General features: G+C 44.0%; 3 protein-coding genes and 1 long non-coding RNA gene across 4 annotated transcripts; all 4 read left to right on the top strand.

Moving 5' to 3' along the window:
* Window positions 1–18,631: 18,631 nt before the first annotated feature.
* LOC136493872 (protein argonaute 7) lies at window positions 18,632–24,024 on the top strand. The gene is made up of 3 exons (XM_066490001.1): window positions 18,632–19,411; window positions 20,890–22,144; window positions 22,257–24,024. The coding sequence occupies exons 1-3, from the start codon at window positions 18,997–18,999 to the stop codon at window positions 23,701–23,703; spliced, it is 3,117 nt and encodes a 1,038-aa protein (XP_066346098.1). The 5' UTR covers window positions 18,632–18,996; the 3' UTR covers window positions 23,704–24,024.
* A 994-nt stretch (window positions 24,025–25,018) lies between these two features.
* Window positions 25,019–26,002, top strand: LOC136541695 (uncharacterized). The gene is made up of 2 exons (XR_010780434.1): window positions 25,019–25,393; window positions 25,523–26,002. It is a non-coding gene; the product is annotated as an uncharacterized lncRNA (long non-coding RNA).
* A 9,277-nt stretch (window positions 26,003–35,279) lies between these two features.
* On the top strand, window positions 35,280–46,792 carry LOC136541691 (uncharacterized). The gene is made up of 3 exons (XM_066533708.1): window positions 35,280–35,683; window positions 37,279–37,567; window positions 46,192–46,792. The coding sequence occupies exons 2-3, from the start codon at window positions 37,313–37,315 to the stop codon at window positions 46,468–46,470; spliced, it is 534 nt and encodes a 177-aa protein (XP_066389805.1). The 5' UTR covers window positions 35,280–35,683; window positions 37,279–37,312; the 3' UTR covers window positions 46,471–46,792.
* Window positions 46,793–60,609: 13,817 nt separating this feature from the next.
* On the top strand, window positions 60,610–60,981 carry LOC136463365 (glycine-rich cell wall structural protein 2-like). Its single transcript, XM_066462372.1, has one exon. The coding sequence runs from the start codon at window positions 60,610–60,612 to the stop codon at window positions 60,979–60,981; it is 372 nt and encodes a 123-aa protein (XP_066318469.1).
* Window positions 60,982–72,089: the final 11,108 nt, after the last annotated feature.

Raw genomic sequence — 72,089 nt, 5'->3', positions numbered from 1 at the left:
TGTGTGTGGATGGCAAGTGGGTTATCAAAATAGAGAAACCTTATAACATGACTAAATCTCCCTTGATTCCTCATGCACACTCTTTTGAGTGGAATGAAAATGTGAATGTGCATGATTGGTCAATTAAGTCCAAAGGGTAGATTTAAGCCATATTATGGTGAGTGACTAACATAGATGAATCACTTCCAAATCAATTAGAGAGAGAATACATCACATAATTTTAGATTTATGACCTTCATATAGCACACTCCATTTGAGAAACACATTCTCATTTAGTGAGACTACATAAATCACTTAGAGAAATGATTAGTCTCACAACTCTAGTCATAGAGTAAGTTCCCTTTTGATAAGTGCTCTAAGTATTTGAATTTCTCACATAACACTTTATTTATTTAAGAACTTAGGATTTCACTCTATGTCTAGGTCATGACAACAAAAGAATATTCAAATTGAAATATGCCAAGAAATACTTACAACCATTATAGCATGTAGATGCCCATAAGATGAGAATGAGAATTTGGCAATCTACCATAAGACAAGATTCCATCAACTAGAGAGTTCTTGAAATGTGAGCGATAAGTGCCTCTACTTGAGCTTGATTCTTTATTCTTGGCTTTCTTGAAATTCTTGGTTTGAAGTCCACAAAGGAAACTCAAGTCATGTATGTTGCTTATTGTGGATGATCAATTCAATTCCAACCATACATCTCTACCATAACCGACAACCAAAGTATATCCTCAAGTGCTTCTTTTATCCTAAGTGGCTACATAAGACACAAAGGAGTTTAGTTTGAAGTTAATTGCACTTGGGATTTAGTTGTTACCACCTCTTTTTGATTGTAATGGATGAGGTGGTCTCTTCATCTTCATTTTGCTCAAAGATGGGTTGCAGGTTTTGTCCATGACTTGGATTGCTGTCAGCTGCTACTATCTACATGGGTGCGGTAGTGCTGCTCCTTGGCTCGGCACTGTCACTGTCCAGCAGTGCTGCTTGTGTGAGCAGCACTGCTGCTCATATTTCAGCAACAGGTTCCAAATTAGCTACAACTTGAGGAGCCTCCACCTCTGTAGTCTTGATTTCTTGTGGTCTTATATCACCAATGGTTAATTGCTTGATTGCTTTACAAGGTGGTTCCTCATTACCTACAACATGAATAAGATCTTGCTCTACTAGAGAGCCATTAAAAACATCATGTGGTAGTTGATTTATTTAAACTTCAAGTACTCTAGCCACTCCTAATAATTCACACACACACATATTTGTGAACTACTAGAGACTACATAAGTTAAGTGGCTAGCTAGCAAGGGTTAGGTACTAGTAACCAAGGTGAGTATGAAGATAGAAATATATCCTTCAATTTGTCCTTGGGACAATCTTAAGAGGATAGACAATATGAATAATGAGATGATATTTTCAATTAACTTGCTCAAGCACCCCAAAGCTTCATATCACCTTCAAGTACCTACCACACTCATCAAGCACAACTTGGTACCCAAACTATATTGGGTCCATCAAAGTTAGTCACAGGAGACTTAGGCACCCAAATGGCCTTTGTGCTAGCACGTCGTGAACAAATCACCTTTCTAGCACAAGTGTCATTTTTGGGCCTCCTAAGCAAATTTGAATCAATTAATGAGTTGAGCTTAGGAGTGTTACCCATGGGACAATCCACACTTAGATGTCCCTTTCCTCGGCAAGTGTAGCAAATGTGGTGTTTGTTCTTATAAGACATCTTCTTATCTTGCTTCTTGTTTGCTACCTTGCTAATGAGCCTCTTTGTTGATGACACAAGGCCTTCACTTTTCTTGTTAGGACATGAGCCAATTTCATTCCCTTCTCATTGCATCCATAACACTTCCTATTGCTTCTTCTTATCTTCTTATTGGAAAGTTTGCTTGGTCATCAACCTTGTTAGAACACATAGAGGCATTGCGTCCCATGTTGGAGTACTTGACATGAGCCATCTTCTTCTTCTTTTGAATCTTGCTCATGCCCTTCTTTTCTGTCTTCAAGGAGAAATCTCTTATATGGTGACCCTCCTTATTGCATTTGAAGCAAGTGATGAGAGTCTTCTTTGGTTGGTGTTGCACCTTAGTGGCCTTGGGGGCTTTGTTGTTCTGCCTAGGTGCGGTACTGCCACACTGGGATGCGGCACTGCCGCATCCTAGAACCTCTGTAGCCTTGAGTGGAATAGCTGCATTCAGGATAGATTGTATTTTTTCCAAATTGTCCCTTGACTTTGCCACTGTTGGACTTGTGACCTTGTCGATGGGTTTTCATGCATGCTTCGGTTGATCCCTTCTCAAGCTTCTTCACCATGTCTTCACGATTATCTTGAAAAGGTTGAGCATTGCACTTGCCCTTCCATTGAATCAAGTCCCTTCTTAGCCTCTCAACCTCTTCATTGAGCTCTTCATTTTCTTTTGTAATGGAATCATCACAAGTTTCTACAAATACATGATCAATGAAAGGTTGGCTTGCTTGATAGCAACAATTGTTAGCACATGATAAAATACATGGAACTTGTGTACATGTGTACTTGTGAGTGTGAGGTTGGTATGATTTTACCGTTGTTACCACAACCTCATGAGCGATTTCTAGCATGAGATGAAAATCCATAAGCTTCTCATGAGAGCACAAGAGCTCATCATGACTTTCTTGCAAAGCCTCATTCTTGGTAGTAAGCCTTTCCACTTTGTCCTTAAGCATATGATTCTCATCTTCTAATTTAGCAACACAAGATAGAGAGTTAATAGTATGAGTTTGCTCAATTGACAAGTTTTCATACCTTTTGATCAAACTAGCGTGAGAGCACTTAAGCTTTTCATGCCTTTTGGTCAACTTCTCTAAGCATTTGATCTTGTTGATGAGAAACTCTTCTTGGTCGTGAAGTGTTTTTTCTTGCTCTTTGTAAGGAAAATGGACCCTTGGCCCATTTACTTTGGATTTTGGTGTTTAATGACCAACACAATTAAATTGGACTAATGAATTTGCAAGTGTTTGTTTTGTAGTCCAATAGGGTGCAAGACATGACTTGGACGAAGGCAACGTGATGATCCGATGATCAACACCTTAAGAAAGACTTTAGAAGCACAAGTGAAGACCCAAGATATCAAGCAAAGTCCAAGCATGAAGATTGGAACCAAGCCGTATGCAAGATCGCGAAGAAACGAGCTCACTGTGGTGACCGGACGCTGGACCGGACGCTAGACAAGCGACCGGACAATGTGACTGAATGCTAGGTGGAGACTTAGCAGACAGGCGACCGGACGCGAGGACCGGACGCTGACGGCAACCGACCGGACGCAGGGCATCAGCTTCCGATCGAGTACAGAGAGGTTCTAGGCGCGCGAAACTGCGACCGGACGCGTCCGGTGGCAGGCGACCGGACGTTGGCAGCGTTCGATTGGCAGTTCGCGGCTGCAACGGTCGGGACAACCGGACGCGTCCGGTCAGGACGATTTCAACGTCCGGTCAGTAGCAGAAAAGCGGGATTTCGTCCCCAACGGCTACTTTCTCAGTGGGGCTTATAAATACAACCCCCAACCGGCCATTTAAGAAGTGTGGAGCTGAGGAAACATATCAAGAGTGTTGATACACCATTTGAGTGATCTCCACATGCATAGTGCTTAGTGTTTTATTAGGTGATTAGCATAAGTGCTTTGTGAAGTGCTTAGGTTGATTAGACCACCGCTTATGCGCTTGCTCTAGGTGTTTGCCTAGTGTTTAAGTGAGGTTTGCATACCTCTTGTCACCCCGTGCTTGCGAGCACAAGTGTTGTACATCAGAGGGGCTTGAAGTCTTGCGAGGTCACATCAACCGCGTTTGTGGTGTGGCTGCCACCGTGTACCGGAGGGAACAAGGCCCGCGGCGTTTCGGCCGGAAGCTTGATAGTGAAGACAGCGGGGGGCATCTGGGAGAGGCTTTCTGAGAGGCACATCGGAGACCCACTTGCGCGTGTTGAAGGCTCGAGGCTATCCACGGAGTTACCCGATTGGGAGCTTGGCCCTTGCGAGGGATTCCTTGCGAGGGGCTCCAACGAGGACTAGGGGGAAGCTTGCGCGCTTCTCGATACCTCGGTAAAAATACCGGAGTCATCGACGGGAGTTTGCATATCTCTACCTTGCTCTTTAGCTTCCGCATTTACATTGATTACTTTACTACATTTGCGGTAGAGATAGCAACACACTAGCAAAACCGTAGTTGCACATTTAGATAGTTTATCGTTTGCATAGGTTTTGCTAAGGTTAGAAAAAGAGGCCATAGTTTAGAGTTAGAATTTTTAAGTTGCCTAATTCACCCCCCCCCCTCTCTTAGGCGTCATGGTCCCTTCAATTGGTATCAGAGCCGGTTGGCTCATATTTGGACCTTTGGCTTAACCGCCTTTGAGCCGACGCTATTGTAGAGTGATTGGGATGGATACCGCTAGGCCTCCTCAATTTGATGGCACTAACTTCCTCTACTATAAGGCTAGAATGGCTTGCCACTTTGAGGCGGTAGATTTAGGTGTATGGAGAGTCACTTGTGACGGGATGAAACCCATTAAGAATCCCGAAAAGCCCACAAAGAGTGACAAAAAAGAAATGCATTTTAATGCTAGAGCTAAGAATTGCTTGTTTGAATCATTTAGCATGGATGTGTTTAACCAAGTGTTCACCTTAAATACGGCACATGAAATTTGGTTAAAACTCCAAGAGCTCCATGACGGCACAAGTAATGTCCGTGAGCAAAAACATTGTCTAGCTAAGCAAAACTATGATTCCTTTGCTATGAATGATGATGAGCTTGTCCGTGATATGTATTCTCGATTGAATCTAATTATCAATGAGCTCCATTCAATAGGATTATTAAAGCTAGATGATGCGGATATCGTGAGGAAGATCATCTCCGTTCTACCACAAAAGAAATATGCAAGCATCATCACCATTCTTCACAACATGGAGAACTTGAGCACCATGACCCCGGGCATTGTCATTGGCAAGCTAGTGGCATTTGAAATGTCACGTAAGATGGGTCAAGGAGAAGCATCTTCATCAAGCAAAGGCAAAGCTCTCGCTTGTAGCGAGAAGAAAAAGATGAAGGGCAAGAAAGTTGAGTCAAGCTCAAACTCAAGCTCCTCAAGTGAAGAAGAAGAAGATGAGGATGATGATGATGATGAACAAGAATCAAGTGATGATGATCAATCTTCCTCCTCCACCTCTGACCTTGATGAAGAATCAATCAAACTTATCAAAAAGGTGGAGAAGATGATCGTAAGGCTCAATGTCAAGGGTGTGCCCATCCAAATTCAAGACCTTGTTTTCACTAATCAAAGAAATGAGCAAAGAAAGAGGGGATGCTATGGATGCGGTGAGTTGGGGCACTTTGTGGAAGTTTGTCCAAACAAGCTCACACCCAAGGCAAAGAAGAAGGCGTGCAAGAACAAAGCACTCACATCAATAAGGTCATGGGATGATTCTTCAAGTGAAGAAGATCATCACAAGAGGTGAGGGCGCAAGCACTCATCATCAAGCTCTTCTCATGTGTGCCTTATGGCATGAGGTAATGAAAGCTCATCCTCTAGTGAGAGCGATAGTGATGATAATTTGCCTTCTTATAATACAATTGTGCAACAAAATCTTAAATATGCTAAAGTTTGCACTAGTCAACAAAAGAAGCTCAAAAATTTAAAAGAAGAGCTAGGTAGTTCACAAGAAGCATATAAAAATTTGCTTGAACAATATGAAAACTTTGCAAATCTCAATGTTGAACTATCTACTAAAATTGAGCAACTTGAGGCTAGTGCAACAACAAATGCATGCACAATCAATGATGAGCAACTTTTAAAGAAAAATGAAAAATTAAAAGAAAAGTTAGCTAGCTCACAAGAAGCATATAATAGTTTGCTTGCTAAAATGGAAACCATGTGCAAACATTATGATGAGCTAACTAATAAAGTTGCTAATCTTGAAGCCGTTAGCACAAACCCCACCAAGGCATCTAAAAAGAAAAGTTCTATCTTTAACATGTCTAAAAAGGATGCCTCTACTTGTAATGATTTATGTTTAGACTCACCTTTGTGCAACCAAGTTTGTGTTGAGAAAGTTATTGTAGATATATGCACACAAGAGGTTGCAAAGGAGAATGAGCAACTCAAGCAAGAAGTAGCTCGCCTCACCAAGGACTTGACTCAAGTAAAAGGCAAGGTGAAGCAAACCCAACTTCATCAAGATAACACCGTCAAGGGAGTGAAGAAGTTTGATGAAGGACAAACCGTGGTTTGTTATGTGTGCCACAAGGAAGGTCACAAGTCCTATGAGTGCAAGGTGAAGAATGGGGGAGGAGCAAAGAAGAAGGAGAAAAAGCAAACAAGCAAGCTCTCCAACACCTACACCAACAAGGTGGACAAGAAGGCCTCCACACCTTATCTCTTGAAGAAGAAGAAAAATGACAAGGTGGTGGCCATCAAGGTGAACAAGCAAGCCAACAATGGGGTCAAACGCTTTTGGGTGCCAAAGAAAATCATTTCCAACATGAAGAGCACCAAGAAGGTTTGGATTCCGAAAGGGAAGTAAGAAGTCCGTTGGAAATTGGGGAATTTGGAGACTTGGCAAAGTTTGAGTGCATTTCATGGGGTGCATCATGATGGACAAAGTCATTGCTAAGTAGGTTAGTGAATACTATGGACCCAAATTCCCCTTTCCATGTTAGGTAACTAGATGTCATTACTTTCAATTAGTATTCATTTCAATTGGTTTTGTTTCTCAATAGATATACTCTTAAAGCATCTAGTTATCTTTCATGCCTAATGTTTGCATTTACATGCTTAAATATTTTGTCATGCATTCAATAGGTATATCATATGGTAGGCTTGCTCGGTTTCATTATCAACCCTTGGAGCAAACCTACATGGTTTAAAATTGTTTAGGAGCACGGCACATAGCTTGTTTTACAATTAATTATCTAATATGTGCTAAAGTCCAAATTGTAGATAATCTCTCCCAAATATCATCTTTCAAGTGGTATTTTGATACTTAAATCAATGTGCACAAATTTGACAAGTATTCAATACTTGTGTGCACAAATTTAAGGGGAGCTTTATCTACAACTTGGATGCTTTGAGACTAAACCTTCCCTTTTTCAAATGGTATTGTTTTTTTTAAACTTCACTCATGTGTAGTAGTCTCATTGTAAGGAAATTGGAGTCCCCGGAGTTAAGCATCATTCTTTAATTAGCATCATCATGTTGATCTCATTTCATATTTATATGCTTTCTCAATGCATTATATAGATTAAACTCTCTTGTGCAATAAATTGCTAATTATGCATATGCTTTGCTTACTACCATTTGTATGCATACATTTAAGGGGAGCTTAGTCTATATAATGTGAGAGTCAAATTTTGTGATCCACTTCATTCTATACCCAAAGGATCACAAAATTTGACCCTCCCTTGTGCTACTAATGTCTTCCTTTTCGGTGTTTGATGCCAAAGGGGGAGAATTTGAAGGACCAAAGGCAAGCATCAAGTTGATGTCTACAAGTGGTAATGGTCCAAGTAAGGGAAGAAAGTGGATTATGGATTAGACTAAGTAATGGTAAAATTTATAGGAATCCATAATGGCACATAGGGACTTCTGTAAGGGCAAGATGGTCTTCAATTGGTATCTAAGTAGGATTTTCTAGCATCATATAACCTTGCCCCTTGCATTGCATCCTAGCAAGTAGGTAGTTTTTAAATTTCAAAATCTCTATCTTTTGCTTGCTTTGGTCGTGTTGTCATCAATCACCAAAAAGGGGGAGATTGTAAGGAAAATGGACCCTTGGCCCATTTACTTTGGATTTTGGTGTTTAATGACCAACACAATCAAATTAGACTAATGAATTTACAAGTGTTTGTTTTGTAGTCCAACAGGGTGCAAGACATGACTTGGACGAAGGCGACGTGATGATCTGATGATCAACACCTTAAGAAAGACTTTAGAAGCACAAGTGAAGACCCAAGATATCAAGCAAAGTCCAAGCATAAAGATTGGAACCAAGCCATATGCAAGATCGCGAAGAAACGAGCTCACTATGGTGACCGGACGCTGGACCGAATGCTGGACAAGAGACCGGACGATGTGACCGAACGCTGGGTGGAGACTCAGTAGACAGGCGACCGGATGCGAGGACCGGATGCTGACGGCAACCGACCGGACGCAGGGCATCAGTGTCCGATCGAGGACAGAGAGGTTCCAGGCGCGCGAAACTACGACCGAACGCGTCCGGTGGCAGGCGACCGGACGTTGGCAGCGTCCAATCGGTAGTTCGCGGCTGCAACGGTCGGGACGACCGGACGCGTCCGGTCAGGACGATTTCAGCGTCCGGTCAGTAGCAGAAAAGCGGGATTTCGTCCCCAACGGCTACTTTCTTAGTGGGGCTTATAAATACAACCCCCAACCGGCCATTTAAGAAGTGTGGAGCTGAGGAAACATATCAAGAGTGTTGATACACCATTTGAGTGATCTCCACATGCATAGTGCTTAGTGTTTTATTAGGTGATTAGCATAAGTGCTTTGCGAAGTGCTTAGGTTGATTAGACCACCGCTTATGCGCTTACTCTAGGTGTTTGCCTAGTGTTTAAGTGAGGTTTGCATACCTCTTGCCACCCCGTGCTTGCGAGCACAAGTGTTGTACATCGGAGGGGCTTGAAGTCTTGCGAGATCATACCAACCGTGTTTGTGGTGTGGCCGCCACCGTGTACCGGAGGGAACAAGGCCCGCGGCGTTTCGGCTGGAAGCTTGATAGTGAAGACAGCGGGGAGCATCCGGGAGAGGCTTGCCGAGAGGCACATCGGAGACCCACTTGCACGTGGGGAAGGCCCGAGGCTATCCACGGAGTTACCCGATCAGGAGCTTGGCCCTTGCGAGGGATTCCTTGTGAGGGGCTCCAACGAGGACTAGGGGGAAGCTTGCGCGCTTCTCGATACCTTGGTAAAAATACCGGAGTCGTCGACGGGAGTTTGCATATCTCTACCTTGTTCTTTAGCTTCCGCATTTACATTGATTACTTTACTACATTTGCGGTAGAGATAGCAACACACTAGCAAAACCGTAGTTGCACATTTAGATAGTTTATCGTTTGCATAGGTTTTGCTAAGGTTAGAAAAAGAGGCCATAGTTTAGAGTTAGAATTTTTAAGTTGCCTAATTCACCCCCCTCTTAGGCGTCACGGTCCCTTCACTCTTTAATTTTCTCTATGAGCTTGAGCACCATCAACTTATCTTTCTTGCTTAGACGTGCCAAGTGTTGATTGAACTCATCATCGTCACTTTCATCTTCACTCTCACTCCCACTTGCCACATTCTTCTCTTTCTTTACCATGAGACTCACATGAGAAGTGACATAGAGAGTTGAGCTTCTTGGTGAGGTGGATTCATCATTTGGCATCCATAGATCACAAGCTTCTTCTTCCTTCAAAATGTTAGTCTCACAAGAACAAGAGGAAGTAGAAGTACCACATGTAAAAACATTGTTCTCACTAGCCATTTCATTGCCTTCCATTAAGTCATATGTTGGCAAGGAAGTGGATGTGGCATGATCACTTAGGTCTTTTGGGAGAATCACTTGAGGCTCTTCATTGTTGATGAAGTTGAGCACTCCTCAAGTGGTTCCTCCAATGAGAGCAACTTCTCATCACATTTGGACTTGGCATATCTTTCTTTGAGCGTGGCCAAAATGAGATGAGCATCCTCAAGCGGTTCACCATCTCCAAATATGATGGCATCAAAAACATCTTCACTCAAAGCACTAAATAAGACATTAGTAGCTTAAGCATTGTGTTGTAAGCATTTCACTTCCTCTTTAGATAAGTTGGCCAATTCAACACTAGGAGGTTAAATGCTCACATCTACAATCCACTCGATATTAGGACCCATGTCCCTAAAAACAGCAAGCACACTAGCGGACCAAGATGCATAATTTGAGCCATCTAAAAGTAGAAGTTCTAGAGATACCTCCTCACTTGTCGACATCATCTCTCAAAGCGATTAAGCCCAAAATTAAGAGCCTTGCTCCGATACCAATTGAAAGGACCTTGATGTCGCCTAGAGAGGGGTGAATAGGTTTGTTTCAAACAAACTCGTAGCGAAAGTTAAATTCTAAGTGCGGCACTACTGCTCCCAAGGTGCAGCACTGCCGCACTAAAAATGCAGCACTATTGCGCCTGCAGACAAGCTTGAACTATAATTCAAAAACTACCCAAGGAAAAGTAGATCAAGCAAATTACTGATGTTCCTGGGGTAGTGTAGAGCCTATTCCACCACCTGGATGTTGGCGGAAGTGCACGAGCAAGTAGATCAGGACCAAACCCTAGAATCACCACAAATATAAGAATAGCAATGCAAATCACAAGAACACAAGTGAGACACCGATTTATCCCATGGTTCAGCATGCCACTAAGGCTTGCCTATGTCCATGTTGTTGAGGTAGCCATAAAGACTTTGGTCTCTTTCAACCTTATCCTCGTTCTCAAGTCAAGAGAATGAACTCTTGAGATGAGGCGTGACTTCACTAGATGATTGGGGTGATTACAAACCTTCTAGGGCTGCTACACAAGTTGGCAAGCTCTACGGGCGACACTCTAACCGGCTAGGAGCAAGCTCCAAGAGTAACAAACACAATCCACCTACTTGAACGTGAACCAAGTGCTCTAGGAGATGAAGAACAGTTGGGGCTGCTCTCTAATGTAGTTTAGAGGCTCAAGCTCTCATGAATTTGCAAGGGAAGCAAAGGAGAAGCTTGAGGAGCTTTAATGGTGAGTGAGGGAGAGAGAGCTGCTCTGGTCGCACTTGGGAAGGGAATGGTCGATCTAAAAACCAGGTTACCGTTGTGAGGGAGAAGAGAAGGTATAAATACCCCCTGCTCCCAATGGTTAGTTAAGTCACGACAGTGCTGTGGCTAAACTGTAGCAGTGCCTCACCTGCCAGGCAGCACAAAAGATAGGATTGCAAAGCTTGCTGTCTTGGCTAAGGCTTTAAGGATATTTGGTGGGTAAATGAGCACTTGGTTGCACATTAAAGCTTGTGCATTGTATCCCCCTTTATAGTATGACATACCTATACTTAATATCAAGAGAATATAACCATTTCAACCACTTGAGTCTTCAATGTCTTCATATGCTATTTCTTCTCAATATCACCATTTCTTCAATATTTTGATCCTTGCTTGAATATCTTCTAGATATGAATGTTGAGATCAATCAAGCTTCAGTTGGATTCACATAGATTGAGATATATGAATCAACATCAATATGGTCAAGCCAATTCACGATTCCTTATGTCCTCTTCATTTTGGCTTGATACTCCTAACACTCACTTCAATATCTATCTTCATACTTCTAGCTTGATCATATCAATGCAAAGTGATTTTCCAAATCTTTATCCATACAAGCAAACCAACATATAGACCAACTTATATCCAATATGAGTTGTGTCCTTTATTGTTTAACCTTCGCTTAGTATTTCTTCACTTATGCATTCTTGACTCATCCTTCAATCCTTGATCAAAGCTAATCCACTATCAAACTATTCTTGTTCATGCAAAGCAAGCCATTATTGAGACCAATCTAAAATCATCAACTCATGTCTCATTTACCATTTGCCAAATATGCTTGCTTTCATATGATACTATGATATCCCACAACATAGAAGCCATTTCATTAATTCCATTTGCATTGTTGTCATCTTCTTGAACTAGATTGTTTCCATAATCTTCCAACACAACAATACTCAATTTTGGACTTGATTTGAACATAATGTGGAATATCATTAAGTTTGACTTCTTGTTGAACCTTTATATATTTCTCATTCCACAATCTACAAGTGTATGCAATAGACTCAATTTCCTGTTCACCACTTAGCAAACTTGTTAGACCTTTAATGGTGTTGTCATTCAATTCACCAAAACCCACTAAAGGGCTAGATGCACTTACAAGGGTGCCCACCTCCGTTAATGGATTTAACAAGGCGGGCTGCATAAGACGACCACCACGGTTAATTTTTATTAATCGAGGCAGTTTTTTAAGGTGACTGCCTCGGTTAATAGGCATTAACCGAGGAAGTTATGTTACGTTGCCCGCCTCGGTTAAGCATTAACCGAGGTGGTTGCTGGGCCGACTGCCCTGGCTCGAATAACCGAGGCAGGCAACCAGGTCACCCGCCTCGGAGCCCATTTTGGAAATGCTGCGCAAAAGAATTTGTGTGGTAGTGCGTGGAGGCACCTGCCCCTACTCACCCTCTCTCTTCCTTTGTCTTCTACGACATTGAAACTGGCGATGGTGATCGCTCAATCTATTGTAGTGATTCCTTCAAAGACACGAACACTAGGCACAAGTGTTAGAGACAAAGGTGATCCCTAGTAGCAACAACAAGCCTAGACTAGCACTTCAAAACAAGAATTACCTACATTGTTATAGTAGCAAGGAATTATCTAATTATCAACTAAAGCACTCAAGCAACTTGAATTATGCTTCTCAACTAATCGAGCTACACGAGATTAAGCAACTAGTCGAAATACTTTACTTAACTAGTCGAGCTACACTAGCAACAACACAAGCAGAAGATGAATAATGAAATAGCAAGTGTAGTAGGAGGCAAACCAATGGGGAAAGCAACACAAAGAATGTTCCACCCGAGGTTCGGTTGCTTGCCGGCAACCTATGTCCCCATTGAGGTGAGTCCTTGGATTATCACTCCTCTGCAAGCAAAGCATGCAAGCCCTCAATCTTGACCCTCAACGTGGGTGCTCACTTATGAGTCAACCAATCAACAAGGCACTCCAACAAGCCTTTTTGCAATCTCCACGAGGATAAACACCAAGTCTCTCACACATCAATTGATCAGAGCCCCTGCACAATCACCAAGCGGTGCTCAACAATTTATAGCTGCTCCAAGCCATATAGGTGGCGGCAACCACGAAGAGTAACAAGAACACCGCAGCAACAACAATTTCCTAGTGCTATTATAATTTGTGCTAAGGACATGGTCTACTATGGTGGCCTAAGGACCCTCTTTAGTGTTTTTGTTTAGTTGTTGATAGGGCTACCCGCTGAAGTTGGAGTGAAGTAGCATATCATGCTAAGATTTGTTGTTTTAAATTTTGAGACTAATTCAACACCCTATTGGTCTATTCAATCCTTTCAAGGAGTTCCTCCTCACCCCATTGGGAGATAAAGACGCCGATGAGCACACACTCACCATGTGCTCATGGAGCTTGATCTAGGGTCACCGGACGAAGATGTGAAAAAGGAAAGGCTAGAGAATGGGGTGGGCGTTGAATTAGCTTGTGTGCCAGGCAAGATGGAATGCCATGGCTTCGAATAGGAGTGCACATGATCGCTCATGTCTGGTTAAAAACGTATTGGATGAGGCATAACTCCTCCTTTATTTGAGGAGGGTAAAGGAGGGACGAAGGTAGTTTTTTATGGTCACTAAAAAAATATAGGGCAATTGGGAGACTAATAGAGCGAGGAAATAACCCTCTTTCTCTAGTATAATTGTTTTACGGGGATGGAGAGGGCTATTATTGGAGTACCGTGGGAGACCCTTAAGAGTAATCTTAGTGCGACCGAGCCCCTGTCACGTTGAGCCCATGCATCTACTCTTGTTTTATCGCAATATGCAAGCATCCATGCACAATGTAGTCTAGGGCCCATCCCAAAATACAATAGACTACTTAGGGTATGCTTGCTTGTCCTTCATCCAGTCTGTATGAGTGGAGCAGTATAAAATTGTCAGAGCAGTGTGTCTGGTTTGTTTTGTACTGTAGCGGCTTGAGCTCTTGCAAAAATCAACTAGGAAACAAGTTAAGCCGGTGAAGCCATGTTTCTTGAGCTTCACCAGCTCTAAAAGCTACACCAAAGAGGCCCTAACTTAACATCGGTGGTGCAATGGCAAAATCAAGGCTTAAAACATCCTTTAGGGCTTTTTTTTGGAACGTATGAATTTCACAAAAATTATGTAGCAATTTTACAAAAATTACTTTAATTTCACATGAAAATAACCTCATACTGTGGCTGCTCTAAAGCAGGATAGAGACGAGAGCTCCTTTTCCTTCCTCTGGTCTGCACAGGCAATATGGGGAAGGCAAAGGCAGTACAAGAGCTGCTCTTTACGCTATTGTTGGGGGGCAACGGGCAACCACTCCATTCAATGCAGAGAAGCTGAGTTTTTATGTGGGCACCAATGGACAACGGTCCTTCACTTCTCTTCTGAGTTCTGGCCATCCCTCCCACCCATACACGCATCTCGGTAGAAGTGAACATGGAAATTTTCACCTTTCGGTGCAACCTCCATGGCTTCCTCTGTTCCTCAGGTCAAAGGACCAGACAAGTGGGAGAATTTTTGGTCTGTACACTGTTCACTTGTTCAGCCCAATGATTCTTTGTAGGAGTATGCACAATGGTCTCACTGAATTCTTGATCAAGAAAAACAACCTTGCCATTAGAAAAACAACCTTCTGCCTCTCCATCAGTCCATACAGATGGCCAACGGGCCGGGCCGATCCGGCACGGCACGGGCCCGTGCCAGCACGGCCCGATAGCCAACGGGCCGGCATGGCACGCCGTGCCTCCCGGGCCGTGCCTCACAGGGCCACGGGCCTGGCCTTCGGCCCAGGCACGACCCTATGGGCCAATTTCCGTGCGGGGCCGGGCTGAGAAGCATGGCCATTTTCACAGGCCGTGCCAGCCCGAGGCCCACTAAGTGCTGACACAGAGAGAGAGGAGGGAGGAGAGGGTAGGCCGGGTCGCTGGGAGCAGGCAGGGTCGCCGGGACGCAGGGGTCGTGGAGGAGCGGCGGGGGCTCGAGGCCAGCCACCGCATGGGGGCCTTGGGGGAGGAGGGCGGCTGCCGGCGTGCTCGAGGCCGACGCGTGCACCGCGGCCGAGTGGGGAGGCGAGGAGGAGGTGGCCGCCGGGGCTGGGAGCGGCAGAGCTCCGGATCGGGGCAAGAGCTGCGCAGGCGCCAGATGGCGCCCTCCCTCAAGCGATGGGGAGGAGATGAAGAGGGGGTGAGCGAGATGAAGAGGAGAGAAAACAAGGAAGGGAGGGAGTCACCGGATATGCCCGCCCACGTGCTCCTAGCCCTGGGCCGCCGAGGGAGAGGGAGGGGGGGAGGGGGGAAGGGACGGGGAGGAGGCGCCGTGCCAGCGTCGAGGCAAGGGTGGGGAGCCGGATCCGCGGTGGAGAAGACCTAGCGTGGCCAGATCCATGGCGGAGAAGATCCAACGCCGCCGCGGAGGCGAGGGATGGTGAGGAGGACGACGGGCGTCGCAAATCTGGTGGAGGCGGGATCGAGGAAGGAGGCAACGGCGCAGCACCGTGCTTGCCCAAGCTCAGACCTCGGAGTGGGAGCGGCCAGCGGGTGGGGACTAGGGAGCCAGCGGCAAGCGCCTCTCGCGAGTGGAGCGTGGGGAGGGAGGGACGTGCGACTCGTGAAGTCGCGATGTGGCGCAGAGAGCCGGGGAGGGAGGGCAGCGACCGAGGGAGGCTGGGACGGTGGGCCGCGCTGGGCCATGGGGGAGGGGAGGAGTGAGGAGGCCGAGGGGGGAGGCTGGGCCATTGCCGGGCCGACCGTCGAAGGCTGGGCCGTGCCGTGCCAGCCCACGGGCCTGAGCAGCGGTCCAGACACGGCCTGCTCTCTCGGGCCGGGCCAACCCGAGCCCGCTGACCATTGGGTCGTGCCGTGCTTGATCCAGGCCAAAATTACGTGCTTCGTGTCGGACCGCCATGCCTCGGGCTAAATAGATATTTATACCAGTCCACCTTCTCCATTTGGTGCTTCATTGGAAAAGGATAGTCAACGGAACACTGACCAAAACTAAGCGCAGCGACCTTTTAACATACGGTAAATTGTCCTCGTTTTACTCCTACAAGGTTCGCCCAGAGAGGAGGTGAAAAGATTCTCAACAAATCCCTAGATGGCTTCAGTACATTGATGGAGATGAGCTAATCTATGAGCTGACTACTCTTCAGGCTACAACTACAAGGGTACAACGTAGAAAGGGAGCCAAGCTCAACAAAGTGAGAAGCAAGAAACCTAGGCCTTGTTTAGATTACCCCAAAATTCCAAGTTTTTTCACTCTCTCTCCATCACATCAATTTTTAGCCACTTGCATGGAGCATTAAATGTAGGTAAAAAAAAAACTAATTGCACAGTTTAGTTGGAAATCACGAGATGAATCTTTTGAACTTAGTTGGTCCACGATTGGACAATATTTACCAAATAAGACGAAAGTGCTACTATTCATCGGGTTGAAATTTTTCTCAATCTAAACAAGGCCCTACCAAAGTGGATTTCATCATTCCATCGGCTTGCACCTTTCCTTTTCTTTGTGAAAGGTTTGGAAAAGACCAAAACAAAGGATGGAATCTTCGTGCAGAAAATGACATCTCCACTTTAAATTCAGTTTGTTGTATTCTAGTGTGTGAATAAACATTTTGCTTTTTTCTTTGAGAAAATCTGACGCTTAACTTTTGGCTCTCAAAATATCAATTGTAGATTGACAAAATTTTCATGTAACTATAATTTTACGATAGTGATCCAATATCACAAAATGGAGGAAATATTTTTTATGAATAGTTAAGTGTAGCTAATGTACAATTTACATCCTAGTGTCAGAACATATTTCTTTTAGTTTTATGAATAATAAATCATAATGCCATTTTACTAGCATTTTCAAAACTATAAACTTTTTATTAGTTAGTATAAAATTGTTCATTGTGGTGTCCAAAAATTGTGTAATATAGATATGAGTGCACAATCCAAAATTTTAAGTTTTGCATTTGTAAATATATAAAATCCAATGGCCATTTTCCCACTTTATTGGTTTTCTGTCACGATGAATCAATTGAGTGGTCTACTAACAAGGGGGCATTTTATAATATAATTTTTTCAATAGAAGCTTATTGGCGTACAAGCCACCCATAGAAGCTTATTTAGGCTTCTATAGTTTTTACCAAACTACGGCCTCATTTAGTTCTTCCCCTAAAATTTATTCTTTATCACGTTAAATGTTTGGACACATGTATGAAGTATTAAATATCAACTAAAACATAACTAATTGTACATATTACGACTAATTTACTAGATAAATTTTTTAATCTTAATTAGTTCATGATTTGACAATGTAGTGCTACAGTAAACATGTGCTAATGACGGGTTAATTAGGCTTAATAAATTTGTCTCGCGGATTACCGAGGACTTCTGTAATTTGTTTTATTATTACTATCCGAACACTCCCATATAACATCTCTAAACTTTACTCCCTGAATTTAAACACCACCTACTTATCCCATTTACAAGATGTACAACTCATCTATTGAGGGCATTCTTTTTTTTGCTGCGTATAATTTCTAAGTTGTTTATGGTAAGAAAAGCTAAAATTAAGAATCAAACAACACGCTTTTTAGTTTTTTTTTGCCACGACTCTCAGTACGACCTACTCCTTCCGTCCCTATATGTTAGTTGCTACGATTTGCGTGTCAATAACTTTGACTCGATTTATAGAAAATACGTACAATATTTTTATCTCTAAATAAATTTATTAAAAAATTAGATTCAAATATATATCCAATGATACTAATTATGTATAATAAATATTAATATTTTTTAATATATAATTAGTCAAAGTTATTTTTCAGAAAGCGAAAACGACGGATATTTAGGGACGGAGGAGTACATTTATAATAAAATGCAGAATTCAAGTCAGGCCAATTGGTTTGAATCATAATTTTCTCTATTTATGAAAGAAAAACTATGGGGGTATTTGGTTTTTTAGTCGCTCCTAAAATTTATGTCATCGAATATTTAGATACTAATAAGGAGCATTAAATATAGATTAATTACAAATTTCTGAGACGAATTTTTTAAGTCTAATTAATCTGTTATTAGCATATGTTTACTGCAGCACCACATTGTCAAATCATAGACTAATTAGGCTTAAAAGATTCGTCTCGCAAATTAGTCTTAAGTTATATAATTAGTTTCGTAATTAGTCTATATTTAATACTCTATGCATATATCAAACATTCGATGTGACAGGAATTTTAGGAGTTCGTGCATGAACCAAACAGCCATCACACAGGACCTTAAACAAATAAGGTACCGTTTAGTTCCCAAAAATTTTCAAGATTCCCCGTCACATCGAATCTTTGGACGCATGCATGAAGCATTAAATATAAATAAAAAATAAAACTAATTACATAGTTTAGACGAAATTCACGATACGAATCTTTTAAGCCTAATTAGACTATGATTGGATACTAATTGTTAAATAACAACAAAAGTGCTACCGTACTATTTCGCCAAAAATTTCATCAACTAAACACGCCCTAAATATGCATTCGGGTCACTAGGATGGGAAGTGGTAGAGCAGTAGACTCGATGATGTCTTTAGTGCAGCAATAGATTATCCCCCTTCCCACGTTGAGAATCTGGGAAGACGGGGCAGCAGGAGCGCGCAGCAGAAATGCAGAATGGAGGAAGAAACTTTTAATGGCGCAGCGGCAGCAAGCAAGCAGAGAAGGGGGGAGAGGAGAATAGCATGGATGGCTACAGCCTACAGGCATAGCCACAGAGCGCAGCGGTGCACAGCGTTAGCGTAGTAGATGCTCCTCCTTCCTTCCCTTACCTCGGCTCGCTTCTCTTCTCTCCTGTCCCCCCACCTCTGCGTCTGCCATCCCATTAATACCTCCTGCAGTCTCTCTCTCTCTCCCTCTCTCTCCAGAGGCAGAGGCAGCCATCCCCTTCCGAGTTCCGCCCCACTCTTCCCCTCCCCAGCTTCCTCCTTTTTGCCCCCCTACCTTCCAACCATCCAAGAAGAACCCCCCACAAAACCAGCGCCCAGCCCACGCCCACGCCGCGCCACGCCAAAAGGAACCCAAGAAGCTGTGATCCTGCTGCCCCGGAAGAAGCTGCGTAGCAGTACCAAGTACGAACAAATTGGACTTTGCCCGGTGGTAGTGGTAGCAGCTTGGCCATGGAGGGGGAGGCGGTGGCCAAGAACGAGAGGAAGGTCGGCGGCGGCGGCGGCGGCGGCAGAGGGGTTAGCAATGACGGTGGCGGCGGTGGCGCGAATGCGAGGAGGAGGTGGAAGGGCGGCGGCGGCGGCGGCAGGCATCACCCGATCATCCAGGCCTACCCGGCGCTCCTGCCGTTGCCGCTACACGCCGCCCACGCGCGCCGCAACGGCACCGTCGCGCTGCCACTGCCGCTGCCGCCGCCCGTGCTGGTCTACTTGCACCAGCCGCCGCCGCCGCTGTTGTTCCCCAAGGTGCCGGCGTGCTACGGGAAGCCCAATGGGCCCCCGCTGCTGAGGGGGCCGCCGTGGAGATCGAGGAAGCCGCCGCCGCCGCCGCACGCCGTCACCGCCGCGCTGCTGCCGCTACCGCACGGTAAAGCGCTCTCCTTTCCTCTGATTACTTCCCCTCCCTCCTGGCTACACCAGTCTCATGACGTGCTGTTTTTATATGCTTAATGCCACTCTATGCTACTCCTACTTGTTAGTGCTGTTGCTTTCTTGATTAATGTTTGCTACTTTCTATAGCTCTAATGTTTTTTTATGGCTGATAGTGATGGTACTTAGTATCAAAGAATATAGTTTCTCCTCTTATTATGTTTGATGCCTAATGAATGGCTTGTCATGCCGAGGAATGTGGTACAGTAACTTTAGGTGCAATTCTACTGTACCAGATAGCCAAAGAAGGCCTGGTTTAGGTGGTGTTTGGATCCAGCGACTAAAATTTAGCTGTGTCGGGAGGACGTCGTATGGGGTGTTCGAATACTAATAAAAAAACAAATTACATAATCCGTCAGCACTCTACGAGACGAATTTTTAAGCCTAATTAATCCGGCATTAGCGCATGTTTACTGTAGCACCACATTGTCAAATCATGGACTAATTAGGCTTAAAAGATTCGTCTCGCAAATTAGTCGTAAACTATGCAATTAGTTTCGTAATTAGTCTATATTTAATACTCCATGCATGTGTCCAAACATTCGATGGGACAGCGACTAAAATTTAGGAGAGACAACCAAACACCCCCTTAGTTCCTCCTAAAGTTATAGTCCCTATCCCATCGGATATTTGGACACATGCATGGAGTATTAATTATAGACTTAAAAAATAACTAATTGCACATATTGCAACTAATTTGCGTGATGAATTTTTTAAGCCTAATTAATCCATGATTTGACAATGTGTTGCTACAGTAAAGCTACATTAAACATGTGCTAACGCCGGACTAATTAGGTTTAATAAATTCGTCTCGCGGAGTACTGAGGACTTCTTAAATTTGTTTTATTATTACTCTCCGAACACTCCCACGTGATACTTCGATGTGACACCCCTAAACTTTATCCCCTGGTCTCTGTCATTTTGTTCCCTTATGAGGCTTGTGATTTCATGGATTCATGCTTAGAATTATGTACTTTTTTCGCTTGCACTGTTTTTTTATCGCAAATTTGGACTGATAAACTGTTCTTTAGAAAAAAAGGAGGGTGCAAGAATGTTTAATGAGACAGACAAAATTATATTTGTGGTACTGTGGGTGACGCCTTTCTTGTTTTGACCCTTTCCCCACCTCAAAAGGGGGCATATGGCCATCTCTTAGGGAGGATTTGTGATATCTTTTTGTTCTTTTTTTCTTTAGGACAACCATGGTCCATAGTCTTGGACTCTTCGTGTATGTGCTGTACACTTTCTGCATTACTTGTTCTAAAGTGACAATTTTAAGGGAAAACATGTACCTTCACTTTAACCTTTTGGCCTGGCAATAACTTTTTTTATTTATATGGTGCATATCACTAATGATGCTTGGTTGTTTAAATTTGTCTTTTCTTTACATTTCTTACAATATCAATTTATTAACAGATACCGAGCTGATTCAGCACAAAAAGTGTTTCATTCATGAGAACCAAACATCTGAAATGAAAGCAAATCATCTGAGCACCCATCACAATTCATCTATCACCATGCATGGAGTTACTATTGCAACCAGACCTGATGGTGGTGGGGTTGGGGGAACTGCAATTCCTCTCTATGCAAACCATTTCCTTGTGTGTTTTGATCCTGGGCAGAAGATTTTTCATTATGACGTCAACATATTCCCACACCCGTCAAAAGAAACAGCAAGAATGATCAAGAACAAGCTAGTTGAAGAAAATTCAGATATCCTCTCTGGTGCCCTTCCAGCCTTTGATGGCCGCAAGAATCTATTTAGTCCCATTCAGTTTCAACAGGATAAGCTTGAATTCTTTGTTAGTCTTCCAGCAGCTGCATCGACACGATTTATAGAAGCTAAAGAGAATGCCCACATGATTGACAAGCAGAATCATAAGGTTTTCAGGGTGAACCTTCGATTGGTTTCAACGCTAAGTGGCGAGGACTTGAACAAGTATTTGAATGAAGACAAGGATGGTATTCCTCTTCCTCAAGAATACCTTCATGCATTGGATGTCATCCTGCGGGAAGGTGCTATGGAAAATTCTATTCCCATAGGCCGGTCTTTGTATCCACGTTCAATGGGAGAAGCAAAGGAGATTGGTGGTGGAGCTGTCGTATTACGAGGTTTCTTCCAGAGCTTGAGACCAACAAAGCAAGGTCTTGCCCTCAATGTTGACCTCTCACTTGCAGCTTTCCATGAAAACACGGGCATAATTGCATACTTGCAGAAGCGCTGTGAGTTTATGAAGGACCTTTCACAGGTGAAGACTAGGGCTTTGGCAGTAGATGAGAGGAGGGAGGTGGAGAAAGCATTGAAGAATATCCGAGTTTTCGTGTGCCACCGTGAAACTGACCAAAGGTACCATGTGCATGGCTTGACTGAGGAGACAACAGAGAACCTCAAGTTTCGAGATCGCAGTGGGAAGGATTATACGGTGGTAGATTACTTCAAAGAGCACTACAACCATGATATTAAATTCAGGAACCTGCCCTGCTTGCAGATTGGTAAGAGCAAGCCATGCTATGTGCCAATGGAGCTTTGCATGGTTTGTGAGGGCCAGAAGTTTCTTGGCAAGCTCTCAGATGAACAGACCTCCAAAATGCTCAGAATGGGCTGCCAAAGACCAAGCGAGAGAAAGGGAATCATAAAGGGTGTTGTTGAAGGAGCATTTGCTACAAGAAGGTACTGATTTTCATCATGTTTTGTAGTAGTAATAAACTTTGAGGTTTCTTTGCCATATTCAAAATAGTTTGGATCATACATATCTGACCATGGCTACATTATTTTCTTTCAGCAATTCGTATGCTGATCAATTCAACCTTCAAGTGTCCAAGGACATGACTCAGCTCTTGGGGAGGGTTCTCTTGCCACCAAAACTGAAGCTCGGCAATGGGGGGCGCATCAAGGACATAACACCAGACAGATTTGATCGGCAATGGAGTTTGATGGACAGCCATGTTGCTGAGGGTTCCAAGATCAAGAACTGGGCCTTGATAAGCTTTGGTGGCAGCCCAGAGCATCAATCTTTCATTCCAAAGTTTATCAACCAGCTATCAAGCCGCTGTGTACAACTAGGGATTTTACTCAACAAGAAAACTGTCATTAGCCCATTGTTTGAGCGGATTCAAATCCTGAACAATGTGGGCATTTTGGAGAGCAAGCTGAAGAAAATCCAGGAAGCTGCCTCGGGCAATTTACAGCTGCTAATCTGCGTCATGGAGCGGAGACATCGGGGCTATGCTGATCTGAAGCGCATTGCAGAAACATCCATTGGTGTCTTGACACAGTGCTGCCTGTATTCCAACTTAAGCAAGCTGAGCTTTCAGTTCTTGGCCAACTTAGCACTGAAGATAAACGCGAAGCTTGGTGGATGCAATGTCGCCCTCTACAACAGCTTGCCATGCCAAATTCCTAGGGTGTTTTCGGACAAGGAGCCAGTGATGTTCATGGGTGCTGACGTGACACACCCACATCCCCTAGACGACTCAAGCCCATCCGTGGTCGCTGTAGTTGCAAGCATGAACTGGCCTTCAGCAAACAAGTACATCTCTAGGATGAGATCACAGACGCACCGTAAAGAGATCATTGAGCGCCTTGATGTGATGACCGGTGAACTGCTCGAGGAGTTTGTGAAAGAAGTTGGCAAGCTCCCTAGCAGAATCATATTCTTCAGAGATGGTGTTAGCGAGACGCTGTTCTACAAGGTGTTGACAGAGGAGCTGCAGGCAGTGCGGTTGACATGCTCGAGGTATCCGGGCTACAAGCCAGCGATCACGTTCGTGGTGGTTCAGAAGAGGCAGCACACCAGGCTCTTCCGCAGGGAGAAGAACGGCGGTTCCACGCACTACGCCGACCAGAACGTACCGCCGGGAACGGTGGTGGACACCGTGATCACGCACCCAAGGGAGTTTGATTTCTACCTGTGCAGCCACTGGGGCACCAAGGGGACGAGCAGGCCGACGCACTACCGCGTGCTGTGGGATGAGAACAACTTCAAGTCTGACGAGATGCAGCAGCTGATAAACAACCTTTGCTACACGTTTGCCCGGTGCACCAAGCCTGTGTCTCTCGTCCCACCGGCATACTACGCACACCTGGCCGCATATAGAGGAAGGCTATACCTTGAGAGATCGGACTCGACGGCGACCAGCCGGACGACTCTGTTCAGGGCCACGCCATTGCAGACTGCACCGCTCCCTAAGCTCAGAGATAGTGTGAAGGGGCTCATGTTCTACTGCTGATCTTATGATTTTTAATGGTAGTTATGAAAGGGCGTTCTCTCGCCATATATCGCCTGTGTTCTATATTCTGGTCATCATGTATTATTTGGGAATCATGTAATAGTGTGTCTGGACAGCGGGCATGTGCAAGACTGCAGTGGTAGGATGCTGACATGCTGTGATACATGGTATTGGCATGCAAAAAATTCCAATCCCTAAGACTCCAAAGGAGACTCAAACTCAAAATGGGTAGTGAGAGACCTAAAATATTGTCCATCGTCATGGGTGTACTAATCTTGGTAGGGACCTGTGCTTGTAGGGTGGGACCTCTCATTTTGCACCGTCTGGGCACTGACGCTGCTGGCCTTGGAATTCAACACTATCAGTCTGTTCTGTTGGCTGGTTTGTGTGAAAGAAAAATACTGTTCTAGCTAGAAATTTACGATAAGCTACAGCCAAACGAACATACTGACAGTGGTTCGTCTTGCGATTTTTGTCTTCGTCGTTTAGTTGCGTAAGCAAAGACAGGCCATTCTAGTTCTGGGCTGGTGGCCGAGGGGTTCAACCCGTTGAAATGTTTTTTTTTTGAGGACATGCTAAACATGTCCGGGGATACTAAGCTTCTGTTTGGATGCTCCAGATATTATAAGAATTTAGATAGTAGGTCCTGTCTTGGATGAAGAACTTTCGCCCGAATGTTATTCTGCTTTCAGATGTCTCAGAAGTGTAATTCTGTTCTTCAGTAGTTTAATACTGTATCAGGACTAGTTGATCTTCACTTGTTGCTGGCAACCCCGGCGTACCTTGTATGGCTACCTTTTGCTTTATAAAAGCAAAGTTAATTCTCTTAAAAAAAATCTAGATAGTAGGTAGTGATTTTGAGAACCTGGATTTTGGATAGAAACTAATCTGTTTTGAATAAATTATACTCTGGATAGTGGCTACATGTCTAAAATACCATTCAGATAATTCCATGGATAAGGTTGAAGCAAGGGCAAAATTATATTTTCCACCCTAGAATCCCTCAGAAGCTCGTAGAGAAGAGATATTGGATCGTAGCCTTAGATTTCTCAAACACGTACTAGTTCTAGAAGTTCATTTCGTTTAGATTAGATTTTATTTTTTTTTCTAGTCGGATTGTAAAATCCTCACATGATCCAAACGCCCCTAAACCACTAAAAGCCCACCCACGCCCTCACCTCTTATCTTATCAGGATCCCAATGCCCTCCTAAACCACTCAGGGCCCACCCACCCACTCATCTCCTCCCTTACCTTTCTTATCTTATCTTATTCGCCCACGCTCCCCCGCGCGCCGCCACCACACCGCTGATTTCGGTGGTGTGAGCACCACCACCACCCTTCGCCACTGCTCTCATTAAATCGAAGCCGGCTTCTCCTTGGGTCCATCGCCCTTGTCTCTAGCGATGCACGACTACCTCTACCGTCTCTAATCCTAGTCTCCTTCTCTAGCCACCCCCGCCACCTATACCGTCTAATTGATCTCTCCCATCGCCTTGATGGGCGACACCCTATTGCCCCACCCTACACCACTACCATTTGGACCGCCGCCACTGTGGATCTAACGACCTCCCTAGAAAGCCCCTTCTAACTCTGCAACCATGGGAATCCCCAGAAACCCGGAACCCTAAACCCACTAGCTTCCAACCCTAACACCAACGAGTTTGTCTCTGCTGAGCTATTGTGCCATGAGTGAGTTAAATTTTTTATTTTTTCTTTGTTTTTTTATTTTGTGTATGCATGTCGAACGCTTTGCGGATGCGCGCTCGGAATTAAGCATTCCTAAAACACGTTTTGCATTAAGAGTTTTCCAAATTGCAGATAAGACTGACTATTGACCCGCATCTCACTTGCCACTACCTTCTTGCATCCTCACCATCACCACAAAGCCCATCCAACAAACGAGATGTTGTGCTGGAAGCGCACGTTACAAAAGTATATTTCAAGTGTTTCGGATGTTTCAGAGGTATGTTGCAAGTGTTTTATATCGATGTTGCAAAAGTAGATCGGGATGTTACAGATATTGCAATGGCTATACACGTATGCTGTAAGTGTCTGTTTAACATGTTTCATCTGTTTTAGACGCACATTGCAAGTGTTTCATCTAAATATTGCAAAAGCAGATCTGGATGTTGCATATACATGTATGTTGCAAACGTATGTTTTTCAAGTGTTTCGTACGTATGTTGTAGGTGCTTCATCTGCATGCTGCATATGTTTTGCAATTGGTGTTTTCCTGGTGTTTAATACGTACGTTGCAAGTGTTTCAGCTATTTTCGAATGTATGTTGCAAGTGTTTCATCTGGATGTTGCAAAAGTAGATATGATGTTACACATGTTGCAATGGGGCCTACCTGCCGCAGCCGCCCGCTGCAGCTGCTGAGGGCCGCCATGGTCACCGTGTGGGCGCCTGAGGCCGGCAGACGTATCCGCGACGCGCATCCACAGGCGTGGTAGGTGACTGGGACTCACGTGGGACGTAGGTGGTCCTGAAGCAAAGTGGGCGTGGGCAGGTCCCCAGGTGCATTCGCGCAGGAAAGAAGCGGCGCAGGAAACGAAACGGCGTGGGGTGGTCCCACCTGTGCGATGGAATCCCGTGTATGCGTGGACGTCCGGACACCAGTGTCAGTCTAGACGCCTGGACGCTAGCCTGTCCGATTAATTATTGACCAAGCCTACATATGAGGTGACCACTTTAGCTGGAGGAGGTGGCATCGCTGTATAGAGTCGTGGAACCGGTGACCAACCTGAACGCCAGGGAGAAGAGAAAAACTTTACACACGCCATGTTCGCTTGAACTTATCAGTTTGACTTATTAGTCATGATCCAATATTTTTCTCTCACAACAAAACACTGTCAGCCGACTTATCCGCCACGAAAACACCATCAGCCGAGGATCTATTTCTACCTTTGATGTTTGATAGATTACCTGTGAGAATATTAAGGGGACAGACTGTTTGACTGTTTGCCCCGGAAAAGATGTGGTTTGATGTGCACGACCTGTACTTTCAACCTCGCGCATCATGTGGGCCGGGGTACTGCTGCGTGTTTGGCCTGGACTGCAACGGGGCAATCAATTTCAATTCACCGCCTGCGTGCGTGAACATGGATCCCTAGCATTTCGTTTTCTCGTGGCCCCAAAAATACGGTGAATCTCAGCTTGGCGTGCTCCCTTTCAATTCATAAAATGCATGTTCGTGATGATGTTTTTTTTGGGAATAAACTTTGTTCCTGCCTTGGTATCCCGTTCACTTGGCTAAAATTAGCTGAAAAATACTGTTCTAACTGAATTGTTGTGAGAGAAAAACACTGTTCTGACTGAAAAAAAGAAGCCGAATAAGCTGGAATATAAGGTAAGCCGAACGGGACAGCTCATATTTTTCGTGTTCTCCATTGATTCCATTCTTGTTCTCACTTAGTTCTATCTGCTCACGAATGTCCCTGAGCACTTGGCTTCCTCGTGCGGTTCCCACGTCAATGGGACCCTAGATCGGCAATGCCCTCCAGTAACACATAGGAGTAGAAATCCATTGGATTCTCCCAGGCTTCCCATGGCCTACATGGAGATGTTTTCTTCACTTGCCTGCATGCCCATCATCCTGGTCAAGCTATGAAGTTGGATGCACTCTACCATCACATCTTGAACAGGGTCTGTCCCTCTATGGTGCATCCATGTTCTCTGGACGGCTAATGACGAGTCTATGCAGATGAGCATGAATAGTCTCCCGCAAGGCTGAGAGAATGGGTCGGTACATGAATTATTTTCCTCTTTATAATAGATGTCACATTTTCCTTTTCTTGACGTACGCAATATGGATCCCCACTAAGATATGAAATTAGTGGGTTGAATGGTTGTGGAAGCTAAAAATAATACAAAATCTAATTAGTTCATGTTTTACGCTGTGGATGGAACTCTGAGTTGTCACTAAACCTCGAGTTGTTCAAAAACCGTAACTCTAGTTGACCTCAAAATTTGTCAAAATAAACTTGATAAAATTTGAGAACTAAATCAACTAAAATCATATCAATTAGAGGTCTAGAACTCAAGATATAAAATAAACAAGCCTGCTGATACAACAAGTGACGGAATTGATTAAGTCCTAATTTCATGATTAAACAAAATATGCCCAGGGTTAATCAATTAAATCCATCTTTTAAGAACATATATATGAAGCTGATTTTGAGACCGTTTGGCAAAATAGATCTACATGTGAAGCTCCTTAAGCAAGTTGAAGACGAGAGAAGTGGTTATTTTCAGCTTCATCCCACATTAATCTATTCTGACAACATATTTTAAGAAACTTCATATGTGAAGCTGTTAGAAAAATGCTCCTTTGGCACAAAAACAACTTCAAACAACCCGTGAAGCTTCTTTTTTTTTGATACAACTCGTGAAGCCTGTGCCAAACGAAGCATAAAAAAGGGAGAATCGGGATGGCACGGAATTACCTACACATCAACCAAAGAAATTTTTATTAAATCAATGATGTGTAACCATGAACCATGCCAAACGAAGCTGTTTTAGTGCACATAAACCTTATATTTGTTATTTTTGTATAACTTTTTCTAGTTTGAGTTTGCATCTTAAATTTTTCGTGTGAGTAGATATTTGTATGCATTATAGATGCGTCAAGTTTTAGATTTTTTGAAACGACTCAAATATGTTTTTTGAATTGGTTTCTATGTTTTCATTGGTGGTGTATTTGAACGACCCAAATACGTCATTTGAATTGGTTTCTATATTTTTATATAGTAGATGGTTTCTACGGAATATTTTGCCAATCGACAACGTGTCCACGTTCAGCACAGCAGGGAGCAGGCTGCCCAGCCATTGGCCAACACAACACATCAATACCAGCTCCTAGCTGACCAGACATGCACATCGCGTCCTCCATGCATCATGCATGCATGTGCTGATGTGCACACCGCAAGAACCTGCCATACAAGCACGATGCATGCACAGCAACCTTTGTTCCTGTACGTCTCCAACGTACGCAATTCTAAACCGAGGCTTTGCAAGCCTCTGAACACTCAATGGTTACACAGCCACCTGATCAAAATGCTGGTAGTCGTAATCAGATGAATATCTACTGCTAAAAATTGACGGAGACGTTCTTTTTTTTTTCATAGACAGATGATATGTATCGATGGTCTTTTACAGAGGCACGGTCGGTATACCAATCTCTGTAAATCGATTAATAGAAGCTGACACTTTAAGATACCAATCTTTGTTAATTAATTATAATGTTATTTACAAAGGTGAATGTGTTAACGATTAAGATGTCTGGTGCTTCACAAGACTCGAACCCGTGACAGCTACTCACATAACATCTCCCTATAACTGTTCTACACACTCATTCATGAGTTTATATATACGATGCTATCTTTTTTTATCAAGATTCATAACCTTTTATTAAATATTTTGGATACTAAATAAATTTAAATGAAAAAATTTAACTACAAAGTTTAAATCTTTGTCAAGAACTACAACTTTGATATAAGATGTGTCTACATCTGAGATTATTTAAAATTTTTAAAAATTTGAAACTCAAAAATATAAATTACCTCAAACTTTCACCATGGCGTTGCGTTGACACTGCTCTTGGGAGAAAGTATGGACAGCGTTGACGTGGAAGCTTACCCGCACACGCAACCTGAGTTCGCGTACACAGAAGAAGTACACGCACGCAGCTTGGTAAGGGTCATGTTTTAGTTCCACCAAATTCCCAACTTTAACACTATGAAAAAAAAAGATTCCTGGTCACATCAAATTTGCGGTACATGCATATGCATGGAGTACTAAATGTTGACGAAATCAAAAACTAATTGCACAGTTTGATTGTACTTTGCGAGACGAACGTTTTAAGCCTAATTAGTCAACAATTAGATAATTATTACCAAATACAAGCGAAATGCTACAGTGCGCTGCGCCAACTTTGTGGCCAACTAAACATGGCCAAGGTTTGATCAGGTTGCAGAATTCACCCAGCTGAAGAAGGTTCATATCACCGGCCGGGGGCAACCCTGATTTGCCCGGTTCGTTTTGGCTTAGAAGCTGTATTTTTTTAGCTAATAAATATTATTTTTTCTCTCGTAATAAATCAGTCAACAGGACTTTCAGTTATGGTTTATCAGCCAACAATACCCGAACAAAGCTCAAGGACTAGTGTAGTGGTGTGCCAGTACAGTAACTAGTGAAACTAGAATTGCCAGTTCTGTACCACTACCACCGCACTGTATTGCTCTCCATGTTACCCTGGCGTCTGGCGACCTGCTACTGCCATGTACTGTAACTGGGATGCTACAGAAGGAAATTTACTGCGTCTGCTGTGGCCGATGCAACATTTCTGATCGATGCAGCAGATTAGATATATATAGGTTACTCTGAACTTCCTAAACTAGCTTCTCCATGACTCCATCCAATCCATTGGACCCATTGTCATCGTGTTCACAATCTAATCGATCACTCACATGAATACTCACTCCTATAGTACGAATGCACATGCAGAATCCAAAGATCATCACTGATGGCACTGGTACACTCCTCACCCTCCTACTATCTACTGAGTAGCTAGCACTAGCTAAGCTAGACGGAGTTACTGTTGGCCAGCTGATCAAGAACTGCATCTGGCGCAGCTGGGAGCTGGCTTCTTGTTTACAGGGCCGGGCCGCCGGGAACAAAATCCTCATGGCATGCATGATGCGGATCCGCGACCTGCAAATGAGCATTGAACAGGCTGCAAGACGAGGGAGTTTAAAATGAGCATTGAACAGGCTGCAGCCTGCAAGCAAGAAAGGAGGCATAGCATTGAAGGGTGGCCTGCGTGCTGCATAGTCGCGCGACCTGCAAATGTGCATGTTGGTGGACTGGATTCTCTCTTCTCCCGCGAGACATGCACATAGTACTGCTAGCTGAGTAGGAGTACTCGTCTACTATGCATGAATCATTCAGCCTGTTCGTTTCGGCCGAAACGATTGTGGATTATAAGTCAGAAGTACTGTTGGCTGGTTTGGTGTGAGAGAAAAATACTGTTGCAGCTTATAATCCACGATTGTATAAGCCGAAACGAACATGCTGATTATTCATCGTACATGTTTGTTTCACTGAAAAACCAAACTGAAAAGTATTGTTCGCTGATTCGTTGGGAGAGAAAAACACTGTACTATAGCCGATAATCCAGGCTGATAAGTTGAAGCAATCCGGGTCTCGTCTCCGTCTATGCATTTGCTGCATGCATCTTGCTAGAATAGCTTATGTGCACGCCAGTGGTAGAATAGCTTATGTGCACGCCAGTGGTAGAATAGGAGTTAGAGTTGGCCAAAGTGGTAAACCCACGAGCATGCCTATATCCAGCAGGACACATGCCCGCCAGGTCCTCCAGTGTTTTGGTTAGGCGCATGCATCTATCGATCGGCTGTTAGTAGCTGCTGCAGTGGCATGTGATTTTATGTGAGTCTGCCTGCGTACGTACGGTCTCGCAATCACAGCTCGTGAGCGGCCTGCCTGACTGAAGTGCGTCCTGCCTGCCTTCCTGGCTGTACTTCATCAAGGCTGTAATCGTACGTTCAATGACCGACTGCGCCTGCTGTTTTCTTTGTGTGCGGCTGGTTCGCTGTTTGGTTTCTGGATTGGTTTGGATTGGCTGATGCTGGTTTATTGTGATAGAAAAATACTGTTAACTGACTAGTTTGGGCTGGCTGCAACAAGCGAACAGAGTAGTGGCTTGAAGCACGTTGCGTGAGTGACATATATGGACCCATGGATGCATGCAACCTTGCAGCTAGCTAGCAGGCATCATCACATCGGACTTGTATCGATCTTGTGTGGTGGGCATGCATCTTGTCCTGTGCACTTTGATCTCCTTGGCCACTCATCCTTTCTGCCCCCTGCTCCATCCACGATCCATGCATGATGCTGATGCATGCAACGACTCTATCTTCGTTCATCATATGTGCATGTTTAGTTTCACTCTAAAATATCAAATTTTTTAAGATTCTCCGTCGTCACATCGAATCTTTGGACGCATGCATGAAGTATTAAATATAAATAAAAAATAAAACTAATTACACAGTTTAGACGAAATCCACGAGACGAATCTTTTAGCCTAATTAGATTATGATTGAACACTATTTACTAAATAACAACAAAATGCTACCGTAGCATTTCGCCAAAAATTTCGGCATCCAAACGGTGCCTTGCTCATCGCCTTCATGCATGCATTCCAAAAGGAAGTCTGCAAATTGCAAATAAAAGCGATCGAGGCCATGTTTAGATTGCAAAAAATTACAACCCGATGAATAGTAATATTTTCGTCTTATTTGGTAAATATTGTCCAATCGTGGACTAACTAAGCTCAAAAGATTCATCTCGTGATTTCCAACTAAACTGTGCAATTAGTTATTTTTTTTACCTACATTTAATGCTCCATGCAAGCGGCTAAAAATTGATGTGATAGAGAGAGAGTGAAAAAACTTGGAATTTGGAGATGATCTAAACAAGGCCCGACTTCAATTTTTGCTGCGTGGGCAAGGACAGGGAGAAAGAGACCACGTACAGTACGTACAGTGCACAGTTGCACATTGCTTGCTGCAGGAGGGAGACAGCGGGGAGGAGAGGGGGACAGAAAGGAGTTGAGATGAGAGGGCAGCAAAGCAACTGCACGGGAGACGAGCGAGATGTGTGGCGTGGGGCACTGCCCTCTGCCCTGCCCTGCCCTGCTCTGCTGCAGCATTGAGTTGTCACAGACGGCGGGGCCCTCTGGGTGAGAGGAACAGAGGCCAGAGGGCCCTCTGGGTCGAGTCTGGATCCGCGATGCCGTGTACAGCTGCGGCCAGCGTGCACTAGCTTGGGGCGATTGCTTGGCTGGCTGGCTGTGCAGCAGATACTCCGTGCGCCCTAAATTAACTGTCGTTTTGAGTTTTCATACTATAAATTTAATTAGATTTAAAGAAAATATATACAACATGTATATCTCTAAATAAATTTATGATGAAAATATATTTAACGATCTATCTAATGATATTAATTATATACCATAAACATTAATATTTTTCATATAAAATTAGTTAAAATTATTTCTCAAAAAACGAGAATGATAGTTATTTTGAGATGGAGTGAGTATGGCTGATGGCCCAGTAAGTGTAAAGGCTGGTGGGATATAATTTTTTACCGATTATTTGGTTGCCTGTATTGCTAGTTGAACCTGCCTCGTGGGATGTGGAAATGGTCTCTTGCTCTAGCTCTACATATACATACATTTGTAGCCTGTTTGTTTGGCTATGGCTTGTCGTAAACGATCGTAAATTTCTAGCTGGAACAGTATTTTTCTCTCACACAAATCAGCCAGCAGTATTTCTTCACGAATCAGCAACGATGAACCAGCCAACCGAACAGGCTGTTGAAGTGTTTATAGGGAACTAGGCTCGCTGGATGCAGGCACTTACCCAATAATAATGTTATTAGTGTATGATAAAGTGGTATTTTAATGCATTTAAAACAAGTTTAAGATATAGTAAAATAAGAATTTTAAGAGTATACCATGTACAACATAAAAATTACTCTCATAACCTTGTATTATTTTTAATCTCATGCAACATATCTTCATACTTGAAACTAAACAATATTTTTTCGAAGTCAGGCTAAGTAGATACATACTCCCTCCGTCCCACAATAGAAGTCATTATGAGATGCGTGCATGTCAAACTTTCTCAACTTTAACTAGGTTTATAGAAAATATGTGCAACATTTATATCTTCAAATAAGTTTATTATGAAAGTATATTCAACGATCTATCTAATGATACTAATTATGTATTATAAATATTAATGTTTTTTTATATATAATTAGTCAAAGCTAAAAAAACTTATCGAGAAACGAGAACGATTTCTATTTTGGAACAGAGGGAGTACAACCAAATATGATAGTATAATATATGCTCAGTCCATCGCACAGACTAGCTCCCATATACTGTCAGGCTGAACAATCATCCATATTCTCGATCGGACTTGTTAGCGTGCAGACATCCATCCGAGGCGCTAGCGTCCGAACGCTGCCACATAGAGGGAGCAAATGACTAAATGAGCGCACAGCACGTCGAGCTCGTGAGGGAGCACACCAGCAGTGCCCCCGCACCGTCCCGGACATCGCCCACGCCGCCTCGAATGTCGTCCGCGCCGCCGGCCGCTTCCCACGCGCATCCCATGTGCAACACCCGATCTACTTTTGAAACATCCTGATGCAATAGTTGCAACATACAAAAAAACAAATGAAACACTTAAAACAAGCGTCTGAAACACTTACGAAAACACCTGAAAAACATTTGAAAACCATTTCAAATATATGCAACATCCAGATAAACACACTTGCAGGCATACATATGAAACACCTAAAAACACTTGAAACATATGCTTGCAACATACATGTATATGTAACATACAGATCTACTCAACATACAGATAAAACACTTGCAACATTCGTCTAGAAGAGATGAAACACTTGAAACGTACACTTGAAACATACGTGTATAGCAATTATAACATGTGCAACATCCCGATCTACTATTGCAACATCGATATACAACACTTGCAACGTACCTCTGAAACATCTGAAACACTTGAAACATACTATTGCAACATGCGCTTTCAGCGTAGCATCTGCTTGCTGCTTGGACGAATTGAGGCTTGTCGACACGGAGCTCGATGCCGCGGAGTGGCGCGGAGGTCACCGGTGTGGAGCTCGTCGACAGCTTGGACCTCGGCAGGGGCGGGGGGGGGGGGGGGGCAGACGGATGGAGCGTGGCCGTGACGGGAGGTGTGAGTCTGGGCGGGGGCGTGCGGCGGGGACGTAGGTGGGGCCGCGCGCGCGAGCGGGGGCGGCGCTGCCGTGGGCGAGGTCCGTCCCGGAGCAGAGGCGCGCAGCGCGCTAAGCAAACAGGAGACGCGGGCGGGGGCGGCGCGGGCGAGGCGCAAAGCGAGCGGCCGACTTATACGAGTTTTGCAACATGTCTCAGAAACATCTAAAAACATTTACAAACATACTATTGCAAATGCGCTTTTAGCGTAGCATCTGCTTGCTGCTTGGAGGAATGGAGGCTCGTCGACGTGGTGCTCAACGCTGACGCAGAGCTTGATGCCGCAAAGTGGCGCAGAGGTCGTCGGTGTGGAGCTCGTCGGCAACATGGACCTTTGCAGGACAGAGGCAGGCATATGGAGCACGTCTGCGACGGGAGGCGCGGGTCCGGACGGAGGCACGCAGCGCGGGCGGGCGGCGGGGATGTGGGTGGGGCCATGCGGCGCGAGCGATACCGATTCTCGATTGTGTGTTTTTCTTTTTTGAGCCACAATATTCTCTCTCTCCTTTTGAGAATCGAGCAACAATATTCTCGATTGTGCACGGGTGGATTTAAAGGGGCTGCAGCCCAGCTCTGGTTGTGGGACAAATATTTTAGGAGCAGGTCTCCAGATTTAGCCCAATAGCCTCTTCACGGCCCAACTCGCGGCCTTTCCCAACCCTAGCCAGCACAAGCAGCCCACTAGAGTCTGACTCCGCACCCCGTCCGCGTCCGACGTCCGACGCTCGTCTCCCAGCTCTCCCTGTCCTTCTAAAAAAAAAAAAAACTCTCCCTGTCGCTGCCCGCCGCGGCGCCGCCCCTTCTCCTTCTTCGCTCCTCTTTGATCTCCTCCCCAAGCGGCCAAGTCGGCAAGCCGCCTCCTGCCGGCTGCCCTCCTCCGCGGCCCGGCCGTCGGCCACGGCCAGCAGCACCCAGCAGGCGGCCGGCTGACCGCCCCCGCGAGCCGCGGTCCGCGGTCCCGCCCGGCCGCCCTCCTCGCAGCCTCGTCCACGTCTAGTAGGCAGCACCGCAGCAGGCAGCCAGGCCGGCGGCCGCCAGGCCTGAGACGCCCAGGCTCCTGCTACCGACTGGCCGGCTGCCCCCCTGCTCCTGGCTCCTGCATCTGTCATCTGTGCTGCTGCTGCACATCTCGGTGAGCTACTGCCTACTGTTTTGCTGAGATCCAGATCGGCTTCTCTTTTTCGATTTTGAATATTTAGCGATTCAGTCATATTCTAGGGCATAGGAGCACATTGAACCGATATCATCATTTATGTTATTATTTGTTAATATATCTATTATATATGGGTAGTAGCATTTTTAGCCTTCTACTCCCTCCGTTCCAAATTATAAGTCGCTTTGACTTTTTGGTACATCCATTTTGCTATGTATCTAGACGTATATTATATCCAGATGCATAGCAAAATAGATGTACCAAAAAAGTCAAAGCGACTTATAATTTGGAACAAAGGGAGTATTATTTATGCCCCCTCTTAGACCCGTTTCTGGACTCGCCACTGATTGTGTGCTCTGTTCACTTGTCTGCATGATAAATGAATTTTGAGACGAAAACAAGTGTTCAGTGCACGAGCTGTGTGAGGAATGTGTTAAACTCTTGGACATTTGCTGTCTATTTAGGGAATATAAATTTTGGCATAAAATTTTCATTTGGAAAATTCTAGTTGAGCAATAGATTTGGACACTAGTAAAAGTGGAATGGATTTGGCTCTGACTGGTTCATTATATATAATATAGTACGTGCATTCTGTTCTTCCCTTTATATAGTTCGGTTCCTGTATTCGGTGGTTTTGGAAACTATAATGCCTAAGTACATCAAGTTCTACTTATAATCTTTGTGTGGTTATATTGTTCAGTACAGTTACTATGCCTTATACCATTGATCCAGTGAACTGGTTGAATGTTGTTTATTTCCCTTTTTGTATACATCGAATATATGGTCTGTGTATTGGGTTGTTTCATAAATATGTAGCTAATAGTACTAGAATTTGATTGATATATGTGTTAAATTACTGTGTATCTAAAATCATTCATCATTTTAAAACAGACAAGACCACGGCAGAACGAGAGTGGATGTACACTAGCTTGTCTCATACACAGGCTCCCTCTAATGATTGGATAGAAAACACTAGTTGGTTGATTTTGCAATTAGTTTGGTCACACATGGCTAGCGGACTCCCTCCTTAGAAAATTTGACAAGGAACATTGCTAGGGCCGAACTAGGCCAAACCCCAATCAGCTCTGTGCATTGAGGTTGACGGGTGAAAGAATAGCCGTGGGCAGCATGGGCCTAACTTCTTTGATTGGTTCACAGAACTAATGTTTCTGCATACTCTTAATTTCACATTAACTTAATGTAGCAATCTGAATACTCCTAAAGTAACCTGTCATTACTACTATGAACTTCCAGTGCTTACAGATTTCTTGATAATGTGTTGCTTCAAATATCATTTGTTTTTTTGCAAAATGGTGACCAGCTATCGGGGTTATGATGTGAGTGGGTATAGATTTTGTTCAGAGGAGCATGAGAGAATGAAATCTAGGTTAACCATGGTTAATAGTGGTTTTTGTGTATCTTGTATTGATGAAAATGACATGAGTTTCCACTACAACCAGCTCCTTTCCACTGCCACAGCAACTTGAAGTCAGCATAGTATGAACTTGAAGTTTGAAATCTGAATGTGTCCATAAACACTACATTCATATCCATTATCATTTCTTCATGTGCAGGCAACTTGAAAAACAAGCAGGGTTGCATCCCGCAATGTCAGCTCCTAACAGTGATAGCAACATGCAGCAGCTAGTCCCTATAGCACCACCAGGAAAGGCTTCTGGTGGTGACAGTGGGAAGGAGCTGGTTGTGGTGGATCCTGCAGATAAGAGTTCAGGAGGTGTAAAACTGCGAGAGGACGAGGAGGACCTGGAGGTGAAGCTCAGGCGCATCATGGAGAATGTCCCTGTGCGTGTCAGTAACACATCAGGGTCCTCTGCTGGCTCTGGCTCCGGTGATTTCCACCAGGTACTCCCGTTCCCTCCCTTCTTATGTGTGTGGATACACCAGTCTGGACCTTCTGTTAAGATCTGGGTTTGATGAAAAATTTGCTTGTTTCGTTTGATTTTTTCGGTTGCTTAATCACCTCTTGCTTTGTAGAAGCTATGATGTGATTTATTTGTCAATTAACACCAGGATGAATTATATTGCTAGGAATGGAAAAAATGTTGATATTATTTAACCCCCCACCTCCTCGTAGGCATTAAAAACTTACAATCATACAGTGGTTAGTTTATGTTGTTGGGATATTGAAAAAAACTAATGCTTCACATGGCTATACTGTATACTCATATAACATGGCTTTACTTTTTTCCCCCTGATTCTAAAGATTTTAGTTTGTCTAATTATATGGCTTAGAGAATGACGTATTTTGACTTAAATCATTGGATAAATCAATTGGGCCTTATAACGCTGATGAAAATTTGTTTCTGTTCTGTGAGAAACAACCAAGGTTGATTGGGAAAATGATTAAACGAAAGGCAAGGTGGATACTTGTGGAAGTCGGTTTGCCTTTTTAAGTTTCAATATGTCAAAAATGTCCACAATACTAGAATTTCACCTGGAAAAGATTTAATATTTTCAGGGTGCTATGTGCTTACAGCTATTTGCTGTAAATTTTGAACCTGAATAGAATTAATTAATGTTAGTGTCAAGGTAAACAGAAGACTGTACATCTACAATCAACAACAACAACAACAAAGCCTTTAAATCCCAAACAAGTTGGGGTAGGCTACACCGCTAGAGTTGAAACCCAGCAGAAGAAATCATGGTTCAGGCACGTGAATAGCTGTCTTCCAAGCACTCCTATCTAAGGCTAAGTCTCTGGGTATATTCCATCCTTTCAAGTCTCCTTTTATTGCCTCTACCCAAGTCAACCTCGGTCTTCCTCTGCCTTTCTTCACGTTACTATCCTGGCTTAGGATTCCACTACGCACCGGTGCCTCTGGAGGTCTCCGTTGGACATGTCCAAACCATCTCAACCGGTGTTGGACAAGCTTTTCTTCAATTGGTGCTACCTCTAATCTATCACGTATATCATCGTTCCGAACTCGATCCCTTCTTGTATGACCGCAAATCCAACGCAACATACGCATTTCCGCGACACTTATCTGTTGAACATGTCGTCTTTTCATAGGTCAACATTCTGCACCATACAACATAGCAGGTCTAATTGCCGTCCTATAAAACTTGCCTTTTAGCTTTTGTGGTACCCTTTTATCACATAGGACACCAGATGCTTGCCGCCACTTCATCCACCCTGCTTTGATTCTATGGCTAACATCTTCATCAATATCCCCGTCTCTCTGTAGCATTGATCCTAAATATCGAAAGGTATCCTTCCTAGGCACTACTTGACCTTCCAAACTAATATCTTCCTCCTCCTGAGTAGTAGTGCCGAAGTCACATCTCATATACTCAGTTTTAGTTCTACTGAGTCTAAAACCTTTTGACTCCAAAGTCTCCCGCTATAACTCCAGTTTCTGATTCACTCCTGTCCGACTTTCATCAACTAGCACTACATCGTCTGCAAAAAGCATACACCAAGGGATGTCCCCTTGTATGTCCCTTGTGACCTCGTCCATCACTAAGGCAAACAAATAAGGGATCAAAGCTGACCCTTGATGTAGTCCTATCCTAATCGGGAAGTCATCCGTGTCTCCATCACTTGTTCGAACTCTAGTCACAACATTGTTGTACATGTCCTTAATGAGCCCGACGTACTTCGTTGGGACTTTATATTTGTCCAAAGCCCACCACATAACATTCATTGGTATTTTATCATAAGCCTTCTCCAAGTCAATAAAAACCATGTGTAGGTCCTTCTTCTTCTCCTTATACCGCTCCATAACTTGTCTTATTAAGAAAATGGCTTCCATGGTTGACCTTCCGGGCATAAAACCAAATTGGTTCATAGAGACCCGCGCTATTGCTCTCAAGCGATGCTCGATAACTCTCTCCCATAGCTTCATAGTATGGCTCATCAACTTAATTCCCCGGTAATTAGTACAACTTTGAATATCCCCTTTATTCTTGTATATCGGTACCAATATACTTCTCCACTCATCAGGCATTTTGTTCGATCGAAAAATATGGTTGAACAGCTTGGTTAGTCATACTATAGCTATGTCCCCGAGGCATCTCCACACCTCGATTGGGATACCATCCGGTCCCATCGCCTTACCTCCTTTCATCATTTTTAACGTCTCTTTGACCTCAGATTCTTGAATTCTCCGCACAAAGCGCCTATTGGTGTCATCAAAAGAGTCATCCAACTGAAAGGTTGTGTCCGTATTCTCACCATTGAACAATTTGTCAAAATACTCTTGCCATCGATGTCAGATCTCATCCTCCTTCACCAAGAGATGCTCGCTTTCATCTTTAATGCACTTAACTTGGTTGAAGTCCCTTGTCTTTCTCTCACGAACCCTAGCCATCCTATAAATGTTCTTCTCTCCTTTCTTTGTACTCAAATGTGGTAAAGATCCTCATACGCTCTACCCTTTGCCACACTTACAGGTTACAGCTCGCTTTGCGGTCTTCTTTACCACCTTGTACTTCTCTATGTTGTCCACACTCCTGTTATGGTACAAGCGTCTATAGCACTCTTTCTTCTCCTTAATAGCCCTTTGAACTTCCTCGTTCCACCACCAAGTATCTTTAGCCTCGCCTCCACTTCCTTTGGTTACTCCACACACCTCTGAGGCCACCTTTCGAATGTTGTTTGCCATCTTCTCCCACATGTTGTCTATGTCCTCTTCTTTCTTCCAAGAGCTCTCTTTGATAACCCTTTCCCCGAATACCTCTGACGCGTCTCCCCTTTCAGTTTCCACCACTTTGTTCTTTCAATCTTAGCTTGTTTATTCCTATGGGCACGCACCTGAAAACGAAAGTCGGCCACCAAAAGCTTATGTTGAGAAACAACACACTCCCCTGGTATCACCTTGCAACCCAAGCATGATCGTTTGTCCTTTCTTCTTGTGAGGACAAAGTCAATCTGGCTAGAGTGTTGTCCGCTACTGAAGGTCACTAGATGAGATTCTCTCTTTCTAAAGAAAGTGTTGGCTATCATCAGGTCAAAAGTTACCGTGAAGTCCAGAACTTCCTCCCCCTCCTGATTCCTACTACCATACCCAAAACCTCCATGAACTGCCTCGAAACCTGCGCTTGTAGTACCTACACGCCCATTAAGATCTCCTATAAAAAGCTTCTCACTACTAGGTACAGCTCTAATCAGGCCATCTAAGTCTTTCCAGAACTGTCTCTTAGCACTGTCGTCGAGGCCTACTTGGGGGGCATACGCACTAATTACGTTCAAGACCATATCACCAATGACAAGCTTGACTAAGATAATCCTATCTCTTTGCCTTCTCACTCCCACCACACTATTCTTGAGGCTCTTTTCAATCAAAACTCCTACTCCATTTCTATTCGCAACTGTCCCTGTGTACCAAAGCTTGAAACCTATATTGTCCACTTCCTTCGCCTTCTGACCCTTCCATTTAGTCTCTTGAACGTATAATATATTTACACGCCTCCTAGTCGCGGTATCAACTAATTCTCTTAACTTACCTATAAGCGACCCTACATTCCAACTACCTAAACGGATCCTAATTGGTTCGACTAGCTTCCTTACCCTTCGCACCCGTCGACTCAGATGTGAAGACCCTCTCATTTTTCACTACACCCGGGCGACGATGTAGCGCGCCACTAAGGATGCGACGACCCGATCCTTGCTCACTTGACACCGTGCCCAGATCACGACACGGCGCGTCACGGGGGTGACGACCCGGACCTTGCTCATTTAACACCATACCCGGGTTCCGATATGGCGCGTCGCTAAGAGGGTTACGCCCTAACGGTTTTCTTTCGGGTTCCATCTCCATTAGAATGGCTAGATTTAACGTTGGCTCGCCACGCCTATCACAACCCTCCTCTTTTAACAGGGCTTGGGACCTGCTATGTTGAGACAACATAGGCGGAGTTACTGTACATCTACAATACCTCCTGGAAATGATTCTGTACTTCCACATGTGCTATGAGCATTATGGGCATTTCCTATGTTGTTCTAGGCCTTAGCCTTCGAACACTAGGCTGCTGCTCAAGCTACCGAAAGCACAATGAAAGCGAACGAAAGGGACAGAAAGGAACTCTTGCGGAGCGAAGAGCATATGTGTATCAATCAAGGAACCGAGGTTCCGTCCCCCATTTTACAATGCTCCCGTGGAGCTCTATTTATACGCGACCGTATCTTTCTACAAGGACCATAATGCCCTCTTAACTGCTACGATGCTCAAGCATATTCCCCTTCTTTGGAGGCGCCTTTGGTCCAGCCCGCACAAGGCCTCCCTCGGATAACGCCTCCCCCTCATAACAGGCGGGGCCTCCATGGAAGGTGCCCGCCGGGCATGGGAGGCGGCAGGGGTATGCCCCTGTATTCCTTGGAATACCCAAGATTTGTGACACAAAAATAAATATATGTATACAGGTTTACATGTATATATATATATTGGTATACGTTATATGTTGCAAAATAGCCCATAAGCCTGATACACCAGTTAGTTCTGGCAGCCCACCAAGAAAAGAAGCCCACAAATGCAGAAACCCATCGATTCGCTGTCTGCCTATCTCGCCCCCCAGCTCCCGTCCGTCGCTCTCGCTCGCGAGAGGTGAAACCGTGCCGCCGCGAGCGGCCGGGCCGGCCAGCGTTCAGCCGCCACCTGCCAGGTGCTAGCCACCACCGCGGCAGGCCGGCAGCCCGCAGCCAGCACCTCCCCCACTCCGGCCGCCCGCCTACGGCCCTACCCCTTTCCCTGCTGCCTCCTCCCAGTGTGACGGAGCCGGCCACCGGTGGCCAGGCGGTGGCGGCGCGTCGCTCCTTTTGCAGCACCTCTCCGGCATCCGTGTCACGCCCTCCGCCCTCCCCCGCAACGGCTTGTAGCAAGGTGAGCAAAACATCCCAGATCCATTCTTCAGTGTATGAATTTGAACTATTGAAGATTCCTTTTTCTAATTTTTTGATTGTATCTTGTAATGTAGGAGAAGAAGCCTGTTAGCATATTTACATTGTGGGAGAAATCTGCAAAGGCAAAAAAAAAAAGCCTCCACATCCACACCAAATGCTTACTTATTGTCCATTATATTGTATGTTTGCTCTGAATTTTTTATACGTCGCATACCCAACTAAAAATTCCTGGCTCCACCACTGCCACCGGGCCCTCCTGGCAAGACGATGGGCCACGAAGCGACGGAACACCTGCAAGCAATCGCACCACTCCACAACGATTAGCTACTGGCATGCCGAAAAGCTCCTCACGATTCCGTACTTTGCTGACGATCGCTCGCTGACAAAAGCTGCATACGACTTCCACCCTCGGTTTCGTCATCGCGGCGCCCGGTTCCGGTAGACGAAACCGCTAACGGAAGGCTTCTATGTTTTCACCCTTGACCCTAGGGCGAAAACTCAGCTTGCAGGCGGGGCGGGTTCTTCCACGAGCCCGCATGGCTGCCCCGCGAGAACGTTGTTTGTGGCCGATGTGGCTCGGCTGCAAAGTGTTTGTGGCCCAATATTGTCCACTCCGCAAAGCCCGCTGGACAAGAGGACAAACCCATGGGCACCCGCAAGAACCCGCATTCTTTCTGTTGTTCGCGATGGTCCTCAAACTCGAACCTACTGCTTGCACGGTAGCGCCGCCGCCGCCGTCCCCTTCTTCTGCCCACCTCTTCTTCGCCCAGCTCCGACGCGGCGATCACGGCGTGGTGGAACGCACCCCGAGGTCGTCCCCACGGCGCTCCGCGCCCGCGCGCGCCTCAGAAACGCCTCCTCCGGCAGCCTATTCCACGCGCTCGTCCTCACCTGTGGTTCCCTCAAACAGCTCGTACACGCCGTAATACACCAGTCGTTCAAACAGCTCATACACTGCATGCACGCGTAGCATAGATCCATGGCCCATGGGCATGTGAAGCAAATCCCGGCGAAACATTGCCGCCGGCCGGCCGGAGAAATGAGAGCGCGCTAGCTGACTTTGAATCTCTCTGATGACGAAAATGTACAGTACGTACCGACGATGAAGGTGCATGCTTGCCGTACGTCAAGCCGTATTGCGGACACTAGCGGGCTTTGTGTCTTTGCCCACCAGTTCCACTAACTATTTGCGACAATAACTCTGTGGCTGGCGGACTACCGCAAAGCCCACAATCTTTTGGTGGTCTGCTTGGTGGCTTGTGGACCGTCCACAACCCGCCCCGCCTGCAAGCTGAGCAAAAACCACCAAAACCATTCGCCGACCGTTTCGTCAATGGACGATTCGGCCCATGAGGGCGAAACGCTGGTCGGAAGCCCTGGCACCTTTCCGGCGCGAGCCGAGCGAAGCTGCCGCTGCCATTCGCCACCTATTTCGTCGATACACCTTTCGTCCCTGGGAGGGCGAAACGTTGGTCGATTGGTAGGAGAGGGAGAGGCCCAGACCTTATGGCCTCCCCCAACATCCTGTATATTTGGGTCCTGAATAGAGTTAAGTTACAGTAATTGACTTAACCAACTAATCGTTCATCTGGGCCTTCAAGTTGTTGTTTTCTCAGGAAAAAAAATATAGTAATCTCCCTTGTTTGTATGTACTGTATGTCTGTAACATTGTGAGGAGCATTGTGGTTACTATTTACTATAAGCTGCAGAAATATTTACTAATTTCAGTATGGTTTTGCTGTTATAGCTCCAAAAATATATGCTTTGAACTCGCTTTTGTACGGAAAGGACTAAATGCTTCTGATCCATTGAAGCTTAAATGTTCTAGTCATAACTGATGTTGTATTTAACTTTACTTCGAGGAAAAATATTCTGTCAAAATGGGAACCGTTGCTGTTGACAACTAGCTGCACATGTTCTCTTTTCTTTTCCCTTGAAAACAGGGATTTGCGCTTTCATTTCATAAGACGAGATAGCTGCATATGTTGGTGGTTAAAGTAGCACAGATTATCTGTTTGATATTGTCTTTCAAAAGAAGGGCCCTGATGATTCTTGAATCACAGTAGTTTTTTTTTGTCTACAGTACCAAAATCTACACAAAAATAGTATTTAGCTAATATTACAAGCAATGATCCATGTAGAGTATGTGTCAATTCTCAGTTCACATGATTGTCATAATGTGACTGGACTACTTAGTCTATCTATTGAATGCAAACCTGCTATTGCATGAGGTTTTGATCGAGCATCTGTTGTCAGCTTTATTCAACATGAAACCTTGGCATCTTCCATATATGAGTGTACTCGTTGGTTGGTAGCTGTCAGTATTTTAGATAGGCACTCCCTCAAATTATAGTTCACATTGGTTTAGAAAAATATATTAACATCTACAAGTTCAAATAAATGCACTATCAAAACATATTTCATGAAGAATTTAATGAAACTAATTTGATGATATTGGTGCATTTTAGTATAAATTTGGTCAAAGAAAGAGAAATTTGACTTAGGAAAAGCCAAAGTGAACTATAATTTGGAACAGAGGGAGTAGTTGAGATCAAATGTGCAGTAAGTGAGCATATATTCTGATGTTCAACCTTGTGTTATCAATATGGATCTGGATGGGGCCCTAACCCAAGCAGCACAACGCCAACCAACCGGTAGGTGGCGGCCAGATCACAAGGGAAGGGATAGAAGGGAGCTGCCCCTAATAGATTGATATTATTGTTGCTAGATTAGATTGATATTTGATACATCTCCTCTCCTTATATTAGAGAGGTTTACTTGACCCCTAAGCAATAGACCCTTATCTTTAATTAACCCTAATGACCCTCTCATACTACCGACCCGGTCCGTAAGACCTAGCTGACTGCCCATGGCACCTTTGTAGTCAAAATTCTTATTTACTTCAATAAAAATAAAATTTTCATCATCGAATACCTGCATATGTATTTTACCATTGAGGTAAAGTTTTATTGTGATTATGTGTTGTTGAATTGAATTTCAAGTAATATAGTACAAACTTTGTAATACTTTCTCTGGTCTAGTCGATAGACTATAATTCGTTTAAGACATATGGACACTGTCCACAATGTGGACACTTTGACTAGCAATTTCTAAAAGGATGGCATTTTGGACAAAAAGAATTCAATAGTATGGAAGCACTTTCGTGATGGATATAGTAACATCAATCTTATGTTACTGATGGATGTGTATCTTGTTTTATACATTAATGGTCACAGGTAAAAAGACTTAATCAACAGGAATTCTAAAACAACTTTTCTGTTAGATGCTGAATAACGTCATGGTCATATTCATATGCTGAATAATGTCATGGTCATATTGGCCATATGCTGAATAATGTCATGGTCGTATTGGTATATGCTTTTATAATCATATACTCCTAAGTTATGTATCAGGATATGTGATTGGCAAGTCATGAAACTTACGGCCATGTCATACCTTTAAAATTTCTTTACACATGTATTCTAAACAATCTTGTTTATTGAATCTTGTAATACGATTCTAGATTGATTTCCCAATTTAACAAATTATGCATTTAGTGTTTTCGGGCATGAGAATTAGTATGAAAATATCCTGATCTGTGACTATGTAAGCACTCTTCGTTTTACAGTATCGTCAAATGAGGAGGAGAGAGCAGGACCGGCTAGCTCGAATGGATGCTGACTACCAGAAGAGAAAAGAGATGGCGGAGTTTGAACTGCGGAGGGAGGAGAGGATGAAAGCTGCTGAGGAGCGGACAGCCAAGAAGCGCCTGAAACGGCAAAAGAAGAAGCAGCGTAAGAAAGAGAAGCTAGCTAAAACTGGTAATAACGGCGGTGAAGAACCTAACAGAGTGGAGTCGTCAGATGATGATGAAGGTTCAGATGACGATGACGAGTCCAAGCAATGACACGCCAATTTGCATCTGAAGATGATTTCTGACTCTGGTTGTCTGGGCAATGAACTAACGCCTGTATGGCTGCTGTAACAGGCCGAATCTGGTGCTGTATCTGTAAGAGGATGTGTCATTTTGAGTAGAGATGGAGAGCACTAGATAATTTCCTGTTAGTGTTCATCATTCAGAGAATTGCCCTGCGTCAGTACCTTTTGTTCAGCTCTATATATTCTTCTATGAGCTGCCTTTTTTGGGTCCATGTTACCATGGGCTCAAGAGACAAAATCAAACATCTAATTTCGTATGCTAGTTAAATCATGTCTTCTCTAGAATGCAGTTCAAATTATAAATCTTTTTTTGGATATGCCAAGTTTTCTGCGATTGGTCAAGAGAGGATGCTGTTAGAACTTATTTAGTTTAACACAGATCTGAAATGCCTAGCTCAACGGTACAACACTGTCCTATATTAGTACTTAGTTACACTTAGGTTTGTACTAACCTGTAGATCGAGGATGCCCAGAGGGCCGCTGAAGTCTTCGTGCTTGCGGGATGCAGGGATAGTGTAGATATGTGACGAGGACGCCAGCACAGGGTGGCCGGTGGCCGGATCCTAGTCTTCAGGAAAGGCACCAAGCTTACCTTGACCGTATAGCCTTAGCGTTAATTCATTAGACACCATGGCCCCTTCTCTTATAGCTCGGGCACCCTAGGACCAGGCCAGTGACCGTTGAGTCTATTAAGTCCATCCGCTATGGACCGTTAGCGGGCCATTAAGCCCTTAATGACTCGGTCAGTCATTGACTAAGTCGAGATCATTCTAACATTCTTCTCCTTAATCGAATGACTTAGTAATTTTATTATTAGTCTTATTATCAGTAGAACAGTATATAAGATAAAAATTTTGTAACAACCAGAACCAGTTAAGTACCATTAGACCGCTTTATGTTAAATAGAACAATTACTTATACTTATTAGAGAGAGCCTATGGGGAGATAACGATACGTATTTTAAAACCATTCTTCAATAAACAATACACCAAGATGAAACTATTGCAACAGTTAATTAAGCACTAATAAACCCAATCACTATAGTGCACCCTCTATATCTCAGAATAGTTCATTCTTAGTCTTATGGTGACCTTTTTACGGTCTAATTGTGCAGTTCTTTTCATTTATACTTTTGTGCACATTAAAAAAAAATTGTACTTCTAGAATCATAATTTTGACATCTCAATCTTCACCCTGTTCGCTTGTTGGTTTCAGCCAGCCCAAACTAACCAGCCAACAGTATTTTTCTCTCACAATAAACCAGCACCAGCCAGCCCAAACCAGCCCAGAAACCAACCAGCGAACAGGCCGCTTATCTCATAGGGTAGGCTACCATTGAACTTTATGTCGGCAGTTTAAGGTAGTCCTATGGTGGGAATAATTTGAGCTAAAAATGGTGCTCAACACTTAAATATTAAACACTTAAAACTTACTTAATGAGCACCAACATTTTAAACTTATATGATTAACTTTGATTTTGGGTTGGTCTTTCACACTATCTTCGGTGTGGCAAAACCTCTTGATATGTTATTTGAACAAAAAAAAAACTGCACTTATACAGCATATTCCGGGATGTATATCTTATGCTAAAGAGTAACTTATAATAATAATAATAATAATTTAATTATTAAGATAAGGTAAACTTAACTTATATTAATTAAACATGCTACAATTTAGTTTGTATCACTAACCATAGTTTTCAGCTAGGATGAAGTCATTCCACAATATGGCTCCCCTTGGCAAAAGTGTTCATAAAGACTTATGTGGATTTCTTAATATCAACGCTTCTTGCAAAAGAAATTAATGTTATAGCAACCTATAACTTAGTGGTTACTAGACTTCTGATTTATGAGCAAGTAATACTTTATATGCGTAACAACAAGATTACTTTATAACTTTCTAGGGTCCATTCATGGACTATGTTTCCCAATCTCCTGGTCATAAGCTTTAAGGTGTAATAACTTAGTCATAATACTTGTAGCTTAATTATAATGCTTACGGCTTAGTTATAATACTTATATATAATGCTTATGTCAGCATATATCTAACGAGGAAAGCTTATCGACTTTAGATTGGAGTATGACTAATCTTTCAACTAATGAAATAATTTCAAATACTCTCTTTTCTCTGTCTTGGTGAATCTTAGTATTCAAATAAGTATAAGAAACATCACCAAGACAAACTTTGTAATACTGAAGACAAAAGAAACAACTTTAGCTCTTATATATGCTTACTTCGTCAACAAGATAAAATAAAATAACTAACTAACTTTGTACCTCTGCTCATCTTATTGTGATTATGAAATCAATGGCAAACAAGAACCACTGATGATCTTCTTAGTTTATCATGGATATCTTTATTATCATTTTCCTTTAGAGCCATGTCAGGTTATGTGGACCCATAATAGCCCACTGTTTTGACTCCATCATGTTTTTATTATTATCTTCAAAATGGATGGATACTAAAAGAGATGAACTTATCATTGACTTATTGACTTACCATTTTCATCCCATCACATCAAACTTAAAAAATCACTTAATGAAGTGGATCAATGTAAAATTACATCTCTCCCCCTCGAAATATGAACCAAAACAACCGTGTCACATTTCAAAGTGTGTATATATATAATCCACTTCATGAGGTTACTTGAACTATAGGTTATCTTAGTTTTTACTATGCACATTTCTTATAAACTTAATCTTAGCACACCTTTTAATCAATGTCAGTCAAATTTAATGTAATTGAACAGAAGAATTGCTCCCCCTCATCCTTACTGACATGATTATTAGAGTTATGATCTTTTGTTTTGCTCCCAAAATTACTTAACAAAACTTTTATAATGGAAACTTACACTTTGCTAATGGGAGATTACTTCTATGTGCATAATGTTTATACATAACCTCAAAACAACAAGCTCACTTTATACTTTGTCAGGGTATAATAAAACAACTCAAACTTATGGTTGTACTTAACAACAGAGATACATAATCTTAAATACATTAGAACTGTAAATAAATTAAACGTTCAACATGGTGTTAATCCTACGCTGATCAGAGATGACACAATATGAACAAAAAGAAACAATAGGCTTAAGAGAGATGACACAAGAATATAGTCAATGTTGGTCAGAATGTATTCCTATGCCATGTCTTACTCCCAAAAATGGCATTAAGTCTCCAACCAAGATTTCTCGTTGGTTCCATCTTAACTAGAGACAACTTCTCTCCAATCAAAACTTATTGTTGGTTCCATTTTGATTAATGAAGAGCAACTTAATGACCATGAAGGTAAATGCTTGAGCCTTTGCAACTTAAGCAACTTAGGATTAATTAAATGACAAACGTTGGTCAATATATAGCCACAAGCCATTGAAAGCTCTAGTTTGGTTTTGGTTAATCGATGAAACCCTAAGTGCTAACCTAGTTTATCAAAGTGATTATGAGATAGGTAGCACTATTCCAAGTGGTGAAGCAAATGAAGATCATGACATGATGATGGTGATTCCATGGTGATGATCAAGTGCTTTGACTTGAAAAGAAGAAAGAGAAAAACAAAAGGCTCAAGGCAAATGTATAAATTGTAGGAGCCATTTTGTTTTAGTGATCGAGACACTTAGTGAGTGTGATCACATTTAGGATCGATAGTCGTACTATTAAGAGAGGTGAAACTCGTATCGAAATGCGGTTATCAAAGTGCCACTAGATGCTCTAACTCATTGCATATGCATTTAGGATCTAGTGGAGTGCTAACACCCTTGAAAATATGCTAACACACATGCACGAAGGTGATACACATTGTGTTTAGCACTTGGGAGCAAGGGTTTGAAAACTCCATCGGCGCTCTGTACAGAAAAGACAGGATTTCATAAAGTGCACTGGACGCTGGTCACGCAGTGACCGGACGCTGGGGTCCTGCGTCCGGTCAGTGGAAGCAGTGAAGACGCTGGCGTCGGTCTTCGATCGGACGCTGGGTCACTTAGTGACCAGGCGCTGATGGGGTGCGTCCGGTCCTGCTGACGTGGCAGCATACAGTGAAGAGGGTGACTGACCGAACGTTGGGTGAGTCCAGTTAAGGGTGACCGGACGCGTCCGATCGTGAAAAATTGTCTCTGGATGCTTACTGGAAACGACCGGACGCTGAGGTCCTGTGTCCGGTCACTTCAAAGCAGCGCGTCCGGTCACAACTTAAATGTACTGATGACCGTTGAGATCGGGCGATCAGCGTTTGAAGCAGGGGCCACGTGGCATGCATCACGCGACTGGACGTTGGGGTCCAGCGTCCGGTCGATCTGACCGGCGCGTCCGGTCGCTCCGTTTTTTAGTGGACTGAGGAGCCAATGACTCTATTTCGTGGGGGCTTCTATTTAAGCCCTATGGCCGGCTCAAGCTCACTGTCTTGGCCATTTGCATTGACATAGCAACCTTGTGAGCTTAGCCAAAGCCCTCCCACTCATCTCCATCATTGATTCATCATCTTTGTGAGATTGGGAGAGAATCCAAGTGCATTGCTTGAGTGATTGCATCTAGAGGCACTTGGTATTCGTGTTTCGCTGCGGGATTCACTTGTTTCTCTTGGTGGTTGCCGCCACCTAGATGGCTTGAAGTAACGAGGATCGTCGAACAGAGGTTGGTGATTGTCTTCGACTCCGATCTTGGTGATTGTGAGGGGTCTTGTGCCTTCTCCGGTGGAGCGCCGAAAGGTAACTCTAGTGGATTGCTCATGTCATTGAGTTACCTCACTTGTGGGTAGGTTCTTGCGGTGTCCAATTGTGTGGACGAGGTTCGTGCAACACCTCTTAGCCGCCGAACCACCAAGTGTTGGTCGACACAACGGGGACTAGCGTGCCGGCAAACACATGAACCTCGGGAGAAAAATTGATTGTCTCTTGCCCTTTGGTATTCTCCCAGTGATTGATTTAGTATTCATCTTGTGATTGGTTCACTCCTCTACACGGCGGTATAATCACCCTACTCACTCATTTATATACTTGCAAACTAGTTGTAGCAAGCTCTTTAGTGTAGCTAGAATTGTGAGCTTGCTTTGTAGTTTAAGTTCATCTAGTAGAGCTCTTTAGTGTAGCAAGTGTGAGAGCTCTTAGTGAGTAGTGACATAGCAAATTGTGTGTTTAGTGATGATAGCAACTAGAATTGTTGGATAGGTGGCTTGCAACCCTTGTAGAGCTAGAGCAAGTTTGTATTTCGCTATTTGTTATACTAATCAAATTGCTCTAGTTGGTTTGTAGATTTTTAAATAGGCTATTCACCCCCCTCTAGCTATATTAGGACCTTTCAGCCATGAAACCAATCGTATTGAACTTATTAAGTCTCTAGCAAAAAATAACTTAATGGAGAATAAGGTTACCATATGATCATCGTATACTTAATTACGGAAGCATAAATAAATTAGCTTAATTTAATAATGGGGCTAATAACTTTAGTTTTAGATTAATCCCAGGATTCTCAAACATTTCTTATAGCCTTCCTTAGGAATGTCCAAAAGCTTTATATTATGCACAAGAATGGGCCTTGTGAATTTGACTTCGGACAATAAACAATTTATTAGTGAGCAATAAAATCGTGACGATTAATAGCCATTAACAACTTTGGTCAGAGTACAACTATGAAAGCCACTTAAATAAAAGCACGAAACTTAATTATAGACATTTTTATTATGAAGGCCAAAAGTAACCACTTAGATAAAATAAATATTACTTAGAATTAGAGAAATAATCAAATTTGTACCTCTTCTTTCATAACTTAGTATAGCCCATTATTTAAACTTAGTTTACATATTCTCACAATTAATGAAAAACTTCAATTTCTCCAACTAAATTGTCCCGTTGGTTCCAATTTAATTAGAGAAAAGAACTTAATTTATGATAGGAATAATACATTATACTTATGAGATAAAACTTATTTGTGTATTCTTATGAACAGTGCCAAAAAGAATGCACTAAAAACATATTTAACCCTAGGTTTAGTCTATGAATACTCTTAGCTACGATTATAATGAAATAAAAAAATCTCAGATTAAATCTTTCCATTGGTTTCAATCCAACTAGAGAGTATTTCTTATCTTTCAGTGGAAACAACTAATAATAACTTGCTAATACTTAGTCTTAAGCAGTGCAACCGAAGACTTTCATAGGATCCGCTAGCTTGCTTTGGGGAAATCCGTCATCGAGGTTAGAGTTGAGAGATACTCACTCCGTTTCGAGCGTAATCGTTGTAGGGAGAGAGCAAAGAGAGAGATACCTCGGAGCATAAATGAGTCGATTCTCATAGTTTGGAGAAGTTTGGGGTCCACATTGAACATCAAGGAGGTTATTGTCAAAAGTTAGGGCTTCCAAGGTCTTTTTTCAAAGTTTAAAATTGGAACGACCATTGGGTCATGACATCCCCCTATCCCTCCGCCTCAGCATGTCAGGTACCACCGAGCTTGGCACGAATGCGTCTATAACTAACGAGAGAAGTGACTCTTCGTCGTTTTTAACTTCTCAAGGTACCTTCCATCTCTTCTTGTCTCTTCTATGATCCGAATTCACAATCCATACTCTTCCAGTTAAAACTACATGCGTCCATCCATCCAACAATGGTATGGAGTTCAACTCCAATACGTACCGGAAGAATGACCCTTTCATAAATCTTGGAGCCACAGGTCGTTTAGTTAACCGCATAATAAAGTGTATGTTTGGGTGCAAAACATGTGCACGTTTGTTAGTCTTAGATAATAAATCAACTAACCAACTCCATACGGCTGCTGCTTATTCTGGTGGTCCACGCACTAACAGTTACTCCATAGCGCTGAAACACAACTACTCATGGATTTAGGTTAAAAATGTTGTTTTTGCTCTCTACTTGATTTTTGCCTGGAAAGCCAAAAGGGGGAGTAGATTGTTCGATCAGATTACTGCATATGCTCGCCAAATAGGGATATGCCCCTTACTATTTCTAGACAGAGATCCCCACACTCTAGAAAATGAAACAAGCACCTAGTAAACTGCATTAGTACTCCGTATAAACTATAAAAAACATCTTACTATTACTAATTGGAAGCCTTAAAGTAGCTTCCACGTTAATCACAATGAGACACATTAGGCAAAACAAAAGATAAATTCTAAAAAATTCACACAATAATTAAAAAGTCTGACCTTTAATTTGTTAGACTCTAATCATTATCATCAATAATAACCATTAGAGCTATTCTTTTTTTCTAAAAGAATACCCACTTCTACCATTACAAAAATTACGCACCTCTCTACCATTATAAAAAAATACATAATCTAACACCTTAAATTGGCATTTGAATTCCGCACTCCTGCTATTATGAAAAATACATAATGTAACACTTAGTCACTACTCTCTCCTTGCTCGCAAAAGATTTCCCTATCCTCATCCCAAGTTGCATGATTAAGGCGCGTTAAAAGGTGGTGCAACACCCAGCAAAGACAAAAAACAAGATGTCTTGACGATTTCATGGCCTGCTGACCTAATAAAGCTGTGAGAAAGATTCATTTGGCTTTCCATCAAATATTCATGGGCCGGACTTTGGATGAAAGAGTTATGGTCATTGCAACAGAGTAATGCCAGGTTTCCTGCAAACTAGATGTTGGCCTTCCATGGGTTTATACTCCAAAATGGGTCTTATGTATGGTGCACTCACACCCCATATATAAGGCATCCTTCGCAATTTCCTGCATCTTTAAATTGTCCCCTAAATATATAATTGTATAGCCCTGTTCGCTTCTCTTATAATCTGTCTTTTTCAGCTTGTTTTTTCAGCCGGAACAGTGTTTCGGCTTATTTTTCAGCGAAGCGAACAGGGCCATGTATGACAACGTAAGGTAGCGACATGTTCTTAGTCATATCATTGTGTAATAAACATAGAAACAAGCTCATCATATGTTCAACTTCAGTTATCATATCGTAGGTATCCTACCATCATCACATGGTATGGTCTATTGAACAATTTGTGTTAAAGAAAAATCACAATTGTAAATGCAATTTTCATGACATTTCTGGCTTTCTAAATAAGATAAACAAGCTTCACTGATTTCGACATATACATGTATTGGAACTTTAGAAAAATCAAACGTACACAACCATCTTGACAAAAGGTTTACAATTGTGCGTATATATAGCTCTACAGCAATACGCGGGAGGAGAACATAGTATACTGTATTTTGCGGTAGTCTACCACAAAATAACCATAGTCAATGAATTATTGGCTTGCTTATTTATATGCAAAATCTCTCTCAAATAGCAGATGTGCCCATTACTCAAACCTGTTCTTTAGTCTTGTAAACTGAGCCAGGCTTAAAGCCAGCAGGGATAACGTCATCAGTGGTGCGATTGCCACGACCCTTCACAGCAAAGCGGACGGAGATGGGCCCCTTGATCGGTACCTTGCTGTCGAGTGTAAATGTCTTGGCTGGTGACTCCTTGAGGTCGTCCGACCATTCTGTGGCGCTCTTATCTTTGACTGACACCTCAGAGACGGCCATTCTGTGGCGCTCTTATCTTTGACTGACACCTCAGAGATGGCGGCGTTGGCGACGAGGACTAGGCGGGTGGAACTAGAGCCCTTGCCGACCGTCCAGGTCAGTAGGGTGCCGCACGATCCAACAGCCAGCAATGCTGCTAGCGCGGCCATGGCGAGCAGGAAGGAGAGCGAGGAGGCCCACTACTACACAAATTTTATTGGAGACGGACGTTTTTTGTTTCCCGCAGCGAGCAAAGCCGTCCGCCGCGGCCTAGAGGCCACGGTAAATCGTGGCTTAACCGCGGCGGGCGGCTTTGCCCGCCACGGTTAACCGATTTACCACGGCGGGCGGTGTAACGTGCCCGCTGCGGTAAATATACTTTTACCACGGCGGGCACGTTACACCGCCCGCCGCGGTAAATTATTTTACCGCGGCGGACACCTTTTGTGGCCCGCCGCGGTTATGTTCATTAGCCGTGGCGGGCTTTATTATTTGCCCGTCTTGGTAAATTATTTCCTGAATTAAAAAAAATACAGCAGACATATAAATTCAAATAAAATACAGCAGGCATATAAATTCAAATTCAAATCACATACAGATTTCACAGATTAAACTTAAAAAGTATGCAGTCATTACACATGAGATAATATACATATATACATTCACTTAGTCGTTCTTGTCATCGTTAATTCATTACATTTACATATTAAAGTCGTTATACATGCGCTAAGGTGTAATCCCGCGGACGCATCATCGTGGGCCATTTCCTCAGGCTCTCGTACTCCGGTAAAATCGTTAGCAGGCTGTTCTCATTGAAGAACGTGCCCCCTTCAAGCACGCATTTGTCTAAAGCAAACTTACATATGTCCACCTTTGTCTGCTTGAAGCTGTGTTGGGTGCTCTGCATGTCTCTCGACCAGTTCAATCCATTCTTGAGCACCCTCCAACTGCTGCTGTACTGCTTGCACACCCTTAGGAACTCATAGGCGTAGAAGCCACAGGTTCGTGATCCTACCGGTTGTTTGACACACTGCATGATCGATACACAAGTATTACAACACATGTATTAGAACGCATATGAATGAAAAGCACAATTAAACCTTTCAAATACTTACCGGAAAGTTGCGTCTGATTTTGATGCGGTTCTTATGCTTAGCCTTAAATTTCTCTGTTCTTCGATCATAGCATTCGGGATCCTTCACGTACTCCTTATAAGCGCTATACGAAATGTACTAGTATTAGGCAGGGCATTAGAACGCATATGAGAAGACAGTTCAGTCACTTACACTCTGAGGTAATCTTCAAAGGCCTTGTACCCTTTTAAGTTTGGCACTGTCAACAAATCAAATACGCAGGCCCTGCCATCCTGATGGTAGATGATAAATGTAACCCAGTGACCCTCGAGGCCTTGGCTACGCCATTGAAACAAAATACATGTTACAACGAGAAATAATAATACTAGCTAGCTACCCACTTATATCTACAGGCATGTCTTCGACTTACCCAAAGTGGTAGGCAGCTAGGATACACCCATTTCCCCTGATCTTCTTCATTGCTCCTAGTATGTATCTTGAAATGTTCAACTTCTCATTGTCCATCAGTTTCTTCCTGTGCGCCTCTCTCTGTCGCTTGGTCAAGTCTTTTATGGTTGGATGATTGTCATCTAGGTGGTAACCAATGATGATTCTTTGAGCAATATGCATTGGAGATAGATAGATAACATCAAGTTTGAGTTCCTTGGATATATAGGCCATCAACCTGCAAGGACAAGCCATCGTGGCATATATAAGTAGTCTTGACCGATTCAAAGGCAGGTGATATGTGAAACTCGCAATTCAGCACTTACATAGAGAACAAGGTGACTTGGGCGATGTCAAGGTCTTGTTCCTGCAGTAGTCTGTACATGTCGTGGAAGTCCACGGGGAGTTCTACATCATTGCCAGGAAAGTGGAAGTACTCCGCCACAACCTTGACTAGAAAACCATGCAGGCCAGCTTTTGCCGCTTCCATGTACTAGAGATGAAACCTCCTTGTCTCCCACCTTTCCTCATCGACGAGTTGGGCCTTGGTTATCATGAACTTCCCATGCTCGTAATGGCCGGGGCAGTCATCCGATTCAGGAAATAGATGGAAAGGTGATCTCGGCCTGGGATAGAAATGTTAGTACCATATTATGGCAAAGAAAAGTTATTAGCACTAGAGGAACTGGGGCCTCTTACCAGCAAACCCAGTCATGCCCAAGTGGTGGGGGTGCATGTTCTTCGCGAGTGCGCTGAACTTGGCGCTCTTTGCCTTTGCTTCTTCTGTTGTTCTTTGTTTGCAGAACTCTTCCTAGTGATGTTCCTTCACCATAGTGTATTTGACACAGTGTGACTTGCCTAGCTTCAGGTAGTACCTGGTCAGCATGGACTTGAAGTTTCTAAAGGCTCTTCCTGCCACGTGCATGACCCACTCCCTGCACTTGTCAAGATCGGCGTCCTCGGGATAATGGAAGCTCCTCGTCACCTCACCCCAGATATGTGTCTTGTAGTCGACCGGGACATTGTTCCACTCCTCCCAAGTGATCTCCACCTTGTCCTTGACTATACATGCCACCTAGTTGCTAAACTTGGCAAGGACCGTGGGTGGCGACAACGGGTTTCCCTCTGGTCCCACCTCATGGATCACATGGACTTCGCCGTGGATTTCCCTTCGGTGCCTCGCGTGTTCCCCCCTTCTCAGCTTTGTCCTCTGACCCCTAGACTTGCCTAAAGTGGTTGGAGATGGAGCGGGGGGTTCTTTGTCCCTAACTTGTTCCTCCTCAAAATTCAATTCTCGAGGCACCACCGGCATCTGTTTAGGGTTTGGAGACCGCGCATTTTTGACTTCGTCGTCCCTCGGTTGGTAGGTCGGATCATCTTCGTCCTCTGTACGACGTTTCTTTGTTGGCCTCGGGGTCACGGACACTTGGCTCTCGAGGCTAGTTGATGATGATGCACTAGAGGTAGGGTCGCACCATTCGCTTATCGGTTCCTCCGCCATTGGAAAGCTACAATGAATACATATTTCAGTTGTATAGACACAGTTATAGAGTAGTAAAGTAGAGTAGTACTAGAGTAGTAAAGTAGAGTAGTAAAGTAGTAGTAGTTGGCTCAGATTTGCCCCATTGTCATCACATCACTTTTAAATTGGTTGCTTGTATCTAGTATACAAGCCATCCTAGTTTAGCGGGGGCACTCGATCATCATCGCTGCTGCCTCAGCATAAAAGGGTTCACATCATTGCATATGCCACTGCCTCAGCTTAGAAGTGTGAAAAGAATAATCATTGCAAATACCAAACAAAAGCCATCAAGATAGTTTCAAAATTTGGCCCCAAAGGAGCATAGTAGAGGAGTAGGCAGTAGAGGAGTAGGTAGTAGAGGAACTGCTCAATTTAGTCAGCAAGAGCATAGTAGAGGAGTAGGCAGTAGAGGAGGAGGGAGTAGAATCATCATTGCAAATACCAAACAAAAGCCATCAAGATAGTTTCAAAATTCGGCCCCAAAGGAGCATAGTAGAGGAGTAGGCAGTAGAGGAGTAGGTAGTAGAGGAACTGCTCAATTTAGTTAGCAAGAGCATAGTAGAGGAGTAGGCAGTAGAGGAGGAGGGAGTAGAGGAGTAGGCAGTAGAGGAGGAGGGAGTAGAGGAGTAGGCAGTAGAGGAGGAGGGAGTAGAGGAGGAGGGAGTAGTAGTAGGAAGTAGTAGTAGTATACTAGTAGTAGTATACTACTAGAAAGTAGTAGGCAGTAGTAGTAGTATACTACTAGAAAGTAGTAGGCAGTAGTAGTAGTATACTACTAGAAAGTAGTATACTAGTAGTAGTATACTAGTAGTAGTATAGGAGTAGTATAGGAGGACAGTAGTAGCAGACAGTATAGGAATAGATTAAGTAGAGAAAGTAGTAGGCAGTAGTAGTAGTATACTACTAGAAATTACAGCAGAGTGACCAATTCATCTCAAAATTCTCACAAATTTAGCATGTGATCAGTTTAAAGGCAAGGTGCATCATAGGCAGTGGCATATGCTCAGAATTTTGTCACAAATTTCTTTGGCATCATAGGCAGCATGTAATTACAAATTTTATTCTTGTAGACAATGCTGTTGAGATTCAATGCTGTTGGAGACAACCCTGTATAAATAGGTCACAAATTCTAGCTAAATATGGAAACAGCTCAACCCTATTGGAGATAAGCCTGTAAAGGGGATTGTTAAAAAGACAGCAGAATTTCAATTTGTGCACACTAACTACGCTCACGAACATAGGCGTATCGAAGCAGCAACTACTCGCACAACTAGAACTGAGTCGGGCCATAATCAGTAGACAACCCCGCCGCAATAGAAACCCTCGTGCTTGCTATCCGGCCAGCGATCGAGGCCGCAGCCGTCCGATAGGACATGACTACGAGATCTACTGGGCTGGGAAAAGCGGCCCGCTTTTAATCCATCGTCCTAGCCCGTCGAATCAGAAGTCCAGGCCACTTTCCTATTGGGCTGGCCATATTTCAAATAGATCAACTCCAAACAAACCGATTTGTCCACTTGACCTCTGAATAAATTTACCCCTACTAATCTCCTAATGACATAGGTCTTTTTATTTATCTATTTTTGTTCATAAAAATCATTTTTATTGAACATAGACAATTACATCAAGTTAACAGTTATAATAAGATTACTCAAATCATCTACACAGCTAAGGTGTACACAACCTATGAAAACTAGAGAAGGTACAACGTGGTACAACACACAACGTGGTTTTCAATTCTACTTACCACTGTAGTAGCACCTGGACCGCGATGAAGGCTCTCAAAAAACAACACCTCCAAAATAAAATGACTTGCATGTGCATGTCGTTGCAATGACCCAACAAGTAAAGGACACAAAATATGTTCACCCTAGAATCAAATCCTTCAAAGTCCAAAACAATGTCTACAACAAGGCTAATGCCAGGCACAACTGGCTAAGATTCAACATAGTAATTATGTGACTACATATTCAAAGTTGCTTGGCATAATGAGCATATAATTTATAATTAAGCCTGGAAACAGCTCTAAGAGCTCTATGAAACAGACCCTAACTGAAAACTGCCTTAAACACTAAGTTAACAGCAGAATTAGAAGACTCCTCATCATACCTGAAGGAAAGACAGTTTTGCATTTTCACAGTAGACAGAACAACATAGTGGAACCTAGAGAAAGCTAGGATAGCCCAAATGTGAATCTCTAATTACATTTCAGATGGGGAAAATATAGCAGTTACTACAAGAATAAAATTTGAGCTTTGGAGACAGAGGGGCCCAAATGAATAAAATTTCAATAGCATTGTAATTACAGAACCAAGGTACTACGTAGTTCTTACCTCGGCCTGGGCGCAGCAGGTTCCAAGTGAGGAGGTAGCGGCTAGAGCCCGTCTGTGCTCCGAGGACGGGGCCCAGCGTGTGGATGGTGACCGGGGAGGAGGACGGGGACGGTGACCGGGGAGGAGGACGGGGCCCGGTGTGTGGACGGTGACCGCAGAGGAGCTCGGTGGCCGGCGCTAGGGTTTTGGGGATGGGGCCCAGTGTGGAGGAGCTCGGCAGGCGCCGGAGCAAGGGTTCGGGGAGAGGAGGATGGGGCGGGGCACGGGCACGGGGGAGGAGGACGGGGGCGGGGGCGCATGCGGTGGCCGCGGAGGAGCTCAGTGGCCGGCGCTAGGGTTCCAGGGACGAGGCCTAGCGCGGAGGAGCTCGGCGGGCGCCGGAGCAAGGGTTCCGGGGAGAGGAGGACGGGGGCAGGGCACGAGCACGGGGGAGGAGGATGGGGGCGGGGGGCGCGTGCGGTGGCCGTGGAGGAGCTCGGTGGCCGGCACTAGGGTTCCGGGGACGGGGCCTAGCGCGGAGGAGCTCGGCGGCCGGAGCAAGGGTTCTGAGGAGAGGAGGACGGGGGCGGGGCACAGGCACGGGGGAGGAGGACGGGGGCAGGGTCACATATATAGCCACTGATTAACCACGGCGGGCAATATAAGCCGCCCGCCGCGGTAAATGTTTACTGCAGCGGGCACGTTACACTGCCCGCCGTGATTAATCTATTAACCGCGGCGGGCGCTGTTACGTGCCCGCCACGGTTAATACTGCTGCACTAATTTGCCTCTGGCTATATTATTCTTATGGAGTAGATAAGGTGTTGCCTCTGTATAACCAAAGACAAACTATTCTGACTTTACCTTCCTGATTGGGTATTGTACTGTCCTTTTTGGTATCTATTATGCTTTTTTCCCCAGTTGCATATGCTTTGCACGGTTGATGCATCACCATCAAATGAAACATTACAAAGAAACATATTTGGCTGTATATAAGCACTAGTTAATTGATCAAGTCACTGGGTGAAAAAATAGATAAAAAGATTTCAACATCTTTGGATGTGTATTAACTGCATTATTGGCTGAATAAAAAAAAGAAACTGCATTATAGTCCACTATTCTTTGGATCTCAGATCTTCACAGGCATACCAAGAATTGAGCCTCTTGCTTGATCAAATGGGCTACTGGAGCTCAAACTTGTCTTCAATGTTTTCATGTTTTGTTAGAAATAGTCTGAATGACACTATGTAGATCTTACTGTCGCAGTAGTATTAGTACAATAGATAGTAGTAGTAGGTTGAGTAGTACTAGTAGAGTAGTATTGTATAGTAGTAGTAGTAGATTCAGTAGTACTAGTAGAGTAGTATGGTTCCATGAAATTAATAATAAGTTACAAACCTTGTCTTCAATAGATCGAACTATATTATTACATATATGTCTCTGGGATACATATATCATTTTGGTGCAGGTGCTTTCACCGTCCTCTTCTCACCGTCGGGGCGGGCCCATGTCATCATCCTGGACTTGTTGAATCGGTCCTCGACGGCCTTGATCTTCTTTGGATGATCGGTAAAAAGCTCGAGCTCTGCGTAGTTGTTGTATTGTTCGGGACTCTGCACCCCATCAGCTCCCACAATCCGCTGCTTTCCGGACACAACCACATGCCTTTTTGGGTCCTCTGCATATATATAGTAGGCCACTTGCGCGACATTGGTTGCTAGTACCCACGGGTCATCTTTGTAGCCGATACTTTTGAGGTCCACGGTGGTTAGCCCATAACTGTCCACTGCAACCGCATTCGGTTTGACCCACTGGCAACGGAAGACGGTTATGCGTAGGTTTTAGCCGTAGTCAAGTTCCCATATTTCTTCGACTTGCCCATAGTATTGCCTCCTCTGGCCCGTGGACTCTTCTTCGCCCTCGTATCGAACACCGCAGTTCTGTGCCAAGCTCTTCTTGTCCTTGTCTTTCGTGTGGAACCTGCAGCCCTGGACGTCATACCCTTGCCACGTGGTGATTTGGCTGGATGGGCCTAACACAAGCCTCTTAACGGTCTCTGTATCTTCATCAGGGCATCCTTCAAGGGGTATGTGTTGCTCTTTGAGCCACTCTATGAAATTGCTCTTGTGATGGTTCTGGACCCATGCCTCCATGCGATGTCCGTCATTAGCGGCGCGGATCTCTTCCAGGTGCTTTTCAATGTATTTCTCCATGCTCACTAACCGATGAAGGATGCTGTAATGAGCTTCTTGCACCGTTCGGTTTGCCACATCGGTGCGTACTTTTCGACCTGTGCACCCCATCTCTGAGGTTTTGCCTTCGTGGTGATGGACAGGCAGCCCAATCACCCTCCTATCTTTTATGTACCTCATACACCAGTTCATGGCCTCCTCCGTTGTGTATGCCTCAATCATAGAGCCTTCCGGGTAAGCGCGGTTATGGACGTATCTGTTGAGGGTGGACATGAACCGCTCGTACGTCCACATCTGGTGTAGGTACATGGGGCCCAGTTGATGGATCTGATCGACCATATGCATCATTAGGTGTGGCATACTATCAAAGTAAGATGGTGGAAAGAACATCTCGAGCTGGCAAAGGGTCTCCGCGATGAACTCCTTTAGGGCAGGCAGCTCAGCCTTATCAATGACCTTCTAGGTGATGCGGTTAAAGAAGTATGACATCCGTGTGATGACCATCTTCACGTACTCTGGACGGATAGCCCTAATCGTAATTGGTAGGAACACCGTCAACATGACGTGGCAGTCGTGTGAGTTGTAGCCAGTCATTATGAGGTCTTTCATGGAGACCAGGCTCTTGATGTTGGAAGAGAAACCAGTCGGCACCTTGATACCCCTAAGCAACTTTAGAAAAGCCGTCCTCTCGTCTTGCGTTAGGTTGCAGGCCGCACCCGGGATATCGACTTTACCGTTCTGAGGCGGTCCCGGGTGAAGGTCCGGCCTGATGCCCAGATTGACAAGATCCGTCCGTGACTTGATACCATCCTTTGTTTTGCCCTTGATGTCCAGCAGGACACCGATCGTGCTTTCGAAGACATTTTTCTCTAGGTGCATGCAGTCGATGGCATGGGGTGTATTCAGTGTTTTCCAATACGACAGGTACTTGAAGAAAATTGACTTCTTCTTGAAAGGAACGGCGGCGGGGACTTCCTCCGTCTGGTCCCGCTTTCGCTTCCTTGTCTACTTGGGCCCCTCATCAGGCGGCTTCTTCTTCTTTCCAAACTCCACCTGATCCATGTCCTTGACCATCTCATACACCTTTGTCCCCCAACTAGTCTGCGTCGGTTGATCACGCTGCGGCTCGTCCTGATTGTCAAAGTATTTGTTCATAATACTTCTTCTATACCTGTGATTTTTGGCGAGGAACCGTCTGTGCCTCGTGTACACCATCTTATTGGATCCCTTAAGGTAAGTGTAGTAGGTTCCATCGATGCAAATTACACAGCTAGTCTTCCCTTTGATCTACCCCGACAGTGAGAAGAGATCGGGGTAATCGGTGATGGTGACAAATATGATTGCTTTTAGTGTGAACTTCTCCTTGCGGGATGCATCCACTATCTGGACCCCAACATCAAATAGTATCTTCATTTCCTCCATGAACGGCTCTAGGAACACATCTATATCGTTGCCGAGCTGCTTCGGTCCGGAGATAAGCATGGTCAGCATAAGGTACCTATGCTTCTGACATAGATGGGGAGGTAGGTTGTACATGGTGAGCATGACGGGCCAAGTGCTGTGCGAGCTACTAAGCTCACCGAACGGGTTCATCCCGTCGGTACTCAGCGTGAACCTAATATGCCTGGGCTCCTTGCCAAACTCCGGGTAGGCCTCATCGAAATCCTTCCACTGCTTGCCATCGGATGGGTGCCGTAGCTTGCCATCGTCTTTTAGGCGGTCAGCTGATGCATGCCAGGACATGAGCTTGGCATCGTCCGGGTTCCCGAATATTGCACGCAGACGATCGGTCACGGGCAGGTACCACACCGACAGTGCTGGACTTTTCCTGTGCGTGTAACCCTCTTCTTCATCGTCCTGCTGAGCCGAGATCTGTTTGGCCGCACTGCTCTTCTTTGCCCCCTTCTTGTTCTTCTTCCGACCACCCCGCAAGCCTCCCTCGTCTTCTGCATCCACGCAACAACCAGCATTTTTCTTGTACCGACTAAAGCCGCAGTGCGGACAACTCGTCAAATTCTCATACTCATTGCCTCAATACAGGATGCAGTGGTTAGGGCATGCATCAAACTTTCTAAGCTTCATCGCCACTGGCCGATCAGCTTCTTGGCCCGATAAGTATTGGCGGGCACCTTGTTAGCCGTTGGGTACGTGGTGGCAAGGTAGCTTAACAACTCATTGAAGCTAGTGTCAGACCAACCATGACGAGCCTTCAACATCAACATATGGAGGTTAAAACGGAGCACCGTGCACTCCTTCGGACAATCGCCGCCGTCCTTATAGAGAGGATCAACTGCCGCCTGCTTCAACTCTCTGAAATTCTCCAACCACTTTGGGCAACCCAACACAATGTCGTCTTCATCGAAGTGTTTGACTAGATCTTCAACAAGCTGCACATCCTCGGGTTGGCTCACAGTATCCTGACCATCCCCACCGTCGCCGGCTTCATCGGCCATGTCTTGCATTAGATCATCCACCATGATGTAATCACGACAACTGTTGTCACTGTCGGCTGGCGCAGCTGCTGCTGAAGATGATGAGGAGCCGGGTGCTCCTAAAGGATCTTTATTCACCGGTGGTGCTGTCGTCGTCGGCGTCGAAGAGCTCACTCCAGATGCACTGCTACTCGCACCAACTCTTTCGCCGTGGAAATGTCCAGACTGTGTAGCCCACCGAGACAGCGAGGTGCAAACTCATGGACATTTCCACCGGTTAACCATGGCGGGTAAAAGAGGTGCCCGCCACGGAGCCCATTTTGGCCACGCTGCGCAAATTGATTCATATAGTAGTGGCTATTGGTGACCTAACAAGTTAGCAGGCGTAACTCTCCTTATTTCTTGATCGATCGAGAGGGCGGGAGGGAGAGGGATGTGCGTGGTGATTGTTGTTGTGGGTTGCAGCAGCTGCCTGCGTATTTATGGGTGGCGTAGGCAAGAAAATTAGACATGGAGGTACGACTCCCCACCAAGATCTCTGGCCGGCTTGTTTGTTGCCGAACACTTGTTCAATTGCCACAAATAGATTCGTGCTAGGTACTCCGTGTTGTCTTGGTGTCAGGCAAAAGAAGTGCAGGACATGCAGACCTCTCGTAAATCATGGGGCATGCAACCCTTAAATTTTCTCTCTAGTACTATTTTTAGTAAAATACAGCAAAGTCACACTGTGACCTACTTGAACAAATTTAGTACTCTTCATTATACCTTAAAATATAAGAGGATACATATTCAAAATTTGTTATCTTTGACCAACATTATTAGTCTAATCTCTACTGTGAGTATTCCGGACTGGACCAAACAGTGAGCAGCAGATAAGGCCACGTAATTAGTTAATCCACTAACCCTTGGATCTAGTGAAAACATGATACAGTTCGACCAGGGTAATAGACTCATAGTGGGTCTCTTAGCCATTTAGCCATGAACCCAGGCCCTTGCAAACTGCGAACTCTCGACTTTGTGACCCTTCTCCTCCCCATATGTTGGCACGACCCATCCCACACGTGGCCACGCCTTGCTGAAATTGATCTGTTCTCATTCGCAAGCGCCTCATCTTTGACCAATTATGGGCTCACATTATCTAGACATTGTCCACAACATGTCAGTTGTTGTTACATGCCCTCGTGTGAACTGAGGTCGTATAATGACTTTTCATCCAAAGCAACATTCACGAAGCTCCAAGGTTGGAAGAGAACTACTGGCTCCAAGATCATGCTCTACTCGACTTGCTCAACAATCAACCTTGTGTCCGATCATGTAGATGGTGATGACACTTGGTGAATGATATTCAGGAGATGGGCAGTCGCCAGGGGAGACCGGTTCTAGTCCAACGACGGGAATGGAAGCCACCTGCACAAGGGTATCTGAAGATTAATATTGATGGCTCTTTCATATAGGAGACAAAGGCTGGGGTGTGGGGCTTCGTGGTGAGAGACCACGAAGGTCAGCCGATCCTAGCTGGTGCCGGACGCCTAGACACGACTCACGACGCGCTTATGGCAGAAACGATGGCCTGTCAGCAGGCTCTGGAGGCAGCTGAACACTTTGGCATTTCTCAGATAGAGCTAGAGACTGATTCGTGCCAACCGAAGGAAGCTTTCACAACACCTGCAAGGGATCTAGCGCTTGGTGGGAGCCTCTTCAAGACCTCCATGCTCTTCTCCTTGATCATTTTAATTGTCCCAAAACTTGTAACATTCTGATCCTGCAACTCGGCTGCGCACGAGCTTGCAAAGAGAGCGATGAGGTTGGGACCCGGGTCAATCATGTCTCGACGGACTCCCTCCCTCCCGGAATTTGTATTTTTTTTAAATTACAAAGTACAACGTACACGTTCACAACACTACACACTCACCCCTATGAATATACACACGTAGACTATACCCCTATGAGCACCTCCGAAGGACTGAGCTGGTAGATCCCGAGATTCACAAAGTCACCATAAACGCATCGCTGTCGATGGGTATGTCGCCTACAACTAAAAGCATAGCGCCGTTAAAAATCCTGAAATAAATCCAGGAAAATGCGAGCACCTGTGCCAAGTCGGCTACTGATAGTACTAGTATAATGCCCGTGCTAACACCATGGCTTTATCTTGGGGATGTACATGAAAACAACCAAACAATGATTTATTTCCATAGTTCAATTTTCACACAATTGTATTTGAGCATGTATACAATCCGATAAACACTTTTCATAAGAAGGCATAATAAAAGTTATTTGTCGCATTAACCATCTAAGTTACATTCTGTCTAAGTCCTTAAACATGACTTGGAAATTGAAATGCGCTCGCTCAACTTTGGCATTTCAGGCATCAAGTTAATGGCAAAGTCAGTGTTGACCTCTGAGGAAATTGAAGCGTGCCCGACAACCCTGAGTGGCCCCTCCATTGCGCCTGAAAATAATAAATTTTAGATGAATATGCACAGTGAATAAAATAGTTTACCAACATGCCCAAACATATATAAAAAATCAAGCACCTGCCTAGCAATATATATTTATATGAGGACTGATAAAATGATTTGAGTATACCCACCGTTAATCACCAGTTTAGGATGTCTTTATAAACAATATTCTTGGTGCTCTTCCCTGTAGGATCCAATTCCTCTTTTGGTTTAGCCAAAGTTCTTGTTGTTGATCTTGACACTCCCCTTGATAAATCAACATAGAGCTGTCCATGCGAGAACACGGGTTCTGGAAGGTAGATCCCAACATTAGGGATGGTTTGTCCCTGCGATTTATTTATGGTCATGGCAAAACTTAACCGTACTGGGAATTGTTTTCTCTTGAACTTGAAAGGAAGAGAAATATCATCCGAGGAAGACAATGGAGCCTTGGTATGAAAACCCTTTTCTGCGCATGCTGTCCACCAACAATCTCGGCATCAGTTGTATTGTCTTGCAATGCTCTGACCATAAGCCTTATTCCATTGCACAATCCGTTGTTAGGATCTAGGTTGCGGAGAAGAATCACATGGCAATTGATTTTTAGCTTTAGCTCATGTGGGGGAGGCCATTTGGAGTTATTGAGTTCAAAAAATCAATAGGGAAGTGATTCTGAGGATCGTCAACAATAGTGTCAAAGCTCTTGTAAACTTTTTCCTCACCTGGAAACCTCTCAATCATCATTGCGTTCAGTCTATCAACATGTTCATTTTTGGTTGATAGAATGGCACGGGAGCTCATATAGGCGGCTGATGTTGCATGTTCTACAAGTGACGGGAAAACATCTTGATTGAGTTTGTTGACAGTTACCTTCGTGTCAGTAAAACCAATCACAATGTCATCAGGAAGGCGAATATAATCATCTCCAATCGTTTCCTCAGTTCCATTTCCATTTCGTAGCAGGTAATTTGAAAACCAAGGGTCAGACTACGCCCTCATGTTACGTGACAATCTTATCTTCCTTATTTTCTCCCACAAATAGGATCTTTGTAATGTTGCATCAGTTACCTGTGCTCTTGTCCCACGTGTGATCACAGGAAGGACCTATCTGAAGTCGCCACCAAATACCATGACCTTTCCTACAAATGGCAAACCACATTCCATAATATCCTATAGGGACCTATCAAGTGTCTCGACGCACTGACGCTTGGTCATGGCAACTTCATCCCAAATAATCAAAGATGCCCTACGAAGCAACTCTGCAGTGTCACTTTGCTTCGTAAAGCTGCACATGCTGTTGTCCCCAATTTTAATTGGAATTTTAAACCTTAAGTGTGCAGTGCGTCCCCCAGGCAATATCGATGCTGCTATACCAGATGTGGCTGTTGCAATGGCTATTAATCTTTCGGACCAAACTTTAGCATGGGGGGCCTTATATAGGAACGTCTTGCCCATGCCTCCAGGACCATCTACAAAAAAACTTGGCTCTTATTAGCACAGATATGCTGAAGGATTTCATCAAACCCTTCATGTTGTTCCTTGTTAAGAGATTCATAAATATCTAAGTGTTCTTGGTCTATAGAGACGTTCTGTTCCTCTCTAACCTCTTTCATCATGTCATTGGAGCTTTGACCCTCATCACAAATAGGTGGCAAACCATAATCTCTGATATCTTTCCCCATTGAGTGAACCATATCCCGTATGTCTCTGAGCACCATTTGCCCCACTACAGATGTGTTGTTGTTGTCCCGTCTGAAGTCTTCACCGAGAGCGTCCTTATGCTTGTCCCATAGTCCAAGTATGTTAGTGGCCTCACAGAAGACAAGAATGGTAGCAAACAACCTTCGCAAGGCACATGACATCTAAAAAGTGGTGGCCTCAGTCAAGCAGTCGTCGATTGATTTGTCTATCTCGATAAGCCCTCTTTTCTCGCATGCTTCCCTGAAAGTAGAGTAGGTGACACCAGCCACTGTTCTCAAATCCTCATATGATGTTGCACCTCTCACATGATTCAGTAGAACTCTTAGGAAGCATCTCTCCCCTTCAGTAGGGTTTGCATAGACAATCTGTCCTATCTGTCCTGACATTTGTTTCCTTATTTGCCACATTTTTCCCTTTGATCCAACGGTAGTGTTCTGGGAATTCTCTATATAATATTTTCCTTGCTATCCTATCTTCGCGGTTTTTACTGAAATACTCGGTAAGTGTGGTCCTATAGAACCTGGGCGATTGACAACATCCTCAAGGTTTTCCTCCTCATTGTATGTCATAGATTGCATATCAGGCAAATGTAGTTGGAGCTGAATACAATAGGATAGACTCCAAACATTGGGAAACCAAATATCCTATGCACAGCTTCCGGTGGAGATATGTATCTAGCATTCCTGTACTGTCGTATCTCATTGATGACACCATCATCTCTATCATGTTGATCTTCATTTACCGAGAATGATGCTTGGTCATGGCCTTTATATATGTACTTAAATAGATGCTTCACCGCTTTAATGCTCGAGCATGCTTCAACATTTATGTGACAGTTGTATCTCATGAGCAGACCAAGGTTGTAGGGCACCACCCACCTGTTACCTAACTCTGCTCGCCTAATCTTTACTTGACGTCCATCATCCCTTCTCCTGTATGTTGGATATGAGTCATTTCCTTGTTGGGTTGCCTCACAGAACTGTCGAGGATAGTGAAAGCGGCACTCTCCATCCACCATGCACGCGTAGTTTTTGTTTAGCACGCCCCATGGTCCATGCAACATATGACTGATAACTAGATCATGCAACTATGGGTATCTATCCTTGTCTGGTATCTCCGCTGAAATTACTCGATCATATGCATCTGGGGTTGTCAACTTACTCCCTGACTTCATGATCAACAGGAAATGCTCATGTGGTAGCCCCCTTTTTTGGAACTCGGTAACATGAACGTATGCTGCAACATCACCAAAATACTTTCTCTTGATCAGAAGATTTTTAGATCTCTCAACTTTGCCCTATACACTCTTGCAACCAGTTCTGGCCTATCTTGTGGTTCCTGCCCAGGTTCGAGATTGCTTGTTATCTCTTCCCAGTAGGGAATGCATGTCATGGTGATGAAGTAATCAGGCCTTCCAAAACGTTGCTCAATAGCCATAGCATTAAGGAACCTTTGCTGCATGTCTCGATCGCATCCTGGGAATAATCTTGGTAGCACAATTCTCTTACCAACCTTAGAACCCTGGGTCTCTCCAGCAGAGATAACATCAACCAGTCCCTAAAATACAATTAAGTACGTATGACATTAGAAAAAGATAGTAATAAGGTTGCAAAGTTCATAAACAAATAAACAAAATAATTTGAGTGGTTACCTGGTATAGCTATGCCCATATAAGCTTTTGGTTCTCAGGATTAGAGTGCCAATCTAGCCTCATGGACTCAATCTTTATATACATATCTACAACCCATTGCTAGAAAAGACATCCTCCAAATAATAAAATATTAAAAAGTCCCTGTCTAACTTGCATCTTGAAGCAATAGTTTTCTCGTGCCATCACATATCTTTAAGATTGTGCTGCATCAGCAACTCTACTTAGCCTGTCACCTTCTTGTACGTCATTGTCGCCTTCTTTTGCCTGATTTTCGTTATAATTATCAGCTGCAACATATATAAAAAATGTTAGATCTCTATTTTAATATATACTTACACCATAGTAGGAATATTATAGTAGAAATTATTCTACAATATAATTATTCCATAGGAGTATTATAGTAGAAATAATACCTTGATAAGCACCAGTAGTGCCCTCATTCCTGTAATTAACATTAGTAGAAGCTGGGGTTACCGATGGTTGAGTGACTGGATCAGCGTTGTACGGCATAAACTTGTTCCATCATGTTTCCCCTCGTGGGCTATATAGAGGATAAGCTAATGGGTCATAACAACCATGGTATGCTCGGATATATTGTGGACGATAATTCATCCTTCCATATACAACCACACTCCTATCAAAACATCTCAGTGGATCGTTCCCCTCCATCCAGATAGCAGCAACTTGGGCTGCCATTGGGGCATTGTACCTTCTCTGGTCAGGCGTGACATTTGTATTGAGTTCAATCCGGTAGTCATCTAAGTTTGGAAAAGTACCATTTCTCCTAAAAGTATGAACATATGGGTTATCCTGCAAAATTGTAAGGATATTTCGGATGAGGTTGATATCAAGATTAGGGGACCTTTTGACTCTGTGTGACAAGGCTTCATCTTCTGCATCATAAAAGTAGAGCTACAGATGCCGAGGGCCGTGGCCACCTGGCACCAGGTGGTCTCGATGATGGTACAACCTGCCATGAACTCGAAATGTATAAATACCGGTCCCTACTGGAGTGTTATATCTGCGGTCAAGGGTAACCCCTAGGCTTGTGTCACACCCAATTTTAAGGATAAAATTGAATACACTAACTCATGTGTGCCGAGGGACAATTCACACACATAAGCTGACAAATTACATAAAGTATCATCACGGTGTCTCTTACATCAAGAATCATAATATAACTTAGTCTTATACATCACAGCGGAAAATAAAAGGTAACTCTCCCACGTGGAACACCATCACAGGGAAGGTCAACTGGTTGACCATAAGCCTAAAAATCCTCTGGGAATTCCTCATACCCGTTGTCATCTATTACCCATCCAGGATTTTTATCC

The sequence above is a fragment of the Miscanthus floridulus genome, chromosome 1 (assembly GCF_019320115.1).
Source record: "Miscanthus floridulus cultivar M001 chromosome 1, ASM1932011v1, whole genome shotgun sequence".
Taxonomy (NCBI): domain Eukaryota; kingdom Viridiplantae; phylum Streptophyta; class Magnoliopsida; order Poales; family Poaceae; genus Miscanthus; species Miscanthus floridulus.
The sequence above is the reverse complement of the archived record's forward strand: the minus strand, read 5'-3'. Positions and strand labels throughout refer to the sequence as shown.

Bases quoted from the DNA above. Each gene is read 5' to 3' on its own strand.
- LOC136493872 (XM_066490001.1), top strand. From the start codon at position 18,997: ATGGAGGGGGAGGCGGTGGCCAAGAACGAGAGGAAGGTCGGCGGCGGC. The intron at 19,412-20,889 runs GTAAAGCGCTCT...ATTTATTAACAG, and splicing joins GCTGCTGCCGCTACCGCACG to ATACCGAGCTGATTCAGCAC. The intron at 22,145-22,256 runs GTACTGATTTTC...ATTTTCTTTCAG, and splicing joins GGAGCATTTGCTACAAGAAG to CAATTCGTATGCTGATCAAT.
- LOC136541691 (XM_066533708.1), top strand. From the start codon at position 37,313: ATGTCAGCTCCTAACAGTGATAGCAACATGCAGCAGCTAGTCCCTATA. The intron at 37,568-46,191 runs GTACTCCCGTTC...TTCGTTTTACAG, and splicing joins GCTCCGGTGATTTCCACCAG to TATCGTCAAATGAGGAGGAG.
- LOC136463365 (XM_066462372.1), top strand. From the start codon at position 60,610: ATGGGGCGGGGCACGGGCACGGGGGAGGAGGACGGGGGCGGGGGCGCA.